The following is a 72,089-nucleotide window of genomic DNA, read 5'->3' on the forward strand; positions in this document are numbered from 1 at the left end:
ACTTTTAAAGTCATAATTAATTAGTTCAAACATAACTTTGGTAATACTCACTCGTTTTCGTTCGTTGAAACGGCAAAACATACTTACTTTTCCTAACAAATCGAATTAAAATATTTAAAAAAAAATTTAACCACAAAAAGTATTTTTTTAAAATCATTCCAATACCACTAAAATATAATCTCTTGAGTAAACTGACCCCAAACCTGAAACAGGTACCAGCCCCGAATGGGCTGGCGAAAAGATAAAATTGATGAATCTGTTTTGAACAACTTGAGAGATAACTTTCTTTCCAAGAATATATTTGCGGGTTGCATGCTGTTCTCCTTTAGCAATTATTTGTTTTGTCTATTCTGAGACAAATACTGTTTATACATGGAAGAAAGAGATTTGTTACATTTTCCATTTTTCAAATAATCTATTCAATAGAATAGGTCTAAATTATTATACCATCTCTTGGTTACAATGGCTATTATAGGCCAATATCCTTGATCCTGCTAATTCATGAATTTATTTAAAGTATATTTATTGATTGTATGATTTCACACACACTGGCTGAGAACTTTAATGTTCATCTCTAATATTTGTCACTCCATGCAATACAATGCCTCAAATATCCATGTATTGGATATAGGAATTACTATTTTGCGAAATGGATGGAAATGGGTCCAAATGGTTCAAAATGGGCCGAAACGGGTCAAAATGTATAAGAATGGATCGAAATATGTCAAGAATGAATCCAATTTGAGCATGAAAATTTAGAAAAAGAAGGTTATTAATAATAGTATAAGTCAATATAGCTAATCAGATGATTTTGAATTTGATCTGTTTTTATGCTTTGTTGCTGGAATTTGTGTGCATTGCTTTATTCCAAATTAAGTTTTGATTCATATCATGTTTCATATCCCTTTCATTGAACAATGTTGAAATATGTAGGCCTACCAAGTTTCTTTTGATTATTTGTTTGTTTTATTTATTTATTTTTTGTTTTATAACAAACAAAAATATGTTCACAAAATCTGTCATCCATTTCCTTTAAGAATAATTATTATTATTTTTTTTATTCTTACTTCTATAAATCATGATAATTATTAGTTTTAAAAAATTGGTTTGCTTGATATAGGGGTAATTGTGGGCCTGTGGTAAATGTGGCCCCTTTTTATCAGGGTATCTTTAACTAAGCTTTGGTCAAGGGGACTTAACTTTGTATTGTATGAAAGAGTGGTCTTTATGCTACTGTTTGGTGAAAAAATTATTCAAATAGCATTAAATTTTTATGAGGGGGGTCCACTTTTTATTCATAGGGGTGGTACTTATTGGTTGCATCACTAACTATTTTGTACAAAAATGTATGTATTTGACATGAAAGGTAATCATAACAACTTCCCATTGAATGATATAACAATTTTATAAAAAAAATGTTTATTTAATGAGCTAAATTTGCATATTATATGTAATACCCGGCTTGGGGTAAATGTGGCCCCTGTTCATGTCTTACGCAAATTACTTGCATCTGACCCCCCTAAAAAGATATTTTGGTCATTAATCTATTATATTTCTATCAAATTAGCCATTTGGGGTCATTAATGAAACAAAAAAAGACATATCGAGTATGTGAGTCAAAACAAGGAAGTGTAATGAGCAGTCAGATTCGGCCGCAGTTTCAGCATGCAAAAGTTAGCACAATAATGTTAACTGACATACTTCACTAGAAAAATCTCACCAAATTGTAATTTGTGGATAATTAAATATATAAAAACAGAATAAAAATGAATAGTAGGCAACCATCATAAGAAAAACAAATAGACTTGAAATTGTAAAATGACCACAGGACGTTTATGACATTTAAACTTTAGTTAACAAATTCAAAATTAATGTTTTTCGCATGCGCTGTATGTATAAATTAAAATATGGGTCAAAAGTATAGTTCTATCCCTTTTGAGTGAATACAAAATTATTCCAAACTGTTTTAAACATAAACATAAAAGAACATAATTAGGTGTAAATTTTAATTTTATGCCTTTGCAACTTCAAAATAAAGTCCGTTTTCACCTTGCGGTAACAAATTTATATAATTTTTACAAGTATTACAGTTAAAATGGTCTGAAATCATCAGGATTATCAGGAAGAAATGGATTCACAATACCCTTTAAATTCTTTATTTTGTTCGGGCCACAATTACCCCAATGCCGGGGTAATTGTGGCCCCCTAAAACTCATTTAACATAATGTTGATTATTATGCAAATTGTGATATATTTTCAAATTATATTTATCACATACTTTAGGTACCTATTGCCTCTATCCACTCATGCAGAAATTTTACTTCTTCAGTTCATCCTTTTAATTCTTTAATTGTTATTTAATATTTCTTAATTCTTTAAAAAGAAGTGAAAAAAGGGGGCCACAATTACCCCCAGTCTCCCCAAGTTGTAGGCCTACATGGCTTGTGTTACATTTTGTTTGAAAGCTCATCCACCTTTTTACCATTAACTTTAATGTTGAGTAATTTTATGTTGATCTGTTTTACTTTTTACATGTTATTTTGATGTTTAGGTTAAGTGTGCTTAGTCGATTTCAAGTGTGCATTGTTAAATTATGGACTCTTCTTGTTGTTTGTCAAAAGAGATTTTGATACTGTACATGGAGTTTAGACACACTCAAATAGTTTTAGGATAAGTGAAGTGTTTTCCAGTGTTTTCAAGCCTTTTGGAATTTAGTACCCCCTAAAATCAAAAGGGGAGAAAAATGCCCCAAAAGTGGATCCATAGGCCTATTTCACAAATTTTGAAGGAAATTTGAACGCATTTTATAGCCACTTTTTCGGTCAAATTTTTCCTCTAATTTTCACTTGTTTGTGTTATTTTAATTAAACGATTGGTTATAAGAATGAAAAATGTCTTTTCCCAGAATTAGAGTGCATAAACTGAAATTAGTCTTAGTACAAGTCTTTGGGCTTGATTGTCACAGCATACGAAAAACACCCTAAAAATGCATGTTTTTGGTCCTTATTTCCAAAAATTGGCCAAATATTACAATTTGACTTTTATTGCCAGTTAGGACTCACTATTAGGATTAGGATTTAGCTATGTTTCATTTGGCAAAACAGGAAAATATATTTTTTAATCCCAAAAAATTAGTGCTGTATTTTTCTGGAGCACAGGCTATAATATGATATTGATAATGTTGATGTGCTGGAAAAAGAGGTAGGGCCTATAGAAAACGATTGAGCTACTAGATAGATATTTTTTTGTTTTAACTTAGACAACATCACTTCTTTTTTTTTTTTTTTTGTCAGTGGGTTCATGAATGATATTTAAAAAGCTAAACACACATGACGTAGTAGGCCTATGCGTAATCTTTTTAAACTACTATAAAAACCAAATGTAAATGAATTTGACACATGTACAGGCTTACAAAATGTTTTAAAATACATTTTATATCATAAATACTAAACAAAGTTAAATACTTGAAGTTGAATGAATAAAACAATATCAGCAACGAATCCGGACCAATGTGTATAGCGTCATACTAGCTTACATGCACTGTTCATTTACTAGTATTTGCACCTTCGAGGGACTCATAATTTCCCCATCGCTTTAATTTCACTGCTATTGATTCAAATTCAATTTTGGCTTACGATTTAGTGTTAGGAATTTTTTTATTAAGGATAACAAACAAAAACCTTGCAGCAATCATTACTCTTGTATAAAACCAAGAAAAGAAAAAAACCAAGAAAGATGAAGAAACCCTTCAAAAAACAAAACAATTCCAAAAGTAGGCCATATCATTTATTAGAATATCAGGATATTAAATACTTCTATTCTGTATGTCCAGCCAATGTAAAAATGCTCATATTGGCTAGCTCAGCTTCATTTTGCCCTGGGATATTTGGCTTGACCACAGATTTTAAATACCTTGACCCAGACCAGTAACATTACCATAGCAACTGGGTGTAATGTTGCCCAGCCTGTCAATAACATGTCACCTTCAGGGCCAACAAACCAAAAAGAAATAATACTGCTGATTGGCTACAAAAGTTTTGTGTAGGTGACCAGTTGTCTATGACAGCATGGTGACAGTTGACTCTGCTCAAATTTCAAAGAGGCCGGGAAGTGTTCCCCACTGAGATGTTTAAAACTTGGGCAGTCTCTTACACGACCTTCAGTTTGTTGTATTGAATGATTTTAATGATCTTAAATTCCCATATTTATAGGTTGGTGTAAGAGGTTAAAATTTGATTCTTGGGTGTGTAAGAATCAACTTCCTATATTCCTAGAGCCTGCTGCCCAGTCAGAACTCAGATTGCTTGTACATGGTATAGTCAGACCTCATTACTTGTGCTATTGGGCATTGGCAGAGGCTCTATACTAGAGCTATGCCTCACATGAACATAGGAAAGGCTACTCCCAGATTTACCCTGCACAGTACACTGACCATATACACCGGGCATATACATTAGGCCTACATGTAGCCAGCGTCACAAGAACAAGACAAATGCATTGGAACTGAATGTGAAAATGGTGAGTTTTTATATCGTTTTTATATATAACACGTACGTACAGTTATAGGTCGATTTTATGCCAGCGTATAATAGCCTATTTAAATTCCTCCCGGGCAGTTCCTCAGCCAGGAATATATCCCGGGAATATATAAACAAGATCGGTCGAACCGCCATGGCGGTCAAGGTGACTATGGTTATGGGCGCACACCACCAAATACATTCTCCATTGAAAAGCACGTTAAAATTAACATTTTTTACCGGCGTTTTTCTACCCACGTGGCAATAATTTTTACTTTTTTACGTCATTCCTAGTGTAATAATCAAGGACTGCATTTCATTTAGCTTCAATTTTGGTTAATTTTAATCAGATTATTAGTTGTTGTTTTAATGTTGAAAAGCGACGCCGCTATTTCAACACCAAAACTAGGATTAGAACTTGTTCCGCTATCTAGGGGTGGTGCAATAATTATGTGTACACCCGATCTGTTGAATTATAGGGGGGGCAAAGATTTTATTGGCAGGCCAAAAGGGGGGGGCAAGCATTTTGGCAGGTCAAAGGGGGTCAAGCGATTTTTGGCAGGTCGAAAGGGGGGCAAGCGATTTTGGGCACAGATATTTTGGGCACCATTTCTATATTACGCCCTAAAAAGGTGTAGGAAAACGTTAGGAATTCATTCAAATATGCAAATTTTCCTGCTCGCTACGCTCGCATTATATGATAAGACAAGGTTTTAAATTAGGGTTCCCCATAATCTTGCATGTGTAAGGGGGCAAATAATTTTTGGCACGTCAAAAGGGGGGAGCAAAGGTTACACATAGGGCCTAATTATTGCACAGCCCCCTATGAATTCGGACAGGGCCTATACTTTTCTTGTGAAATCGACAAATATAATTTCATATCTATTTTAGTGATTGAATTATTTAAGGGCGTACTACACCCATATATTGGTTTGATTGGTCTAAATAAATATTTTTTCATTTATAGCTAGGCGATATATGCACGGATCATGTGAAATATAAAAAAATATGAAAAAAAGAAGAAAAAAAGTGCTTTTAAACAATTGTAGTAAGTCATTTTAGCCCTATATATATTTTGTTTACTGTATCCTAGTTACTCAGATGCGTGTTTCATAACAAACCATGATTTATTCTATTCAGCATGTTCAAGTAGGGTACATGAATAGAATACATTAAATCCTTTGTTATACTCTCTATAGAAAATCTAGTGGTGCATGCAAAATATATAAACACTTACACAATGGATGTATAGTCATTAGTCAATAATATTATAATGTGTTGTTAGGAGAAGAAAAGGCTATTAGGTCACCGTATGTCAGGTTATAGGTCAATTGGTTCAGGTCACATTTAAGCATCAATTTTGAATACACATGTGAGAGTTTGTGATATCATAATGAGGAATAATTTTGATTTTCTGTCTTTAACTGGATATATATCGAGAAGTGCAAGGTGGATATACTAATATACCTTGGGATGTAAATGGTGAGTACAATTTAGAATGCCTAGTTGAGATGGATTTCACAAATAAATATAAAATAGTTACCAAAATCACAAACGTTAAGCTTACGGAAAACTACCCAATATGGTGGTATAGGTGACAAGAAATACAATTTTTTCAACATTGCTGTAGTATGGTTGTGGTAACCTGTTACCTGTGGCTTAATTAAGTTTCAGTGAAATAATGTCGCAAGTTAAAAATACAAAATATAGCTCAACATTGAAAATAGAAGCATTTTAACCAGTTCCTTTTTGATAGTTGTGGAGCACCAAGTTCATGAAGTCATAAAAGAAATCAGGAACCGCTTATTCCCATTTTACATATCAACTTTATTTCCCTAACGTGTTAGCAACACATATCCAAAATTTTAACGAAATCCGTTGATAGTAAGCTTTCCAAAATGAAGTGAATTTAAATCATCAGTGATGTACCACCTTTTGGCTCCTACTTTTAAAAGCATGTAAGCTACGTTGATACCGATGCCACCAATAAAACGAGAAGATTTGCCCCTTCATTTTGCATACCACTTTGTCCAATTTTGTTTTGTAATTTCTTCACAAAATGCAAAAAAATGCAAAAAAAAATCAATGGGTGTAGTACCCCCTTAAGGGGTATAGTCCATACAAGATCCCGTCCAACAATTTTTCTTAAACTTCGTACCAATTAACTTTCATCGATATACCTTGAATATCTAAAATAAAAAAGAGGGGTCACCGAGCTCGTTTTTGAGAAATAACCATTTTAAAAAGGCTGTTTTTGGGAAAAATTAGTACAGGCGTCTATGGAAAAATGGAAAATTTAGACATATTTTCGATTATAACAAAAAATCTACCCCAACAATTTTGCTGATTTTTTGATATAATATGCGCACTGATAGGATGTTTCATTAAAGCTAATAAAAAATGGGGGTCACCGAGTTACTTTTTTCACAATTTGAGCAGAAATGGCATATTTTTTGGTTCAAAATACCAGTGCGATATCATAGCGCGTCACTCGCAAAAACTTGTCGCAGCTCATACGCGCTAAATTGTCCGCGTATGCAGGTGATATCGCAAACACCTGCAACATGACAGTGGGTGATCTTCTTCGGTTTTATTAACCCTCTTGATTCCAAAGTATCCATTAAGTTATATAGTTTAACTCAATATGAAGTTTTTCAAAAATCGAAAACCAAAAGTGGTTAAGCCAACAAACAAAATGAGATATTTTACATGAATCTGTAATTTCAAATCGAATTGAATTTGAACTTTGTCAATACTGCCGTTTTTTCTCGTTGTTTTGCATAATAGCAAAAATATTTGTAGGCCTACCTATGACAACTTTAATAACTTATCCTTCACTCCTATGCAATTTATAAACAATGTTAATTTTTTGCTTTTTGCAGGCTATCACTGAATAGGCCTTTAATTATTAACTTAAATATTAGCGGATCCCGTTATTTATCATGTTTAGAATGATATTAATATTACTCAAACATCTCATTTTAGGCATGTACCCAGCGAACACAAAATATTTTCGACATCATTCGCAAAGGTTAGAAAAGGTTGCAAACGTTTAAATGTCGGGACATTTAAAGGGCTATAAATGGTATAAAACGTTTTCAAAACACTCAAAAACGTTATACTGCAAACATTCTAACAGAATGTATTACACTCGTTTCCGTGGAGTCAAGACGTGTCTACACTGCGCTCCCGTATACCAATCGATCAATCGATCAACCGACTGTGTTATAGTTTATGCTGTGTTAATTTATATTATAATATTTATATTATAATTATATTCTACATCTATATTTATATATTCATCTGCATGATCTTTGCTGTTGCTGATTATTAATTCGCTGCCATCATGGTCATCATGCAATCTTGTGAGGACTGTAAAATAGCAAAAAAGGACGTCGGGCTGAGACAAGGGGACTTAACACTATGCTACAATTGCGCGTGTAAGCGGTTTCCACATTTGATAGCTGCTAAACCAAAAACTTCAACCAAAACCAAGAAACCAAACTGTCCTTCTAAGGACAATCGCAAGGACTATCCATACCTCTCTGTGTCACAGGCAGCAGAAGCTGTATACTCTGCACAACTTAAGAAACTGAAAAGACTGAAAATTGATGATCTCAAATGTCTCAACGGAAATGTAATGCTAAGTGAAATCCGTGAAAGTATGTCGGCCGTCCTTCCCAGCACCGCGGACTCCGTAAAAATTGCCAACCATGCTCTCATACTGTACAACAAGATAAAGGAAAAAACAGCGACAATGATACAAGAACTCTCTGAACCCGACTTCAGTCTTCTATTAACGCCGCCGAGATCAGCCGCCACTACCGGGACGCCAAGTCTAACCACGCCCGCCGTTACGGCCCTGCGTCTTCCAGAACAGCCGGCAAAAGCTGAGCTTTCCGCCCCGGAACTGACGGCCCGCTTCATCGCCTGTACCAGCACATGTAAGAGCGGTCAAGCAACCAAAGGAAAGCCCGTGGAATGTACTTTATGTCAAACAGTTTTTCACAGAGAATGTGTCGGGATCAGACCCACTGCTAGGTCAACATTTTGGATTTGTGCTTTTGTAAGGATATACCCAATACTGTGAAAACGCTGGTCTCCGCTTCTGAATCCCAGAGCAAAGAAATTACAGATCTACGGAATGCAAACGCGACCTTGTCAAAACTTGTACAGGAACAACAACTTGAAATCCAAGCGCTTCAAAGCCGTGTGGAAAGTGAAACTAAGGAACATATGCCCAACCATATCGAAGAAGATCAAAGTGATAATGAACTTGATAATGGACTTGTTTCTAGCGCTGATGAATCTAGTGATCGCGTGTCTGACGACTCGGGATTTAATAGGACTACCAACTCCGTGCTCTTGATAGGAGACTCTATCATCAGGGACATCAATGAACGCGGTTTGCAGGATACAAAAGTGAATTGTTTACGGGGCGCTCGAGTTGCTGACATCAAAAAAGAACTAGAGGACACAGACATCGCCCAATATGACTGCATCATCGTACATGCAGGTACAAATGATTGCACCACGGAGCAGAAGTTACGCGAAGGGAGTAAAGAACTTAATGAACTCGTTACTGGACTTAGGGTAAAAGCGCCGGACGTGAAGGTGGTTCTCTCCACCGTTTGCCCACGCTCTGACAACGCCCAACATGACAATCGAATAAGCAGAATTAACGAACATATACGGAATATCGCAGAAGAGAGCCATTGTACTATCGCGGAAAATAATCATTCGCGCTCCGATTTGGATTCGTCTCTTCGCGACAGACGAGGACTTCATCTCTCCAAATCAGGAACACGTCGTCTACTTTTGAATATCAACAAGGCACACAAATTAGTTAGGTCACGAAAACCAATGGACTCTAATGATCAGGCACCAGAAACTAGAAGACAACGACCGCGAACTACTCCACGGCGTCAAGATGGACCACGAAATACGCCAGACCACAGACGCGAACGAGATAGTAGGCGTACACGATGCAATTTCTGCGGTCTTAGTAATCATGAAACAAATGACTGTAATCATAGAAGGCCCGTTCAGTGTCACTCATGTCACAAATATGGACATAAATCATACTACTGTCGCGAGAACTACAACCAACGACAATGTCATGAATATGGATCGCACTGGGACTAGGATATAGCAAGCACCGTAGAATGCAAGAACGCTTTCTCTATATTAACTGATGAACTTGAATGTGAAAATGACAAAAATGATGATTTATGTATACATGTATGTATTGATAATAAGTTTGGAAGTAATAAGGAGGTAAAACAAGTGAAAAAACGTCGTCATCGAAGGGGAGGTAAGAAAGGTACATGTACTAAAGTTAATAATAACATTGTTAAAATTGGTTTTAATAACGTTAATAGACTTCATCCAAAAATTCACGAGGTCGAAAAATTAGTTAAAGATGAACAAATTGATGTTTTTGGCATTGCGGAATCTTTCATTAGGGAATCTGAGGATGTAAATGTCCAGGGCTTCAGATGGGTGGGTAAGAACAGACACAATAAAGGTGGAGGAGGTATAGGCCTTTTAATTTCTGATTCAGTATGTATTATTGATGATGATGTTTTTAATTCATCCTCTGATGTGTATGAAAGATTATGGGTAAAAGTATGTTTCGATAAAGATAAACCAATGTTCATAGCTGTAGCTTATTTTCCTGTTGAGGGTGTTGACGCTGACACGACCGATGAATTATATGGTCAACTACTTTCAGAGGTAATGCGAATTGAAGATCAAGAAGACGATCCATGTATATTAATTATGGGCGACTTGAATGCCAGAATTGGTCCGGAAATTCCTTTTGGTGACCCAGTATTAAATAGTAATGGTAAAAGACTTCTTAATTTTCGTGATGACTCGAATCTAGAAATTTTAAATTGCTCCAAGAAATGCCAAGGTAAAATAACTTGGTTTAGAGGTAATCTTAAGAGTACTATTGATTATATGCTATGTTCTGATAATTTCGAGGAAAGGGTTTGTAAAATGATTGTTGATGAAGACCGTAATTATGGTTTAGGTAGTGATCATAATGTTCTTTTTGCTGACATTAAACATTAAAAAGGGTAACAATAAAAGGTCTAACAATGACAACAAGATTATTTGGAATACCCAAAAAGACACAGACTATACAGCTTATCAAAACAATTTGCGGTTTAATTTCTGTGAATGGGATATTGATTCCTTAGACGATCCTGATGTCATATGGGATTCATGGAAAACCAAAGTTTTGGCGGCTGCGTCTGAGGGATTAGGGACTAAAGAGATTAAAGGAAATGCAATTCATGGTTTGATAATGACATTGATTCGGCGATAAAAGATCGTAGAAACGCAGCAAGGGAGCACAGGAAGTGGGTAAAAAGTGATCAACATGATCAATGTAACAATAGGGAAGAAGGTAATAATTTATGGAAATCCTATCAAGACAAACGTCTCCATGTTAAAAATCTTGTAAAGAGTAAAATCACTCAAATGCGTGTCAATAGGTCTGTCGATATTGCAAAGAAAGGTGGACCTGCTTGTAAAGACTTTTGGAAGATTCTTAAGAGTAGGCCTAATGATAATAGTAAAAGTAAGTCTGCTGTTCACTGTATAAAAGCGCCTCAATCGGGTGAAATAATTTATGATAAATTAAAAATGAATCAAACTATTCTCCAATATTGGCACACTTTAGGCAAGATGTACATGAATATTAATGAAGATGGAAACAACGAGAGTACAAATAGAGTAAATATGGTAAATACAATGGTTAATTCCATTAGATGTAATTCAAATGTTAATGTAAATGATGATACTTGCTTGCACGATGTTGATATTAATATGAATATTGTTTTAGAGGCATTGAGCATTGCAAAGAATAACAAATCTCCAGGTTTAGATGGAATTACAAATGAACTTCTTAAAAATGGTGCAGATTATATGCATAGAAGTATATTAGTAATGTTTAAGAAGTTTATCGATCTTGAAAAAACTCCTAAAGAATGGAATCGCGGGATAATCGTTCCTATTTTCAAGAAGGGTGATCGTAAAGATTTGAATAATTATAGGGGTATTTCACTTACTTCGTGCGTTTCAAAAGTTTTCAATAGAATTATTGCGATGAGCATTTCAAAATTTCTAGAGAATTCAAATGCGCTTTCGGAAGTTCAAGGAGGATTCCGCCCTGACCATAGATGTGATGATCACATATTCGCACTTAAAAGCATTGCCGCATGTCGTTCGGCGGAGGGGAAGAAAACATTCATGGCATTCTTAGATTTCCGTAAAGCATTTGATACGGTGTGGAGGAGGGTCTTCTTTTGGCAGCCTGGAAGTCGGGGTTAAGGGGACGAATGTGGAGATTAATTGATGCGCTTTATGACAATGTTCAAGCTCAAGTTAAATTTGGTAATATTAAAACTGATTTTTCGAAGTCTCTGAAGGTGTTAAACAAGGCTGTGTATTGTCACCTGTATTATTCTGTATTTTCATACATGAATTTACTAAATTGCTTAAAAACATGAAATTGGTGTAAGGATTTATAACGTATGTGTCGGTAGCCTTTTTGGGCCGACGATGTAGTGTTATTAGCCGACAATGAACACGAGTTGAACAGAATGTTAAGTTTAGCAGCAGCATTTGCTGATGAATGGAAACTAAGCTTTAATTATGACAAATCTAATGTATTAATAATAGGCCAACGTACTAATGCAAATAAGTTGTGGAAATTAGGCGATAAATTCATATCAGAAGTAGACTCTTATAAGTATCTAGGTGTTACCATATCTCGTAATCTCTCAGATCATGGTCACGTTCAAGAGGTAACAAAAAAAGGTAATAGAATTATTGCATATATCAAGTATGTAATAGGTAATTTCGACAATTTTAATCGTGTTTATTATGGTGATATATTATGGAGAACAATAGCGCTCCCATCAATTAATTATGCTAGTGCAGTGTGGATTCCCAGTAGTCAATCCGATATTGATAAGCTTGAAAATCTTCAGCTTCAGATGGCGCGTCACATTCTCAAAGCCCCCCGCAATACACCACGTGCAGCGCTCTATGGCGATTTGGGATGGGTCCCTATTTCCACGATTCAGAATTCTTTCAGAGTAAAATATTTTGCTCGTGTTATTGATTTGGAATCCCATCGCTGGCCAAAATTGCTTTTGAACACGATGATGAGCTTAAACATCGAGCCTAACAAGCTGCGTTACAAATTCTTAAATAGTGTCCAAAATATCTTAAACGAATGTGATTTAGATGACGTCATCGCCTGCGCAAAGGTCGGAAAACCTCCTCGTAATCCACATTGGGTGAATTCGATTAAAGATAGTATTTATAACATCTCTAATAACAAATGGGAAGAGGACGCTCAAAATAAATCTTCACTCGTTGATTACTTAGCAATTAAAGACGCTCCATATATGGAGACATATCTTTTAGATGCAACTGACTTTCATGGCGCCTCGTTGAAATTCAAAATTCGCTCTAACACTCTCCCGTTAGACAGTAAAATTTGTAAATGGACACCAGACAATGATGGTATTTGTAAATTATGTAATATTGATCGCGAGGATGTAAAACACTTCCTTTTCACATGTCACTCACTTAACACAATCAGGGCTGATGAATACAGTAAACTCGAGAAAGAGCTAATTAATTTAAATGGTATAGATATTTGGGAATTATTCATCTCTGGTAACTTAGACGTAAAGTATAATATGACCCTTGGAAGTGTAAAATTGTTTGATAATTTAAGTAAGGCAGAAGATTTCTATCACACATTTGATAAATTCTGCAAATCCTTCGTGAAAAGAGCATGGAAGGCAAGATCCGAATTGAGTCTGAACGCTACTGATATTTAATGTATTTATTTATATGTGATGAATTCTGCGTTGCTAGCTAAACTGTATAATTGAATATTTTTATATTTTGTTTTATTTTCATGCTTACAACCCATTTCAAGTCAACTTGGGTTGAGACAGGCAATTTCTTTCTTTTGTTATTATATATCTTATAATTTTGCATGTATATTCAGTTGTGTTTAAAATTCGTTTTTATATGTATATTGTTTCTGAACGCACCGCTGGTTAGGCGTGTGCCACTGATATAAAAGTGTATGTTCCAATAAATAAATAAATGTTATTTCAGTGTTGACAAAATATTTGGCAAAAACTATTTGCAAAACATATTTTTTACAATAACACTTTGAAAACCCAAATGTTTAAAACGTTTTAACATTTTTTGTGTTTGCTGGGACAGTTTGGTTCGATCTACTTATGATTCTCGTTTTATTATTAAGTTATAAAGTCAGTTGCAGGCGAAGTAAGTCAGATGTGAAAATACACATTTTATTGAAAAAATAAAATTGACTTCATGTGATATATATCTCAAATTACAGAATTTTACCTTAAAATAGTATTGAAATAATTTCATTATATTAATAATCAGTAAGAAACTACTTTATAATAAATAAGTTATATAATACTAGTTAATAAGACAAATAAAAAAGGCCGTTTGATATCACCCCTTTTATATTTTTCGTAGGCCTATGTGCCTGTTTAAATGGACAGTATGTCTATGTAATATATAAACATGATAAACCTATAGCCTATATTATTTTTACGTATTATTGATTTTCTCTTGCCCAACCTTTACCAAAATTGAGTTAAATTGTGTTACATTACATTACGAAGTTACACTTTACAGGTAAACAAATGAGAGATGTGTAACGTCAATACCATTTAATTTTCTTTTCCATGAAATAATACATTTTTTGGATTTCTGAAATGGGTTCGCCCTAGTCTAATTAGGCCTAGGTCTATATATTTTGTTATCTTGGTTATTATTTTATCTTTCTTTTCCCTCATTATTTAATTCTGTCTTCCTTCTTTCTTACCTTTAATTCTTCTGTCTTTGTTTTGTTTTCGTTTCCTTTCTTCTTTTTATTCTTTCTTATTTCTTTCTGTGATCTGTTATTTATTTGATTGATTACATTAATTTTTTCAGTTTCCTTTATTCTTAATTTTTTTGTTATTTCACTCTTTCTTTCTTTCATTCTTTCATTCTTTCCTTTTTTCTTTCTCTCACTCCTGAACTTTTTCTTTCTTTCTTTATTTCTTTAGTTGTTTCTTTCCTTCTTTTATTCTTTGTTTATCTTTCTTTCTGTTACAAAACTCATTGGTAAATGGCGATGAAAACACGGTACTCTCGCGTAGCTGAACTTCTTACCAGCGCCTGGCGCACACTCCACGCAGTTTTTAGTTTGACGCGCGCGTGGCGGCAAGAACTGCGCGGACAAGATTTCACAGAAATTTCAGTTAGAAACGAGTGCGTACTAGACGCGTGGATTATACCCCTTAAATAGGCTAGCTTGCATCTTTCATTTAAATCTGAACATCCCAATCTCACGAAGATCATGGTCCCTAAGGAGCTCTATGGCAACACATTTTGTCTCCACTAGCCATATATACTTAAACCCGAACTCATCACCATTGCACCTGTGATTTGAGGTTTTCGTGCTTCACTTTTGGACAAAGCTTCTAATGGTGTTATTTTCCTCGACTGTTTTTCTCTAATGTGCGACTGTCTGTCGGTATGTTGACTTTGACCCAATATGATATTTTGATGGAGTTTCTTCATGATCACATAAAGACTCTACCTTTGTCTTTCAAACCACATGTATAAATGATACCATATACTTGATTAGGTAACAGCATTAGCATAAAATCAATAGATTAGGGACACTGCACTGCCAAATCACGCAAAAAGGAAGGCATTTAAATTATAGCGAAGGCATGCATGTGTTTAACGGGTTGGGCAATTTAAAATCGATATGCGAAAAGTTTTTTCATACGTTCATTAATTTCTCAAAAAGTAAAAATCGCAGTTTAACAAATAACGGTTCAAATGAAAGCCATTATTGAGGGCTAATTGATTGTTGCATCACTATGAAAGGCCTGACACCAATATAAACATTTGTTTTGGTGACCCAAGTTCATGGTCATTTCCGCTCACGCACTTTTTTACAGATGGCCTGGAATTTCATATGTCGGTTTCAGCGATTGCCCGAAAAAAGGTGGTATGTAAAAAAAAAAGCACCAGACTGTGGGTCTTGGTAGACTGTCCCACAGTCTCGGTTCGGTCCGGCCTGGATAATGGAACGATAGGCCTACATAATAACATAGGCCTAATAGCCTATCAAAATATGCCATAGTCCTTCACCCCCCCCCCCCCGATTCTAAATACACAGCGCCCAAAACCAATTCACAGCGCCAAAAACCAATTCCTCTTTCTACACAAATTGATGCCACTACACTAATCACACCTCCTATATTGAACGCTAAATTTCAGTGACCGCTCCCCACGCCGAGACTGTTCCGAAGTGTTAGAGATTTCACTTCCAAAAAATCGTTCAACTAAGCCCGTGATTCTGGTGTCAATTATATGATAGCCCCGCCCCAGTTTCAATTCAAATGATGTGATGCGCTGCGCTGGAGATCGAGTTTGGGACACTTGTAAACAACTGAACGGTATTGAGCTCATCTGGCACGCGTACGCGGTCTGGGGACATGGTATGCGCAAGGCAACAATATTAAGTTCATTGTTCACTGCATAAATAAATCCTATTCATGATGATTTTATTTAGCAAGTTGAAAATATGATGTTTAAGGATGTATTTAAAAAAAGACTATGCAAAGAAAGTGTTAACATGAAGGTCTTGTTTGCACGTTTTCTCTTCTCATAGTTCTACAGTTTCTCAGGGCTATTAACGTGTTTTATCTGTCATGAAAAGGCCGTAAGCTAGTGTTAAAAAATGCGAGAAAATTACTCTAAGTTTAATGAACATTATGCATAAATTTATACACCAAGTATGGTAAAAGATAAAGTTTTTAGGCCTATCTATGTGTCGATCAGCATTTCTTATTTCTTATTTTAGCCAATATATCAGGATACTCAAAGTACTAAAACGATTTATGCAGCCGTATTATGGCCTTTTTTTGGACAATCTCCCTCACTTCAGGGGCTGTGCAATAATTATGAGCTGGGCTATGGGGGATTTCCAAATAGCGTACCAACAATCTCTTGCACCTCCCGGCCTGCCACAAATCACTTGCCCCCCCTCCAGTTTGCATATGTCAAATTTGTGGGATCCCAATTTGCAAATTTGCAAGTCTAGATAGGACCTACTTATATTGCGAGTGCAGCAAGCGGGGATTTCCGTGGGGAGTATATAAAACGGGGACCCCGAAAACGGGGACCCCAAAAACGGGGACCCCCTAAAATCACCCCATAAAGCTACTGACAAATTTCTAGGGGGTCCCCGTTTTCAACTTTGGGGTCCCCGTTTTACAGATTGACCCAGGGCAATCTGTAAAACGGGGACCCCAAAAACGGGGACCCCTATTTTTTCACTCTATTTTAGGACTGATGAGTCTCCAAATCTCGACAAAATATTCACCATGGATATACTAATATTACAAATGTAATTTATGAAAATAGTAAGCACTTCTTATATAATTGTCCAATATACACAATTTTGGGGTCCCCGTTTTAGGGTCCCCGTTTTACAGATTGACCTAGGGTAATCTGTAAAACGGGGACCCCAAAACTGGGGACCCCTTAAAATCACCCCATAAAGCTTCTGACAAATTTTAGGGGTCCCCGTTTTTGGGGTCCCTGTTTTACAGATTGACCCAGGGTAATCTGTAAAACGGGGACCCCAAAAACGGGGACCCTATTTTTTCACTCTATTTTAGGACTGATGAGTCTCCAAATCTCGACAAAATATTCACCATGGATATACTAATATTACAAATGTAATTTATGAAAATAGTAGGCCTAAGCACTTCTTATATAATTGTCCAATATACACAATTTTGGGGTCCCCGTTTTTAGGGTCCCCGTTTTACAGATTGACCTAGGGTAATCTGTAAAACGGGGACACCAAAAACGGGGACCCCTTAAAATCACCCCATAAAGCTTCTGACAAATTTCTAGGGGGTCCCCGTTTTTGGGGTCCCCGTTTTACAGATTGACCCAGGGTAATCTGTAAAACGGGGACCCCAAAAAACGGGGACCCCTATTTTTCACTCTATTTTAGGACTGATGAGTCTCCAAATCTCGACAAAATATTCACCATGGATATACTAATATTACAAATGTAATTTATGAAAATAGTAAGCACTTCTTATATAATTGTCCAATATACACAATTTTGGGGTCCCCGTTTTTAGGGTCCCCGTTTTACAGATTGACCTAGGGTAATCTGTAAAACGGGGACCCCAAAAACGGGGACCCCTTAAAATCACCCATAAAGCTTCTGACAAATTTTAGGGGTCCCCGTTTTTGGGGTCCCCGTTTTACAGATTGACCCAGGGTAATCTGTAAAACAGGGACCCCAAAAACGGGGACCCTATTTTTCACTCTATTTTAGGACTGATGAGTCTCCAAATCTCGAAACAAAATATTCACCATGGATATACTAATATTACAAATGTAATTTATGAAAATAGTAAGCACTTCTTATATAATTGTCCAATATACACAATTTTGGGGTCCCCGTTTTTAGGGTCCCCGTTTTACAGATTGACCTAGGGTAATCTGTAAAACGGGGACCCTAAAACGGGGACCCCTAAAATCACCCCATAAAGCTTCTGACAAATTTTAGGGGTCCCCGTTTTTGGGGTCCCCGTTTTACAGATTGACCCAGGGTAATCTGTAAAACGGGGACCCCAAAAACGGGGACCCCTATTTTTTCACTCTATTTTAGGACTGATGAGTCTCCAAATCTCGACAAAATATTCACCATGGATATACTAATATTACAAATGTAATTTATGAAAATAGTAGGCCTAAGCACTTCTTATATAATTGTCCAATATACACAATTTTGGGGTCCCCGTTTTAGGGTCCCCGTTTTACAGATTGACCTAGGGTAATCTGTAAAACGGGGACACCAAAACTGGGGACCCCTAAAATCACCCATAAAGCTTCTGACAAATTTTTAGGGGTCCCCGTTTTGGGGTCCCCGTTTTACAGATTACCCAGGGTAATCTGTAAAACGGGGACCCCAAAAAACGGGGACCCCTATTTTTTCACTCTATTTTAGGACTGATGAGTCTCCAAATCTCGACAAAATATTCACCATGGATATACTAATATTACAAATGTAATTTATGAAAATAGTAAGCACTTCTTATATAATTGTCCAATATACACAATTTTGGGGTCCCCGTTTTTAGGGTCCCCGTTTTACAGATTGACCTAGGGTAATCTGTAAAACGGGGACCCCAAAACGGGGACCCTAAAATCACCCCATAAAGCTTCTGACAAATTTTTAGGGGTCCCCGTTTTTGGGGTCCCCGTTTTACAGATTGACCCAGGGTAATCTGTAAAACGGGGACCCCAAAAACGGGGACCCCTATTTTTCACTCTATTTTAGGACTGATGAGTCTCCAAATCTCGACAAAATATTCACCATGGATATACTAATATTACAAATGTAATTTATGAAAATAGTAAGCACTTCTTATATAATTGTCCAATATACACAATTTTGGGGTCCCCGTTTTAGGGTCCCCGTTTTACAGATTGACCTAGGGTAATCTGTAAAACGGGGACCCCAAAAACGGGGACCCTAAAATCACCCCATAAAGCTTCTGACAAATTTTTAGGGGTCCCCGTTTTTGGGGTCCCCGTTTTACAGATTGACCCAGGGTAATCTGTAAAACGGGGACCCCAAAAACGGGGACCTATTCTATTTTTTCACTCTATTTTAGGACTGATGAGTCTCCAAATCTCGACAAAATATTCACCATGGATATACTAATATTACAAATGTAATTTATGAAAATAGTAGGCCTAAGCACTTCTTATATAATTGCCCAATATACATTTTTGGGGTCCCCGTTTTTAGGGTCCCCGTTTTACAGATTGACCTAGGGTAATCTGTAAAACGGGGACCCCAAAACGGGGACCCCTTAAAATCACCCATAAAGCTTCTGACAAATTTTAGGGGTCCCCGTTTTTGGGGTCCCCGTTTTACAGATTGACCCAGGGTAATCTGTAAAACGGGGACCCCAAAAAAGGACCCCTATTTTTTCACTCTATTTTAGGACTGATGAGTCTCCAAATCTCGACAAAATATTCACCATGGATATACTAATATTACAAATGTAATTTATGAAAGTAGTAAGCACTTCTTATATAATTGCCCAATATACAAAATTTTGGGGTCCCCGTTTTAGGGTCCCCGTTTTACAGATTGACCTAGGGTAATCTGTAAAACGGGGACCCTAAAAACGGGGACCCTAAATCACCCCATAAAGCTTCTGACAAATTTTAGGGGTCCCCGTTTTTGGGGTCCCCGTTTTACAGATTGACCCAGGGTAATCTGTAAAACGGGGACCCCAAAAACGGGGACCCCTATTTTTTCACTCTATTTTAGGACTGATGAGTCTCCAAATCTCGACAAAATATTCACCATGGATATACTAATATTACAAATGTAATTTATGAAAGTAGTAAGCACTTCTTATATAATTGTCCAATATACACAATTTTGGGGTCCCCGTTTTAGGGTCCCCGTTTTACAGATTGACCTAGGGTAATCTGTAAAACGGGGACCCCAAAAACGGGGACCCCTAAAATCACCCATAAAGCTTCTGACAAATTTCTAGGGGTCCCCGTTTTTGGGGTCCCGTTTTACAGATTGACCCAGGGTAATCTGTAAAACAGGGACCCCAAAAATGGGGACCCCTGTTTTTCTCTCTATTTTAGGACTGATGAGTCTCCAAATGTCGCCAATATATTCACCATGGATATACTAATATTACAAATGTGAGTTGGGGATCGGAAGACCCTGGCGCCCCACACATCCACGTGGCCACACCCACAATTAATTCACACAAGGCCCGTGACCTCACCACGTACATATTGCACCACTTTGAATTAGATCTACGTCATGATTAGATCAATTTTGATTTATTAAAGTAGTAAGGACTTCATATATTTTTGTCCAACATACAAAACTTTGGGGTCCCCGTTTTTAGGGTCCCCGTTTTACAGATCGACCTAGGGTAATCTGTAAAACGGGGACCCCAAAAACTGGGGACCCCTTAAAATCACCCCATTAAGCTTCTGACAAATTTCTAGGGGTCCCCGTTTTGGGGTCCCCGTTTTACAGATTGACCCAGGGTAATCTGTAAAACGGGGACCCCAGCTGAGGACCCCTGTTTTCTCTCTCTCTATTTTAGGACTGATGAGTCTCCAAATGTCGCCAATATATTCACCATGGATATACTAATATTACAAATGTGAGTTGGGGATCGGAAGACCCTGGCGCCTCACACATCCCCGTGGCCACACCCACAATTAATTCACACAAGGCCCGTGACCTCACCACGTACATATTGCACCACTTTGAATTAGATCTACGTCATGATTAGATCAATTTTGATTTATTAAAGTAGTAAGGACTTCATATATTTTTGTCCAACATACAAAACTTTGGGGTCCCCGTTTTAGGGTCCCCGTTTTACAGATCGACCTAGGGTAATCTGTAAAACGGGGACCCCAAAAAGCTGAGGACCCCTTAAAATCACCCATAAAGCTTTTGACAAATTTCTAGGGGTCCCCGTTTTTGGGGTCCCTGTTTTACAGATTGACCCAGGGTAATCTGTAAAACGGGGACCCTGGAAAACGGGGACCCCTGTTTTTTCTCTATTTTAGGACTGATGAGTCTCCAAATGTCGCCAATATATTCACCATGGATATACTAATACTACAAATGTGAGTTGGGGATCGGAAGACCCTGGTGCTCCACACATCCACGTGGCCACACCCACAATTAATTCACACAAGGCCCGTGACCTCACCCCGTACATATTGCACCACTTTGAATTAGATCTACGTCATGATTAGATCAATTTTGATTTATTAAAGTAGTAAGGACTTCATATATTTTTGTCCAACATACAAAACTTTGGGGTCCCCGTTTTTAAGGTCCCCGTTTTACAGATCGACCTAGGGTAATCTGTAAAACGGGGACCCCAAAAACGGGGACCCCTTAAAATCACCCCATAAAGCTTTTGACAAATTTCTAGGGGTCCCCGTTTTTGGGGTCCCCGTTTTACAGATTGACCCAGGGTAATCTGTAAAACGGGGACCCCTGGAAAACGGGGACCCTGTTTTTTCTCTCTATTTTAGGACTGATGAGTCTCCAAATGTCGCCAATATATTCACCATGGATATACTAATACTACAAATGTGAGTTGGGGATCGGAAGACATTGGCGCACCACACATCTATGTGGCCACACCCACAATTAATTCACACAAGGCCCGTGACCTCACCACATATTACACCACTTTGAATTAGATCTACGTCATGACAGATCAATTTTGATTTATGAAAGTAGTAAGGACTTCATATATTTTTGTCCAACATATAAAACTTTGGGGTCCCCCGTTTTTAGGGTCCCCGTTTTACAGATCGACCTAGGGTAATCTGTAAAACGGGGACCCAAAAACTGGGGACCCCTAAAATCACACCATAAAGCTTCTGACAAATTTCTAGGGGTCCCCGTTTTTGGGGTCCCGTTTTACAGATTGACCCAGGGTAATCTGTAAAACGGGGACCCGGAAAACGGGGACCCCTATTTTTAATTCACACAAGGCCCGTGACCTCACCACAGTAACATGCAATCTTGCTCATGTTGAGCTGCACGGTCGCGGTCTGCGCCTGGAAATTTGTTTCATTCATAAAGTTGCTCAAAAATGTAAACAAACATGCAGACATGACACACGCGGCAAACTTGAAGGGAGAGATATGTAGAAATATTCACCAAGACGTGTGTAATCTTATGGTGTAATCACTGTGTGGTGTAATCAAACCATGTTGCAACAGGCAATCGCGTAATCAAATTAATTTTGAGCAAAATGTTTGCAGATTGAACTAATGACCTTTCGTGAAATCGCCCTATCATCATCTTCATCATCATCATCATCATCATCATCATCATCATCATCATCATCATCATCATCATCATCATCACCCCCCCCTTGTAACCATGATTGGCTGGGCTAAATAAAAATCTCAAAAACAAGCGGAAGAACTAACATTTATATTTATAGGCCAATATATCCATGTCATCATCGTCGCCATCATCATGATGATGATCATCATCCCCCTCCTTTTCCTGTAGGCCTGTCTGTCACTCCTCCTCCTCATTATCATCACCATTATGATCCGGAGGTCATATTTAGGTATTATGGTCTCAGGTTCGATGTTTTTATAAGGTCATAAGCAACATTAGACCTACCAATTGCATTTAATATGTACCCACCACTGATCTTTTAATTGGTAGAATTCAGTCTAAACTATTATTAACATCGATCTAATTGTTTCTATTTATTAATAAGATATTAAGGTATATATTTTAGCCAAAAAAACAAAAACAAAATTCTTAATTAGCTGTTTAATTAGCACTTAATTTCTTAACGAAGCGCTCATATGGGCCTGTAATGCGTAACAACCGAGCTCATGCCCGGGGGGGGCACTGCCATTACAAGGTGGACACCATGCTCGTGTACAAAAACGCGTAAAAAGGGTAGTTTTTCACGAACGGGCGATGTACGCGCGTACAGTGCAAAGGGTGCCAGAATTGCCAAAATCGGGAAAAAGGGTATACTTTTCCATGCAAAATACTTGGCTTTTTTAGGGTACCAAAGTTTAATGGCAAAATAAAAAAAGGGTGAAATAGGCTATGTTTGGCTTCTATCAGAACAAATCGTAGGGTAAAACATTAAGGAACATCAAACTACTTATATTAAACAAAAGTATGAACATGAATTTTTACTTTATAGGCCTAGTGTTAAAAAAATGGCAAAATACTTGTTTAGGGTATGTTTTGCACGCGCTGAGTAATACTCGTTTAGGGTGCGTTTCGAGAGTCCATACTGTCATGAGCATGGTGTCCATCACATAATGTAAGTGGCCCCTCCGGGAGCTCATGCAGCCTCACCTATTTTAAATTTTCTAAGAGAATTTGAAGATAATTCCAACAAATAGGGTATCACAGAAAAGCCAAGACTCTAAGCAATGTCGCTGAGGCATCGATTAAGTTGTGTAAGGATCTATTTTTTGTGAATCAAGTTTTTGTTGTTGAGTAATGTTATGTATAATGGTTTCCTATGAGAGTGAGTGAAAGTTTGTTAAACGCACGCCTGGATGTGAAAAGTGTGAAAAAAATCGGCCAAAACGCTATCATATGAAATGAACAAATGATAAAGTTCAAAATAAACATCTCTAGGATGACAAAAAAATTGCACCAGGAGTTCAGAGTGAGATGATTTCCATGATCAGTCCACTACTCAAGGTTGACTTCAACAGTGATTACAAGCCAAGTTTCTGCTTAAATTGCCCTGTAGTAACAGTATTTTGGCACTGTTGTTTTTAAACACTTTTACATATTAATGAACATGGGATTGGCAGTAAGTGCTGAAAAAACAAAGTGGATAGCTCTTTCCAAAAATTTTTGAGACCATTTTTACCAGATCAGTCCATTTTCCAAGATGCTTGTTCAGAGATATTTAACAATGGACCAATAGACAAAGCATGTAATACACTTTGATTTCTATAGTTAACATGTATAGTATTATAGGCCTACATTATATTTCATCAGATTTATTCCGGGGATTTATTATGTTAAATGTTGTCATTATGAATCTTTTAAATGACATTTAAGTTTCAATGTCGATTCTAGGGTTTCATGATAGCAAAAATATAGATTTCTTCATAATAGATATAGATGGAAAAGCTGAAATTGCAGTGTCTTAACTCTAGCCGGATTTCTTCAACGCAAATTCAACCTTGTCTTAGGCTTAACGCTTGACAACCTCGTCCCTTTCAACCAGCGACTTAATTGTATAGGCTGTTGGAGGTAGATGTATATACATAAGCTGTGGTCCTCACGGTTTACCGTACTAACAAGGTTGCCGTCTCATTATCGCAATGTTCCCGGCGCAAAGACTAGCCTGGACCCGCGGTCTTGTGCTTGGGCTTATACCGTATACACAACTTGATGCAAAAATATTGTGTCTGTTTTGTGTCTTTTATGTATTATTTTATTTCCACTTGACTTTTTATGAGTCCAACTTGTATGAATGATACGTCTATGCTTTATACTCGTGATTTTTTTCTTTGCATCCCAAAAGGGTAAAACTGTAAGCCTATGGAAAGGAATCTGTGATTCCCTAAAAGGAAAGCAACCAACGTGATATCTACTGCTGATATCAGTAGTCTTCTCAGATCTCACATGAAGTTATCTGTTGGTACAATATTTATAATTATTTAAGTAGAAGATATAGCAATATTATATGCATCTTATCCGTAAATTCAGTTTTAATACTGCATGCATTATTGTTTCGTGTCAAATATTTACTATATCTTTACCAATTTTGTCATTCATCTTCTATTGTATTAAATTGATGTCCAACCTGGTATAATATAGGCACTCCAAAATAATATTGTAATAGGCCTACTTATGAAAAGTACGAGTATCAAACTATTAAGGCTTGGATAGGGACAGGTGGTATCATATAGGTCTTCATGATGATGATGATGATGATGATGATGATGATGATGATGATGATGATGATGATGATGATGATGATGATGATGATGATGATGATGATGATGATAATGATGATGATGATGATGATGATGATGATGATGATTATCATGATGATCATGATGATCATGATGATGATGAAAGAATTTTTTAATTATATTCGTTGTTAAAAATTTTTCGCGTTCCCCTTGTTTTCCCAATTTTCTCCATTTAAAATTTAACAATCCCCCTCCTGGTTCAACTAAAAATTTCAGGTTCCCCCCTCAAGACCACAAATTTACCCATTCCCCCCCTGCCATAAATAACGATCGCTCCCTTACTTACCCACAGTGGCGTAACTAGACATTTTCATTTGGAGTGGGGTGGGGGAAAGCGGGGGAAAACATAATAAATGAGGGGCAGGCATCGTTCATGCTGTTTGGGTTTGTAAGGGGTGGAGTGGGTCTGAGGAGTTATGGGATCTGCTTGGAATGTGTCCCCGGAACATTGGCGTAGATTTCTTTTTGACATGGAGGGGGGTGGGATTGAAAAAAAAAAAAAATGGTACAAATGCCATATTTTAGCTATTAAAGCTGGTGACATATGGACCAATGGTACAAAAGTGGGATAAATGCAATTTATTTAACCTTATAAATTGAGTTTTTAAGGTTAAAATGACCAAATATGAGCTTAATTAATAACTCTCAGAAGTAGGCCTAATTTACCTTTTCATTGGGGGTGCAAGAGCTCCTCCGCTCCCCCCCCCAGTTACGCGACTGCTTACTCATGGTAATTGAAAGACCGTCAAAATATGAAAGATAAACTTTTCGTTACAATTTAAATAATTTGTAAATTGAAATAGACCAAGGCCTAAGACCTCTGGGGCAGGGCCAAGAAAAGCCGCTGTAAGCCTGGTCTAACAGGCTTGCGTAGACTACGGCTACAGAAGACTGATTTCGAGAAATGCAAATTTTACTGAAGCCTGGGGCTAATCCTACAAGCCTGGCCCACGGGCTAACCATTGCTAACGAAGCCTCGAGGCTATGGTAGCCGTGCTTCGGGAAATAGGTTTTCAGTTAAGCCTGGTCTTACGACCTCTTAAGCCTTGAGGCTAGACAAGCCAATTGCTAAGCCACCCGTCGAGAAATTCGCCCTTAGTGTATCTGCACACAAGGTCACGCTTGCACAATCACAATAGGCATATACATAAGAATTTGACCACTTTTGTGCTTACCTACACACAGCAGTGTGTGCTATTTCTTAATTATTTCTTAATTACTTCTGGTTGTTACACATTTGGTAGGTCTGATCTTGCTTATGACCATAATTTATATTAAACAATCCACACTATAAAACCCCAAAGTTTATTTCAGGAAAAGATTAGATTAGATTAGATTAGATATGAAACAGTAATCTTTGGCGGGGTCTAATGTAATTTTTAATAGAATTTTCGTCATCTTTTCAATCTTTATTTTCACTAAAATTCAACAAAAAATTTTGGCGTATATAAAATAATAAAAAATAATCTGAATCTGAACGACATCAACTGTACCACAATTGGGTATCACGAATCGTTATATATGATGTGCAGTTAATATTCATATATTCTTTTATACATAGGAAGCTTCAGATTTTACACCAAAAATATTTCATTGAAAACCCGCCCATTGGGTTATTTCAAAAGGTAATCAGACTTCCTCATCATGGGCAATAAATTAGCATTAAAATCAGGTTGTTTTTACGCATTTTAAAAACACTTGGCCTATGGCGTATGCTGTTGTAGTGAATGCTAGCTGGTGCTTAATAAGGGAGTGTTCATAAATACTTTGGTGGGGGAGGGCTGGAGCAACATGCCCCGGGCGCTACCGCTAGGGGGCGCCTAAATTGACTAATTCAGCCAGGGCCAGCATCGATTCTGCGCCTCCAAGTGATGAAAGTCAAAATTTTCAACACAAAATCAATTGAAAGAACACTTTAAGACCGATATTCAACTTCTAGTAACCCAAATTAATTAGTGGTAGGCCTTATTTGTCCAAAATTTTCCCAAAAAGACCTAATTTTTGTTGGTGTTTTGGGGAAAAAAATCCATATCTTCAATACGAAAGGTCAAAATTTTCAATTGATCGTCGGCTTTTCATCCCACCTACATACACTTTAAGTATAAATCATCAGATTTATAAAGTTTAATTCAAGTACTGTTAAATATCAAAAATATCAATTTTAATGATTTGCCATAAAATGTGTATTAAATTGCGAATTTCAAAAATCAAAATTATTTGATATCAGAATGACATTCTACGTATTCAGAATGCAATTCGATATGTCTGATGTGCTCTAATGTCCCACAATAAATACTGTCCAAACGTTCATACCCCAGCCCTTAAGTTTAACAAAATTGCGGGAATTCTGAAGAGAAGGATCCACCTGTTGAAATTTACATCTATGAATATAAAATTTAAGAAAGAGAAATAGAATAGTTTTGTACTGCATGAAACATTATTGTAAAAATTGTCAACACTAAAGAATTAGAGCAAAGATATTGCAGCTTTTTAGAGATAAGAGCAGACCAGAAGGAACTGACACAAACCTCAAAATTAAGTTATAGACAACAAGACAATTTTTAACACTTCATACTTCATATGACTTATCAAAATAAAGCACCTGACATGCCTGATCAAATACCCTTATCTGGAATGTACTTTTGTTATGGTTTTATCGGAACATTTGCGCGCGTAGCGTTCGAAAAAATTTCAGGCTATTTGGTATTTTTTTGCTTCAGGACTAATGTTGCTTAAGATTTTACCCCCCCTTGGCCCTCTCCGTGCCCAAACCTTCCCCCCCCCCCACCTGTTCATACACCCAAAACTTGTTTACCCCCCCTATTCAGAACTCCTAAAATTTTATGACCCACTACATATTTTCCAGCCCCCCCTACAAAAGTATTTATGAACACTCCCTAAGAAAGAAACATTCATAGGCGTATAGGCGTTGCCCGGTTGGCGTTGCTGGTTTTATCGAAAATTTCTAGTCCACAATTAGATACATTTAGGCCTACATCGAGAATGTACAATGCATAAGAATTGATTGTGTTGTTGATTTGTGGAATCATTTCTTACAAGCTCCTAGAAACTGTGAACTAACTTTGTTTGTTTTAAACTCTTTCGTATACTGGCCATGATCTTCAGTGGTGCACCTTTCGTAAGGCGGGCATTCCTTCTACTAACCTAGACTGTAAGCAATGTCCGCGTATTGTGAATGTAATTCATTCGGGAATTCATTAATTAATTTTAAAGTGATGATGTGTTCTCACGGCTTTGATACTCGCTAGATCACCTCTTCATCACCTTTTTCTGAGGAGTACAACATACTCATTAGAAGACCCCGTCACTGTACACACCCTTGTCGAAGGTATGCCCTACATGCATGGTCCTTTGACTCCTATAAAGTGCTGAAATGACACCATGGAATAAATATTTCTTAAATAGAGCATACTAAAAGACCGTAAGGGTTTGGGGAGGGTTCTTTACTATCTGTAAAACGGGGACCCCAAAAACGGGGACCCCCTAGAAATTTGTCAGAAGCTTTATGGGGTGATTTTAAGGGGTCCCCGTTTTTGGGGTCCCCGTTTTACAGATTACCCTAGGTCGATCTGTAAAACGGGGACCCCAAAAACGGGGACCCCTAGAAATTTGTCAGAAGCTTTTATGGGGTGATTTTAGGGGTCCCCGTTTTTGGGGTCCCCGTTTTACAGATTACCCTAGGTCGATCTGTAAAACGGGGACCCAAAAAACGGGGACTCCAAAGTTGTGTAGGTTGGACAAAAATATATGAAGTCCTTACTACTTTCTAAAATCAAAATTGATCTAATCATAACGTAGATCTAATTCAAAGTGGTGTAATATGTGGTGAGGTCACGGGCCTTGTGTGAAATAATTATGGGTGTGGCCACATAGATGTGTGGTGCGCCAAGGTCTTCCGATCCCCAACTCACATTTGTAATATTAGTATATCCATGGTGAATATATTGGCGACATTTGGAGACTCATCAGTCTTAAAATAGAGAGAGAAAATAGGGGTCCCAGTTTTGGGGTCCCTGTTTTACAGATTACCCTGGGTCAATCTGTAAAACGGGGACCCCAAAAACGGGGACCCCCTAGAAATTTGTCAAAAGCTTTATGGGGTGATTTTAAGGGGTCCGCGTTTTTGGGGGCCCCGTTTTACAGATTACCCTAGGTCGATATGTAAAACGGGGACCCCAAAAACGGGGACCCTAAAGTTTTGTATGTTGGACAAAAATATATGAAGTCCTTACTACTTTAATAAATCAAAATTGATCTAATCATGACGTAGATCTAATTCAAAGTGGTGCAATATGTACGTGGTGAGGTCACGGGCATTGTGTGAATTAATTGTGGGTGTGGCCACGTGGATGTGTGGGGCGCCAGGGTCTTCCGATCCCCAACTCACATTTGTAATATTAGTATATCCATGGTGAATATAATGGCGACATTTGGAGACTCATCAGTCCTAAAATAGAGAGAGAATAGGGGTCCCCGTTTTGGGGTCCCCGTTTTACAGATTACCCTGGGTCAATCTGTAAAACGGGGACCCCAAAACGGGGACCCCTAGAAATTTGTCAGAAGCTTTATGGGGTGATTTTAGGGGTCCCCAGTTTTGGGGTCCCCGTTTTACAGATTACCCTAGGTCGATCTGTAAAACGGGGACCCTAAAAACGGGGCCCCCTTTAAAGAAATTTTACTTCTATTTTGTATGTTGGACAAAATATATGAAGTCCTTACTACTTTAATAAATCAATATTGATCTAATCATGACGTAGATCTAATTCAAAGTGGTGCAATATGTACGTGGTGAGGTCACGGGCATTGTGTGAATTAATTGTGGGTGTGGCCACGTGGATGTGTGGGGCGCCAGGGTCTTCCGATCCCCAACTCACATTTGTAATATTAGTATATCCATGGTGAATATAATGGCGACATTTGGAGACTCATCAGTCCTAAAATAGAGAGAAAAAATAGGGGTCCCGTTTTGGGGTCCCCGTTTTACAGATTACCCTGGGTCAATCTGTAAAACGGGGACCCCAAAAACGGGGACCCCTAGAAATTTGTCAGAAGCTTTATGGGTGATTTTAAGGGGTCCCGTTTTTGGGGTCCCCGTTTTACAGATTACCCTAGGTCGATCTGTAAAACGGGGACCCTAAAAACGGGGACCCCAAAGTTTTGTATGTTGGACAAAAATATATGAAGTCCTTACTACTTTAATAAATCAATATTGATCTAATCATGACGTAGATCTAATTCAAAGTGGTGCAATATGTACGTGGTGAGGTCACGGGCATTGTGTGAATTAATTGTGGGTGTGGCCACGTGGATGTGTGGGGCGCCAGGGTCTTCCGATCCCCAACTCACATTTGTAATATTAGTATATCCATGGTGAATATAATGGCGACATTTGGAGACTCATCAGTCCTAAAATAGAGAGAAAAATAGGGGTCCCCGTTTTGGGGTCCCCGTTTTACAGATTACCCTGGGTCAATCTGTAAAACGGGGACCCCAAAAACGGGGACCCCTAGAAATTTGTCAGAAGCTTTATGGGGTGATTTTAAGGGGTCCCAGTTTTTGGGGTCCCCGTTTTACAGATTACCCTAGGTCAATCTGTAAAACGGGGACCCTAAAAACGGGGACCCCAAAATTGTGTATATATTGGACAATTATATAAGAAGTGCTTACTACTTTCATAAATTACATTTGTAATATTAGTATATCCATGGTGAATATTTTGTCGAGATTTGGAGACTCATCAGTCCTAAAATAGAGTGAAAAAATAGGGGTCCCCGTTTTTGGGGTCCCCGTTTTACAGATTACCCTGGGTCGATCTGTAAAACGGGGACCCCCAAAAACGGGGACCCCTAGAAATTTGTCAGAAGCTTTATGGGTGATTTTAGGGTCCCCGTTTTTGGGGTCCCCGTTTTACAGATTACCCTAGGTCGATCTGTAAAACGGGGACCCCAAAAAACGGGGACCCCAAAGTTTTGTATGTTGGACAAAAATATATGAAGTCCTTACTACTTTCTAAAATCAAAATTGATCTAATCATAACGTAGATCTAATTCAAAGTGGTGTAATATGTGGTGAGGTCACGGGCCTTGTGTGAAATAATTATGGGTGTGGCCACATAGATGTGTGGTGCGCCAAGGTCTTCCGATCCCCAACTCACATTTGTAATATTAGTATATCCATGGTGAATATATTGGCGACATTTGGAGACTCATCAGTCTTAAAATAGAGAGAAAAAAACAGGGGTCCCCAGTTTTGGGGTCCCTGTTTTACAGATTACCCTGGGTCAATCTGTAAAACGGGGACCCAAAAACGGGGACCCCTAGAAATTTGTCAAAAGCTTTATGGGTGATTTAGGGGTCCCTCGTTTTTGGGGTCCCCGTTTTACAGATTACCCTAGGTCGATATGTAAAACGGGGACCCCAAAAACGGGGACCCCAAAGTTTTGTATGTTGGACAAAAATATATGAAGTCCTTACTACTTTAATAAATCAAAATTGATCTAATCATGACGTAGATCTAATTCAAAGTGGTGCAATATGTACGTGGTGAGGTCACGGGCATTGTGTGAATTAATTGTGGGTGTGGCCACGTGGATGTGTGGGGCGCCAGGGTCTTCCGATCCCCAACTCACATTTGTAATATTAGTATATCCATGGTGAATATAATGGCGACATTTGGAGACTCATCAGTCCTAAAATAGAGAGAAAAAATAGGGGTCCCAGTTTGGGGTCCCCGTTTACAGATTACCCTGGGTCAATCTGTAAAACGGGGACCCCAAAAAACGGGGACCCCCTAGAAATTTGTCCGAAGCTTTATTGGGTGATTTTAAGGGGTCCTCAGTTTTTGGGGTCCCCGTTTTACAGATTACCCTAGGTCGATCTGTAAAACGGGGACCCTAAAAACGGGGACCCCAAAGTTTTGTATGTTGGACAAAAATATATGAAGTCCTTACTACTTTAATAAATCAATATTGATCTAATCATGACGTAGATCTAATTCAAAGTGGTGCAATATGTACGTGGTGAGGTCACGGGCATTGTGTGAATTAATTGTGGGTGTGGCCACGTGGATGTGTGGGGCGCCAGGGTCTTCCGATCCCCAACTCACATTTGTAATATTAGTATATCCATGGTGAATATAATGGCGACATTTGGAGACTCATCAGTCCTAAAATAGAGAGAAAAAATAGGGGTCCCCGTTTTGGGGTCCCCGTTTTACAGATTACCCTGGGTCAATCTGTAAAACGGGGACCCCAAAAACGGGGACCCCTAGAAATTTGTCAGAAGCTTTATGGGTGATTTTAGGGGTCCCCGTTTTTGGGGTCCCCGTTTTACAGATTACCCTAGGTCAATCTGTAAAACGGGGACCCTAAAAACGGGGACCCCAAAATTGTGTATATTGGACAATTATATAAGAAGTGCTTACTACTTTCATAAATTACATTTGTAATATTAGTATATCCATGGTGAATATTTTGTCGAGATTTGGAGACTCATCAGTCCTAAAATAGAGTGAAAAAATAGGGGTCCCCGTTTTTGGGGTCCCCGTTTTACAGATTACCCTGGGTCAATCTGTAAAACGGGGACCCTAAAAACGGGGACCCCTAAAAATTTGTCAGAAGCTTTATGGGTGATTTTAGGGGTCCCCGTTTTGGGGTCCCGTTTTACAGATTACCCTAGGTCAATCTGTAAAACGGGGACCCTAAAAACGGGGACCCCAAAATTGTGTATATTGGGCAATTATATAAGAAGTGCTTACTACTTTCATAAATTACATTTGTAATATTAGTATATCCATGGTGAATATTTTGTCGAGATTTGGAGACTCATCAGTCCTAAAATAGAGTGAAAAAAATAGGGGTCCCCGTTTTTGGGGTCCCCGTTTTACAGATTACCCTGGGTCAATCTGTAAAACGGGGACCCCAAAAACGGGGACCCCCTAAAATTTGTCAGAAGCTTTATGGGTGATTTTAGGGGTCCCCGTTTTTGGGTCCCCGTTTTACAGATTACCCTAGGTCAATCTGTAAAACGGGGACCCTAAAAACGGGGACCCCAAAATTGTGTATATTGGACAATTATATAAGAAGTGCTTACTACTTTCATAAATTACATTTGTAATATTAGTATATCCATGGTGAATATTTTGTCGAGATTTGGAGACTCATCAGTCCTAAATAGAGTGAAAAAATAGGGTCCCCGTTTTTTTGGGGTCCCCGTTTTACAGATTACCCTGGGTCAATCTGTAAAACGGGGACCCCTAAAAAACGGGGACCCCTAAAAAATTTGTCAGAAGCTTTATGGGGTGATTTAAGGGGTCCCCGTTTTGGGGTCCCCGTTTTACAGATTACCCTAGGTCAATCTGTAAAACGGGGACCCTAAAACGGGGACCCCAAAATTGTGTATATTGGGCAATTATATAAGAAGTGCTTACTACTTTCATAAATTACATTTGTAATATTAGTATATCCATGGTGAATATTTTGTCGAGATTTGGAGACTCATCAGTCCTAAAATAGAGTAAAAAACAGTGCTCCCCGTATTACAGATTACCCTGGTTCAATCTGTAAAACGGGGACCCTGAAAAACGGGGACCCCTAAAAATTTGTCAGAAGCTTTATGGGGTGATTTTAAGGGGTCCCCGTTTTTTGGGGTCCCCGTTTTACAGATTACCCTAGGTCAATCTGTAAAACGGGGACCCTAAAACGGGGACCCCAAAATTGTGTATATTGGACAATTATATAAGAAGTGCTTACTATTTTCATAATTCACATTTGTACGATTTGTACATCCATGCCGAATATGTCGCCGAGATGTTCTGACGCCTCAGCCTCACAATAGATAGAGTTAAATAAAAGGGGTCCCCGTTTTTGGGGTCCCCGTTTTACAGATTACCCTGGGTCAATCTGTAAAACGGGGACCTGAAAAACGGGGACCCCCAAAAATTTGTCAGAAGCTTTATGGGGTGATTTTAGGGGTCCCCGTTTTGGGGTCCCCGTTTTACAGATTACCCTAGGTCAATCTGTAAAACGGGGACCCTAAAAACGGGGACCCCAAAATTGTGTATATTGGACAATTATATAAGAAGTGCTTACTATTTTCATAAATTACATTTGTAATATTAGTATATCCATGGTGAATATTTTGTCGAGATTTGGAGACTCATCAGTCCTAAAATAGAGTGAAAAATAGGGGTCCCCGTTTTTGGGGTCCCCGTTTTACAGATTGCCCTGGGTCAATCTGTAAAACGGGGACCCCAAAGTTGAAAAACGGGGACCCCCCTAGAAATTTGTCAGTAGCTTTATGGGGTGATTTTAGGGGGTCCCCGTTTTCGGGGTCCCCGTTTTTGGGGTCCCCGTTTTCGGGGTCCCCGTTTTATATACTCCCATTTCCGTGCTGTTTTCCTAAGTCTTATAACATTTTGTTTCAACCCGGGGTCCGTAAAAAGTGAAGAAAACATACTTTACTATGTGGCAGTAAAAGAAAAGATAAGGGACCTCAGGGGCCCGTAAATGGTAAAGAAAAGATACCTTGTAATTAAGGCATATTTTCTTTGCTTTACTATATGACCTACCTTGACCTATGCCGTTCACTCCAACTGGGGGTTGAGTGGTGGCATCCGCATCACAATGTCCCGCCAAACTGTTCTGTCATCTGCTGTACGGCTGGCATTTACTATGGAGTTTAGGTCGGTTCTTTTGCAGTCAGCTAGCAGGCAGTCTCTCCACCTCTTTGGCGGTCTTCCTCTAGGTCTGACTCCCTGGATGTGACATTCAAAGGCCATCTTTGGAAGGCGTGAGGGAGGCATTCTCTGGACGTGGCCAAAATAATGCAGTCTCTTCCGGGTTATTCTGTCCAAGATGGAAAATTCAACACCCAGGGTTTTGCGGATGATGGTGTTTCGGATCCTGTCTCTCCGTGTTACTCCCATTATCTTCCTAAGGCACATCATCTCGAAAGTGAGCAGTCGATTCTCATCCTCTCTTTTCAATGTCCAGGTTTCTGCGCCGTATAGCAATATTGACAAAACAAGGACCTTGTAAAGCTCAATCTTGGTGTTGGTTTGGATGTCCTTAGCACTCCAGATACTCTGTAGTCTCTGCACAGCTCCTAGGGCTTTGCCTATTCGAAGTTTAATATCTTCTGAGCAGGATCCTTTTGGGTGATCTTTCCTCCCAGGTATGTGAACTCCTCTACCTGCAGAAGCTGGGTATTGTCAATTGTGATGTTCAGATGGGTGTCTTCTTTGCATATGGCCTGGACTTCTGTTTTAGCGATATTTATTTTGAGTCCAAAAGCTGAGCTTTACTATATACGGGCCACCAAAGGTCTCTTTTCTTGTCCATTAGGCCCAAGGTATCTCTTCTTTGCTTTTTACGTGCCCTCTGAGGTCTCTTTTTTTCTTTTTATGGGTCCCTTAAGGGCTGGGGTATGAACGTTTGGACAGTATTTATTTTGGGACATTAGAGCACATCAGACATATCGAATTGCATTCTGAATACGAAAAATGTCATTCTGATATCAAATAATTTTGATTTTTTGAAATTCGCAATTTAATACACATTTTATGGCAAATCATTAAAATTGATATTTTTGATATTTAACAGTACTTGAAGTAAACTTTATAAATCTGATAATTTATACTTAAAGTGTATAGGTGGGATAAAAGCCGACGATCAATTGAAAATTTTGACCTTTCGTATTGAAGATATGGATTTTTTTCCCCAAAACACCAAACAAAAATAAGGTCTTTTTGGGAAAAAATCCATATCTTCAATATGAAAGGTCAAAATTTTCAATTGACCGTCGGCTTTTCCTCCCTGCTACATACACTTTAAGAATAAATCATTAGATTTATATAATTTACTTCGAGGACTGTTATATATCAAAATTTGAAAAATATCAAATTTTATAATTTGTCATAAAATTTGTATTATATTGTGATTTTCAAAAAATGAAAATTATTTGATATCAGAAAGACATGCTTCGTATTCAGAATGCAATTCGATAGGTCTGAGGTGCTCTCATGTCCCACAGAAAATACTGTCGAAACGCAATAAACGTTCATTTTAGATCCCTTAACTCTCTTCACGCGGGTGTCGACTACAGACGACAAGTTTCAATTAATTATCAGAAATGTAAATTAAAATGCATTAAAATGAGTACAAACACGCCTAGTATTGATCCAGTAGTTCTTAAGGGATGTGGCTATAGGAACAAAGACCAAACAAACATATTCTTGTTTACGCCGTAATATTGTAGTATTTCAACCATTTTACAACTTCAGCTGTGTAACTTGCAAAAATTCCCGCTAAAAAGTGGTTCTTTGAATTTTTAAAATACATTAAAAATCGCATTGGACTTTTCGTACTGATTATACTATAATGATTACCTGCCTATAATGTTCTGATCACACTATAGACTGGGATTATATGTGACCCCATTGCCAGGCAATTTGTTCCTATTGTTCCTTGTCTGGAAAAATTCAGGGACTGTGCTTTTAAATAACCCGCCAGAACACAATAAGGCCATTGACCTGTGTAGTGGTCATACGTTGTTCATTCGACCATAAAAGATTTCTAGTCCCTCAGCAACTCTTTAAAAATGCGTTGCATCAGGTCAGGGATTCTATTATAATAATTCTAATCCTTTCTTTGAGGTGAATAGATAAAAGAGAGTTCTTGAAAAACAGGTGTGATGTTGTAGATAATATATTATCATCAAAGTTGCTGGCATATAGGACATTTCGTGGAAGTGGCGCTTATTATATATTTCTTGTAAACACAATCTAATGTGGTACTCGCTACATGGAGAAGGTCGGTCTGCAAATGTCCAGTGCATGAAGCTATATAGTAGAGATATTATAGCTTCATGTTCAGTGTAAATCAATTAAAATACTATAGCTGGATATCAAAAAATCGTGATGCATTCCTTCTTGTTATGGACGATATTAATTTTGATATTATTGTGACAAAATCCATTCCCTTCTCAATTGATTAGGCTCCAGTCTTAGGCTTTCTTTTCTAAAAATAAATCCTAGGGCCTAAAGGCAATTAAATATGGGCTAAACCCATATTCGGTATGCGGAAAGTTTTCATAGTCATCTATTACCTATACCAGGGGTCCGCAAATAGCGTGGCTTCCCGAGTGGCGCGAGGCGCCGTTTAGATTTAAAATAAATAAATAAATAAATAAATAAATAAATAAATAAATAAATAAATAAATAAATAAATAAATAAATAAATAAATAAATAAATAAATAAATAAATAAATAAATAAATAAATAAATAAATAAATAAATAAATAAATAAATAAATAAATAAATAAATAAATAAATTCCCATGTTCTCCGTGTAAAGACAGGCTAAAATAGTGCAAAATATTGCACCAAATGGCGTCATTTGCACCTCAACTTAAAAAACAAAACGATAACTTCACAGGGGGCACCCTCTGACTCCCCGGCCGTGCTAAAGCACCGCGAAAGCTGCTTCGCAGCCATTGAGTGGCGCTTTTCAGTCTTTATTTCACGTGGCGCTTCAACAAACCTATTTGAGGAAGCCTGACCTATACCAGTTTTCACCCCGATGTGGCAGTGACGTCAACACGTTGAAGCAGCTGTTTCGCTCGCGCATCTATGCGGCGTCTTTAAGCGTGTGCGAGTGTACATCAGCGCTTTGATCGAACGCTAGGGAGTGTAATGAAATTCATACAGTGCTGATGTCACTGCCATATCAGTAGCCTGAATCCTTCTGGCCTCTAATGACGGCGTTAAATCAAATCAAATCAAATCAAATCAAATCAATGACGGCGTCTTTTATTTACCCACAATCCGTCACGTTGCCTTATTCACCAACAGCACAACCCGATGACCGTGCGTAGTTGTTGAAAAACTGAAGGATCCAGTCTACCACATCAGGGTGAAAATGGTATAGCTTATCGCAAACCAGCCAAATTTGTATATGTTTGAATAGCTATAGAATACCCGTGAATATAGTGTCAGAAACTCTCACACATCTTGGGATAACCTTGTCATTAATGTGAGACTGAAAGCAACGCCATTTTGGGGATATATTTGAACATTGCGAGGGAAAACATTGCGGTAAAAGTAAGTTAATCATGAAAATCGTTTAATTCTAATAATATCAACCAGTAACGGACACTTAGCCAAGACTATGTGAGAAGTTTGGGGTATGTAAAGCATTTTCTTGTTATAAAAAAAAAGGAAAAAGCAGTCCAAAATTAAACAACTCGATATTTAAAGAAAGTACATTTTGAGAAGGCCTACGCTGGTTCTTTTTTAATTCTAGTTCAAAATCTGTTCATCACCTGCAGTCCGATTTGGTATCTATGGTTTCATAAAAGTATTGGGAACTCTTTTTATGATATTTTGGTTTAAAAAACGATACTGTTAAAAATATCGGTATTTATGCCAGCGACATTTCTATTATGTAAAATGCATTGAAAATTGTCGGCTAAAAAGTGCATAAATTAAAATCGCGAGCAGTAATAGAAACAACAACTATCTACATTCCAAGCGGAAACGCTTTTCAAAAACATACCACCTTTTTCGGGCAATCGCTGAAACCGAAATATGAAATTCTAGGCCATCTGTAAAAAGTGCGTGAGCAGAAATGACCATGAACTTGGGTCACCGAAATAAGTGTTTATATTGGTGTCAGGCCTTTCATAGTGATACAACAATTAGCCCCCAATAATAGCTTTCATTTGAACCGTTATTTGTTAAACTGCGATTTTTACTTTTTGAGAAATCAATGAATGTATCAAAAAACTTTTCGAAAGTCGATTAAAAATGGCCTAACCCGTTAAGATAGCTCTTGATATTTTGAGAAAATATTTCAAAACTTAACTTTTTCCATTGAAGCGCATGGCTAGCACGCAGAGCACTAAGGTATCTTTTCTTTGCTTACATACTCACTGAGGTCTCTTTTCTTTCCTTTACGGGCCTATGGTATCTTTTCTTTGATTTTTACGGGCCCACTACGGTCTCTTTTCTTTGCACGGGTCCATTATAAGGTCTGTTTTCTTTGCTCTTCTTACGCGTACGGCTCATAAAAATCAAACAAATTGCGGGCCCGTAAAAAAAAAAAAAAGCAAAAGAAAAGAGACGTGCATTTAAAAAAAAACCCAAGATAGCATTTGAAGCACACCCTCTAATAAATATTTCACTTGATTTTCTGTTTGATCATCCTCGATATAATGAAATCTTTGAGAAATCAGGAGAGTGCAGCTTAATCGTTGGAACACTAATTGCACATTTTCGCGCGCTTTGCCCGCATTGTGCCCATCAGTTTATTAGGCCTATTTGATCAGTTTGTTTCAATACCTATGGTTTCAATAAGTCCAATCTGGGAGCAAAACTCGCTAATTCAAATTTTGACCAACTTAACGATTCATACTTGGATCATTTTAGCTTAAATTGGCTTAAAATTGGCAATTTTTTTTGCACTTCGTGTGTAAGTTGTTAAGAGAAACTTTATTTGGGAGCAAAATGCCACTTTAGAATTGCAAATTTGTGCGCGCTGTGCCATTTGTCTCCTTCAATGTTCATATTTGATTTATTGGCAGCTAAACATGCTATACTTTTGCTCCGCTGCAACATTATGTTTAAGGATTTTACACCAACCTCCGTCCCTCACCACTCACGCCACTGTTGCCCCCCCCCCCAACACACACACACACTTATCACTGTTTATGAAGTCCTGCACATCACTGATCAAAGGGTCCCGTGTGTTCACATTGCCCCTGGGCCCGTAATGGCTCTCGGCGGCACTGAAGACGTCCCATGAATATGTGACAAAAATCGCTTGCTTTCCCCCCCCCCTTCTCGGCTGGAAAAAGTAACATTGCTTGCCCCACCCTTCGAGACGACTGAGTAAAAAATGTTTGCCCCAGCTCCAAATTTAATAATTTCTTACAATTTTTATTCATAGATACAGGGGCGTCGCCAGACCTTTTCATTAGGGGTGTATAAGAGTCAATGATTGCCGACGAGCCGCTAGCCGTCTGTGTGCCGACATACCAAATAGGCCTACTAGAGCGGTTGTCACTATATAGCTGAACCATGTTGCATCAGCCGGGGGGGGGGGGGCTTTGTTTTCATTTGACACCTTGGGGATCGTAGGCATACCTTCTTGGCATTTCGCGCAGGTTTTTATTTTTTTTATTTCTTGGACAAGTTTTTCCTATAAATTTATTGTGTTAAACATGTTTAACAAAAATTGGTAAATGTCGAAAGCAGAAACGAAAAATGGTAATTTGTTTGACCACAACGCAGGGGGGGGGTGTCTGAGGGGGCCCGAGGAGTAAGAAACTTGTGCAAAATGAAGACCTAATTGAAGCGATTTGATGGACCATTTTGACACTATAGAGTGTAAAATTTTAGTTCGAAAAAGCCCAAACAATTGTGAAATGAGCGGTCCATGAAACCTTTTGCGCAAATTTTGTGGACAAGTTTTCCCTATTATTGTAGGCCTATGAATTGTGTTAAACAAAAATTGGGAAATGTTGCAAACAGAAGCGGAAATGGTAATATGTTTGGCCACAATGCAGAGGGGTGTCTGAGGGCGGATGTTCCCCTTAGAAGTAAGAAACTTTTGCATAATGAAGACCTAATTGAAGCGATTTGGTGGACCATTTTGACACTAAAGGCCTAGAGTGTACAATTTTAGTTTGAAAAGCCGAAAAAAATTGTGAAATGGGCGGTCCATGAAGCATTTCGTGCTAATTTAATGGACAAGTTAGCTTATATAAATTGTGTTTAACATAAATTGGAAAGTGTCGAAAGCAAAAAATGGCTACTTGTTTGTGCACTACAGGGGGTGTCTGAGGGGATGTAAGAAACTTTGGCAAAATGAAGACCTAATTGAAGCGATTTGGTGGACCATTTTGGCACTATTTTGTGTAAAATTTTAGTTTGAAGTCTTGCAAATATTGAAAGCAGAAGCGAAAATGGCTACTTGTTTATCCACTACGCAGGGGGGTGTTTGAGGGGATGTTCCCCCCTCAGATGTTGCGAAATTGTTCAAAATGAAGGCCCAATTGAAGCCATTTGGTGCATCATTTTTACACTATTTAAATCATTGCTTTCAAGACTTGAGAGTTGAGACTCACAATATTAAAGCATGCATGTATTGGTGTTAAAGTCAGCACGGAGTCCGTCTTAATAATACCATGGAAGTAAGAGACATGGAAGCTGGTCGATCCAACACCTATTGAATTATTTACGTAACATTCTATAGAGGGTACGTATCAAGCTATTGTGATAACAATGTAGTCAGCGTGTCTTTGATGTGGATCAGACTTGCCGCCTTTATTGCCAGTTCGTTTATTTACAGGTTTATTATTTTGAGCAAAAATCGTGTTTTTCTTGATTATGTTTCAAGTATGTTGTTTTTATTCGGAAAAAAGTGACAGGGATGTTAGATTTGTAATCCATAATTACAGAAATCCATTCAAAATATCGTATACTTGCAGATTTTCTTAAACTTCAAAATATTGGAAATCATGCATTTACGTCTAAACCGCTAATTAGCGGTAATAATTGATATGCGCACTTGGCACATGCTTTACATTATAAAATGAATCCCGCATCTATTTGTGTGCCCGGGGCTGCCCAAAATTGCTGTTGACCAGAATGTTCCAGAGTCGGGTATTATCTTTACATTTTGCGTAAAATAAATTGTATTTCATTTCATTTTCTGTTTTAAAACTGCTAGTCTAGCATACATTTAATCGGTAGGTTTTCACATAATTACATACTTTTAATAAAATTGTATAAATTAAACTGATAGCATTCTGACTATTACGTAGGGATTTTATAAAATATGTTTGTGTTCATAAAACTAGTCATGCACTGCGGTAATATAACACAGCCCATTGTCAGGACTTAGTACACGACCTCGCACTGCTATTGATTTTTAAGCGGGAACTTTGATTTTAGACATGGTACACGTTGACCATCCGATGACTCAATTGTTCCACTTTCAACTGTACTGCTTTTGTTCAGTATCGCGGCAAGTATGATACTCACTTTGATGTAGTATTTGACCAGCTTCCATGTGTATAATACTGACTTGGTCACAAAATGTGACGACGCGCGACGGGCCCTGAATATTGGCGGGCCGGCAGTAATTTCCACATGCTTTTAGGACGAGGACCCGCCTTCAAGCAATGCCTAAAGTAAATTGCAGGCCTATTATAAGACCTACTTCCGATCGACCCGACTGTATGTTTTTTAGGCATAGGCCTACTATACGTGCAATGTTAACTTTTTTCTCTCAGCGGGCACAAATGTTTTTGTATTTTTTTTTATCATGTCTATTTTTAATAATTCTTTTGCCGTCCCTTCTTCTGCCACCCCTGCTTTATTTTATCACGATACTTCTGTAGTTACTATAGAATAAAAACATAATTCTTTTTTTTTTTACAATTTTTATTCATAGATAGAATTTTAGGAAACTCCACAACATGAAGAATCTTGACTCCTTTTTTGGGTGCAAATTTCCTTCTTCTACGTCCCCATGAAAAGCCAAAAGTATAGCAAAATTCACTTTGTTATAAATGAAGTAAAAGAATATTCTGATTTATGGGCATAATTTGCTTGAAATTTTATTCAAAAATGATTTTTAGATTTATAGTTGGGTACCCTTTTGGGGGTGGGGTGGGGTATAATTTTCCTTCACCGAAGACACACTATAACTTCACCGTCCAAAAAGAATTAAAACAAACAAAAACAAACAAATCAATATTCATGATATTTTGAATATACTTTCTTTCAATGGTTTTGATATTGTTTGTCAAATGTAATTCCAATCCCACTTCCTTCAAATCCTTCGGGAACTGATCCCATATTACATTCAGCACAAAATTCTCAGCAGTAAAAAAACATACCTAAAACCCAGCCTAAAATAAGATATCTTGCATTTCAATTACTCGGAAAAAATTACTCAATTCTTAAAAGTTTCAAATCACTAATAAATGGTAAAGACACTGTATCACTGTCAAACTCGATCAACATTACGAGTTATGTAAATAAACCACTCGACTTGATTTAGTCCTATTGTCCATATGCGTTCATGTGCGCGTGCGGTTTGCAAATGTTTGCTCATTATTTATCAAGGGAAGCTTCTTCCAATATCGCCGCGCCGCCAAGCTGCATTGATTGGTCGGTAATTGTAGTCGCTTACACCACTGCTTACACAAACGGTGAGGCAGTGATAGTCTCCTCCGCAGCCAGTTTGGTTACGCTCCCTCCACACAAACAGTCTGCCAATGGCCACTTATAACGCCGTTTCTGATTGGCTACACGTTTGTAGCCGTAGAGCTGTACATACGGGAACTTGATTGACCTCAGTCTAGCTGGCGAGATGGCGGGTCAAACTTGTTCATGAATAATAAAGTAGCCGTCTAGCCGATCGACCAATTGAAAGCTTTGTTTGACGTCAAGCTGGATGACGTCGGCAGAAAACCGTTAGCGAATCAAAAAGGACCAGTTCGTGACCATTGGCAGACTGTTTGTGTGGAGGGAGCGGAACCAAACTGGCTGCTGTGGAGACTAAGGCAGTGAGAACACGGACGTGGTATATAGAAAGATTGCGTGACTCCAAATCCGTAAAAGTGAACTTCCAGCAGTTTGTGGGAGCTGGAAGTCAAATTGCCTACAGACTGGGAGGGTCCGTGTATTGGGTTGATTTTTAATGCTATGTAATCTACATTACCAGTCGTTCTCCACGGACCCGAGGGAGGGTCTAGGGTCTTGGATGAAGGAAGATGACGAAACAAGAGTCCTGACCCATTCCGAATCCTATTTTGACCTTTACACAAATAAACCACCAGTTCCCTTCTTCATCACATACAATATTTTTTATAAAAACATCCAGTGTTAATTAAACAAAAATCTTTTTGTATTGCGCTGGTATAGGAGTTGCAAGGGCCTGATACTTTGCTGATATCGAATGATGAAATTCGCCATCTTCCTCCTGTGAAAAAATTTTGAAGAATAGAAGGCTGACGTTTATGGCAAGCCAAGGGGGCCAAAAGCGTGGAACAGCTACGCGTAGCTTCTTTCTCGTTACGAGCAGCTGTTTGACCAATCAAAATAGTCAAATTTAATCACGTGGTTGGGTCGTTAGCTGCGCGTAGTATAGTTATAGGTATCCTCTTTCACAATTATTATCTTGTAATTAATTTACGGAATTAGCATATAGATAACGAACGGGTAAAGGAGGCCAAATCACAGCACGTGTCAAGAGAACATGTTGCTAATGCCTGGCTAAAATGACACAAAGCATATTTATTTAGTGTTTCCAAGTTTACACCGTGTTTAATAGCAAGTAACTTTATACTCGTGCTGTATTAGCGGTGCAGGGGATATGAAGGTCAAACAACAACTACTACTGATGTAAAGCGCTGTGTAAAGATATTGCAGGGAAAGCGATATCACATGCCACTGTGTAAATATGGAGAGAGTAAAATGGGTCATCATCATTTTTTTTTTCGGAACAGGGGGGGCGGTTCCTAAATTTACAAAAAGTCAATAAATTGCGGCCCTCACTATTTCGGCATCAAAATGTTATGACCCCCCGACTCCCACCACCGATACACCTTACCCCCTAGACAGGCTAAAATTGTATTGAAATCAGTCTTTTTGAATACAATAAACACACTATCTGTAGTCGTCTTGTGACTCCCTACATTTTGTCATTATCAATTTATGACCCCCCCCCTTATTTTTCTTTCCAAAAAGTATGACCCCCTATATTTGGGATCCCCTTCCGAAGAAAATGACAGCCCCCTAATATAGAACAATCATCATTCTGTTCAGATATTACTTTAATAGCACCTATACCATTTTTTGCTGATATACTACAGATATTTTCATTTACAAAAATTAACAACGTAATATTTGTGAGAGAGGATGTTTACATCAGCTCCACGTGTTTAAAACCGCGAATCTGATTGGTTAATAAGCTGCACGTAACGAGAAAGAAGCTGCGCGTAGCTAGTCCCACGTTCTGAGCCGCTTAGCTTGCCATAGACGTTGCGCTAAAACACGTAGGCCTATGTAAGTGTATAATTAGGCCTATTTAATGATAAATGAACTACCACTAAATGTTCTTGTCAGTGCTGCAGTGCAAAACTTTACATTAACATTACATTAAAATAATAATTACATTGTAAGAGGAGAAGAACATGCAAAGAAAGAACCAATATAAATATGTATAACATTTCATATAGACATTCCACAGTTCACAGAAGAAATTGATAGTTGGGGTGGGGATGGGTGAAGTCATTAAATAATGCCTAAATATTAGATGTAATTTTTTATTAGACTTTTCATTATTTGTAACTTAAACTGGTTTACTGATTTTGCCATCTTTATATATTTATCAGTAATATTGCATTTTCTAGGACCGGCAGCTCACCGGAAGCCCGTGTTGTGAGGGCCACAAACTGCGGCTACGTACAGATACGCGAACGCTGACTTTTTTTGTTCTTTATGACCATAGGAAAAGTTCGACATATCACACGACTCTTTAGGATATTCGGTTTAAAAGATAGAGGGTTAAGTGCACAAAGTACAACGAATTGGTTTGTGACCGAATGCAAGACATCAAGGCATCTAAATATACAGATTTGGTGTAAAAACAACGGTTATGGAGAAAATCACGACATAGTTCAATTTGGCCAACTTTTTTTGTACATCAATATACAGGGTTCGAATTAGCATGTGGGCGAATTGGTTTGGGGCTGAATTGACGAATAGTATTGATATCGATATTGATATTTTTACAGATCACGTGATATTTCGATATGATGATTCGAATTGTCACGTGATCGACACAAAAAATTAAAATTGATTACACTGAAATATGAAGCTATATCTCTACTGAACATTTGCAGAACCGGCCTTCTACATGTAGTGAGTACCACATTAGATTGTGTTTACAAGAAATAATAAGCGCTGCCTCCTCAAAATTTCTTATGCCAGCAGCTTTGATGATCAAATATTATCTACAACCTCGCACCTGTGTGATTGAAGGCCTTTCTTTTATCTATTGACCTCAAAGAAAGGATTAGAATGATCAAAATGCCGTCCCTGACCTGTTTCCACACATTATTAATGAGTCGCTAAGGGACCGTCCTACCGTTATACTTCGGCGAATACGTATGGCCACTGCACAGTTCAATGGCCTTATTGTGATCTGGCGGGCGTTTTAAAAGCACGGTCCCTGAGCACAACATGACGCGTGGGCATATTTCCGGGCAAGGAACAATAGAGACAAATTGCCTGGCAATGACGTCACATGTAATCAGAGTCTATAGTGTGATCAGAACATTATAGGCTGGTGGTCATTTATAGTACGATCAGTACGAAAAGTCCAATGCGATTTTTAATGTATTTTCTAAAATTAAAAGAACCACTTTTTAGCGGGAATTTTTGTAAGTTACACAGCTGAAGTTGTGAAAGGGTTGAAAGACTACAATATTACGGCATCAACAAGAATATGTTTGTTTGGTCTTTATTCCTATAGGCCCATCCCTTAATACGTCCGAGAACAGCAAAAGTACATGGTGCATATGTCTTTTGGGCAGGAATAAAATACTAGGTCCTAGGTCTGCCTTCGGTAAAATATGAGACAATCTATTATTAAACGTGGGTGGAAATGGGACGTCTTTGAAACAACATTATTCTACAAAAAATTTCGAAAATGAAAAAGCAGTTATTACAAATAACATTAATTATCTTCAACATGAATCAGAGGAAAATATAATGACTGGTCACGTGTGAGAGTTGGTACTCAAGTACGATGATGAAATGCACATCAAACGGCAATATGCGTATGCGTAGCTGGGATGACCGCTACAAAGAGGGCTTAAAATATTGCACAATTCTATTCAAATATAAATGTAATAATTCATGTGATTTTTTATGGATGATCTCAACCTCAAATGAACAGATAATGTAATTAAATATAAATTTCACGTTCAATAATAAATCACAATGTGTCTGGCCTTTCAGGTCTATTTTTTCCCTTTATAATTTTGCTTGTATTCCTTATGGTATTTTAAATAAATATTATTTTTATTATAAACTAATTTTCTCATTTTATTTATACTTTTCTAATCTTACAGTGTATTCACCGTTAAAATACATCATCATCCAGCCAAGGTCAGCATGTCGAGTGCCGAAAAGAAACCATCCAAAGTCATTCTCTGGTCAACACCTAGATCTTTATCATCTGCTCTGACAAAATGTCTTAGCTTTGTTCCCAAATCTGTCATATGGTTTGAACCATACGTATCTGCGATGTTTTATGGTTCTGACGCGCATGTTGAACTTCCAGGTTCACAAACTAAAGATGGTCGGGATATTCATACACAAACAAAGCAAATCATCATACCAGACGGGGTCGGGTTTGACTCTGATAAGTGCAGCTATAAGTGGTGCCAAGAACAACTGGAAATCGATTATCCCGGTAAAAATGTTGTATTCGTTCAAGCGAAAGCTCGCGCTATATCGACGAGGTTCGATGCTATACCACGCGGATACAAGCACTCATTTTTGATTCGAAATCCGTTGAAAGTTTTCCTATCTTGGAAAAAGGCAATTCATAAAGTAATGAAACCCGGCACAGCATTGGAGACATTCAAGTTGAGTACAGAGTCAAAACTACCATCAGGGTATTTTTTTAAAGAAATGTATGATCTCTATCAGCACATCATAGAAAACTATGAGTCCAACCCAATCATCTTGGATGCAGATGATTTACTGATGAATCCTGGCGGAGTCTTGAAAGCGTATTGTAATGCAATGGATATACCATATACAGATGACTTGTTACATTGGGATCCGAGTGACGACGTCATCATGACGTGGAATGTATCACGTAGTCTGTTAAAACTTCAGCAGCTAGACGCCTTCACTTTTCAAGACAAAGCCTTTACTAGTTCAGAATTCTTGAAACCTTCTAAAGGACCATCACGAGAAGATCTAAATGAAGATGACCTACAATGTGTTGATTTTTGTATGCCTTACTATGAAAAGATGTATGAAAAGCGTCTAGTATGTTAAAAGAACACGAATATGTAACATTTATGAAACTTTGTCTGGAATTTACAAGACTAAACCACTTTTGTCTTGAAAATGTGCATTGCTTGCGTATTTTTATTGGTCTGTCTAGTTCGCTGCTATTTGCTTCAAGCTGAATTTATACTCCGTCGCTGAGCGACGAGCGATTGGTATTTGACCAATAAGGTAGCTCGCTTTTCCCAATGAAACAAACTAAGTCATATCTCATTGGCTAAAAAACAGTCGCTATCACTCGGTGATGTAATAAAAATTCAGCTATAGCCAATAAACTAGGGTTTTATTCATTTATCCCTTGTGGATTCCCACGGTGGAATGGTATCACTGATTCCGTTATTTTAAATCAGTCACACCACATTCTGCCATCTGAAGTATTATGAGGAGATTTCCCACCCTCCACACCCATATGGTTTCAAATGGCTATGACTACGAGTACGGTGCATTAAGTTAAGAATTGAGGAATTGAGTCATTTTTTAACTGTGCCCCATGTGTTTCCAAAACGTATTACCCCCTTTCGACCTGCCAAAAGTGCTTCACCCCTTTTACCATCCTACGACTTAAATATTGCACAGATCCTAACTTTAATTGAGTCGTACACATTTGGTTTCTATTTAATACTAGCCGGTTGCAAAACAAAGGTTCTGAATATTCATGAATACTAAAAAAATACATCTATTTAAATTTAGAGCAGTTTTGATAGGCTACTTCCTTACCTCGGTTATTCCTGCTTTTTATTTATTTCCTATTTTCCTGTTTTCTTTCTTCCATTTTTATTTTAGTTTCCTTCGAATTTCTAAATACCTTTTCTTATATTCATTTTATTCTTAGTTTCATTTCACGTTGCACAGCCCCAACTATTTCTGACCACTCCCTAAAATGCATGTGCTCACCGAAGTTCAACGATATGTAAATTAGCTTAAATTAAAGGTCAATACATCAATACCATCCCGATATCAGCGATATGCCATCCACATGTACATAACCAGTACGATTATTGATACTCGGCATATACTGAGCATAGACTGTAGAAGGACACTGAGCCTAGGTCAGCAGCGCAGCGTTGCAAAACCAATGACAAACTGTAAGTGGAACAACTACATGTGAAAATGGTGAGTTTTGTGTCGGTTTTATCACGTAGGTTACTTTTATCGCATTCTATGGTATAGGTCGATTTATGCCAGCTCAGATCTGCCTCAGGTCCATTGATCGTGATGCCCTCTAACCGGGCCTCTAATAGCGCGCACATGAATGTCAGACTCTGCATGAATGTAGTGGTTTATCATGTGTGGGAAAATCCCGGTACAGCCCCGCTACGTAGTAGATAAAGGGTTCAAAACAGACCATTACCATAGATAATCGGTGTCTTGTTGAGGTATGGTGAGCATGTTAGTCGCTCGGAAGATTTTCCAAAAGACAAACTGGAAAAGCTGATATGATTATCTTGTGTAAGTTTAGGGTTTTTCCAAAATAAAAACACGCCGGGACAGTGTAATATTCTTCTCATGTGTCCTGCGTGCGAGTCTATGAGTCTTATCTTGTTACAATTGCAAGTGATTTAATCAAATCAATACAGCATTGATTTCAATCTATTTAACGCGTTAACGGGAGATTCTATTCAATTCACTCGATAGCCTTATTAATTCTTTATACATATTCGTAATATTAATAATGAATATGTAAATAGTTCAAAGGTCAAATTACCAAAGTGGGTGTGTTTTACCTAGATATGACGGTAACTCATTTAACACCATAGAATATATATATTTATCTTTACTATGCTTATACAACAAATGTCCTGAACCAAATCAACACATATTCCTGGGTACCCTCCTCGACCTATTTTGGTTGGGGTTAGGCCGCGGATTGTTGTAGTTACTAGTTTTTCTACATCTAGTCTTGTGGCCTGTAATGTACTGCATTTTAGGTGCAAAATATCCTTGGTTGAACTTAATTTGTAAGACCTCGTGGCTCTGTTTTGTCACCTACTTTGTCGGAATCTGCGTTAGTTGGGAAAGGGGGGACAAAGGTAGATTGACATCCCAGTCCTAATTATACAGGCTTTAAGAGACATAATACAAACTAATTTGCATTATTCAATAGAGGTGTTCTTGGTGTCATTCAATACACACAAGTATTGTTTACCATCTTCATTTAAATCTAATATGCATAAACTTGCATAATAATTTATGCTGATCATGTAAAAGTCAAAATTAGAGCCCTCTCTAGTTTGATCACTTCATAATGTACTTTGATGCATTTAAAGTTTGTTGAAATGTCCAAAAAATCAAATAATGTGGCCAGTGTTTCTAAATATGAACATGTACTTCTCTTGTTCAAAATTTATTGACCTGACCAAGATTATTGACCTGGCCAAGATTATCTTGACCTGTCCAGATTATCTTGACCTGTCAAGATTACTTGATATAATCGACAGTTGACCAGACATTGAACAAAAGAAATACAATAGATAATGGAACAAAAGAAGAGGGCTAGACGTATATCGCCTGATAAAGGTCGCAAGCCCGGCATAGCTGAGGCCGCTAAGTCAAGACACAGATATTGGACTTGCAACTAATGGGGTTCCAATAGAGCCCCGCATAGCAAGGCCCAATGTCGCATGGGGGAAATGGGAGATCACACAAAAATAGCCAGATTTTCTAAAATAACGACAAAATCTGTTAAAACAGGCTGCTGAATTCTGCAAAATTGTGAAAAATGAGGAGAAATGCTGCTAAATATGTGTGATTTACCATCCCCCCCCCCATGTGACCTGGGGCCTATAGCATGAAAGGGTAAATAGTGTGACACCGCAAAATATATGAATGGGTTACTTGTTAAATCATCCCAGTGTGTCTGAGGGGGGCTGGAAATTTAAGGCCATCAAAAACACCAAATATCCATCATTCTTGCAGCAATAATGAAAGAGTGAGGGTCAAAAAGGGATTCATCGGTAGCGGGCCTGTACGGGGCATTTCCACACATTATAACACCATAATGAGTGCAATATTAAATATTGCTACGGATGATTCGTCACATTCAGCATTCACTGCTATGCCAGCCTTTGTCTTGTGTTCCTTTACATTTTTATATAAATATTTACCATACATATCTGTAGATAAACTGCATTCCACCGTGTGTATCGTCTATATTAGGGACCGTTAGGGACCGTTCATTATATAAGTCGGAGGGGCCGGAAAATGCTGGGGTTATGTGATTTTCAGTTTGCCGAAATCTGTTGTTTCAGGGGTCATATGAATGTTATAATCATCTCTGTAAAGTAGTGTCCAAATCTTGATTTCCTAGTCTAAATTCTACACTATTTGACTTGTAAATTTTGAAACCTCGCGCGCTCCGCGCACACACACTCTTGTTTACAAGTTGTAATATAAATATCATACAGCTGATACTTTATTGGGGGTGGTGCAATAATTATGTGTACCCCGAGTGGTGAATTATAAGGGGGAGATTTGTTGGCAAGCCAAAAGGGTGAGAAAACGATTAAGGGCACAGCACCGTTTCTATATTACGCTCTAAAATGTATAGAAACAACTTCAAACAAGTTAGGAAACGATCAAATATGGACAGTTCTAGGAAACGTTCAAACACGGAAAGTTGTGCGATGCGCTCGCATCACATGATCAGACAACATTAGGTTTTTTGGCATGTCGACTAGGTGGGCAAGCAATTTATGGCGAACCATTTTGAGAATTCACCACCCCATGTTACACAAAAGGATTGCACGGCAATAATTTTGAGAAATTTTAAAAATGCTACTCCTACAATAAACATGCTATGACCACCAAACTTGGTCAGAAGAACCGCTGAAACAAAATATGTTATACCAATATTGGGATCAAATGTGAATTTATCGAAACAACACTCTAAGGCTTCTCAAATTGGGCAGGGTCACCCACAGGTCATCCGGGGTCATTTGTCCACTTAGCTTCAATGATCTTGTTAAGAGGGGCTTGTGTTTTAAAAGGCTCCTGACCCTCGCCCGATCGACAACCAAATCCTCCCGATTTAATTACCTCATTGTTGATGAGATTTTGGTATCATATAATAGATTCTATTTTGCTCATTACCATCCTGAAATTTGACGTTACAAATCGATGTATTTCCGAGGAAATCGTGAAAAAGAAACGTCGATTTGTGGTTACAAGCTAGCAAAATTTTCCCACGCCCCGGATTGTGGGTAGGTCCCGGAATTTCAATCTAATGAAATCGAGACATACGCGAACATTCAGTATTAAAGCTTTTCCGGACTCATACTGCTTTATGATTAAATGCGGTGGTATTCCTGCTACGTGGACGTTAGTTAACTACTAGAGCCACATGGTGGTGATAGTCTACTGATAATATACCGTAAATTAAGTTGGGGGAGGTGGACCCTTGACCTTTGACACGACTCCTGCAAAATGTTCCAAACTGTTCCCTGGTGATGAGCTTTGTTGATCGGAGCAACTTTAAATTTGACCTGACCTTTGACCTGGGATAACCTTTGTAGGTTTATACTCTCCGGGAGTCAGAGATTATTTTCCGCAAGTTACAGCCCAATCGGAGCAGCTTTTAATTTGACCTGATCTTTGACCTCGGATGACCTTTGAGGTTCCCCAAGTGTCAGGGATCATTTTCCCCGACTTAAAGGCAGATCGGAACAACTTCAAATTTGACCTGACCTTTGACCTCGGATGACCTTTGCAGTTTGGTAGGGATTATTTTCCCCGAGTTACAGCACGATCGGAGCAACTTTAAATTTGACCTGACCTTTGACCTTAGATGACCTTTGCGGTTTTATACTCCCGGAGTGTCTATCCTCGAGTTACAACCCGATTGGAGCAACTTTACAAATTGCATTATGGGTAAACAACCACTTCACATTGCATTATGGGTAGGCTTACACAACCACTTCCATACCCTTACCAACAGACAGAAATGACAAATCTGTACCATTTGCAGACCATTCGGACACAGTTTGACAAATTTGCAGCAATGAATTCTGGGTAGACATTACGGTGCATGCATGTGTTACTTGAACTATTCTCTAGCGACTGCTAGAGGTATATAATGTGTCCACAGTTGAACATAGAAGTAAGTCCTGCATAAATTGTTTTCACTCCCCTGACCTTATAACCCACTTAGCCATATTTCTGCCAACTCACTCCCCTAGAGTAAAGACAGAGATACCACTGCCAACTCACTTTTTGCCAACCCAAGAGTAGTGATTTAGTGGTTTGAGGCTGGCAACCCATGTAAAGACAGAGATATCCACCCATAGACCGAGAGCTCTGTGTTAGTAGTATGATAATGTTGACATTAAATCACTTTTTCTTCTTACATGAAGTTTGATACAACCAACCCGGAAATACGGCATGCATTCGCCCCCGGGGCATTCGCATGTTTAACTTCTTACAATCATAGGATACAACAATGCAATTCGCGCGTACCAACGTATTGGCATGCTAATTGTGTTAATTATTCACATTTATGCTGCAAATGTTATCGTTCTAGTTACATGGATGCATAAATTGTACGAAGTTCGAAGACAATTCATATCATATTATGGCTACCCAATTTAAATGTCATTATGTCGTGTGCAGTGGCTAGGATCAAATGTGATACGGAGCTTAGTAGGGTCAAAGGTCAGTCAGGGTCATCGGGTCATATATTACCCTCTTTGATTACAATAATTGGTTAGAAAAAACACCTGTTTGCGAGTAATACATGGTTTGTAATTGGTGATATCAAATCCGAACCACAGCAATTCTAGTTGTTCCATTCATTTGTTTACATTTGTTCCCGGGGGGAGCACTCAGAAATATACTTGTAAGCATCCGCGTGAAAGAAAACGCTGATTTAGGGTGGTTTTGAAAAGCAAAACGAGGATCCGCGTGGGTCCGCGATTAGCAATGATTAGGGTCTTAAAACACTAGAAGAAGGGTTTTTTTTATAAGAAAGATCCTCGCTTAGGGTAGTTTTTTTTAAATTATCCAATTAACGGCCATTAGTGGTGACATGTTTATCAAGTTATTCGGCATTTTAAAAAAAGGGTAGCCGATCATCATCACTGAATTACACTCATACCGACACATGCAATGTCTATCCTTGTTTAGGGGCAAATTTCAAGCCAATTCCTCGGTTAGAGTGTTTTTTATAATGTCTCCTTGTTTAGGGGCAAATTTTAAACCAATTCCTCGCTTAGGGTGTTTTATTTGATTAAAAATCCTCGTTTAGGGATAGCTTGACAAAATTTTGACATCCTCGCTAGGGTCATTTTTGAAAGTTAATTCACGCGGATGCTTATACATGAGCCAGCCCCGAAGTGGGGCTTTTGTTACGTTATTGTTGCGGCGTGTTAATGTTTTATTTATTTCCTGTTTGCATTTCAGTATAAACAATATTATCTATACAGAAAAGAAAGCACATTTTCGTCTGGATTTTCAGGTCTATTTTTCTGTCCTTAATTATTTTGCTCAATTGTATTCCTTGCGGTATTTTAAATAAATATTATTTCTATGATTAAGTAATATTTTTTATATTTTCATATTTTATCTATAACCTTCTCATCTTACAGTGTATTCACCATTAATACATCAGCATCCAGTCAAGGTCAGCATGTCGAGTGCTGAAAAGAAACCATCAAAAGTCATTCTCTGGTCAACACCAAGATCTTTATCATCTGCTCTGACAAAATGTCTTAGCTTTGTTCCCGATTCTGTGATATGGTTTGAACCATACGTAAGTGCAATGTTTTATGGCTCTGACGCGCATGTGGAGGTTCCGGGTTCGCAAACAGAAGATGGTCGGGATATTCTTACACAAGCAAAGCAAATCATTATACCAGACGGGGTCGGGTTTGACGCTGACAAGTGCAGCTATAAGTGGTGCCAGGAACAACTGGAAACCGAATATCCCGATGCAAGCGTTGTATTCGTTCAAGCAAAATGTCCAGCTATAGTAACAAAGTTCGATGCTATACCACGTGGATACAAGCACTCATTTTTGATTCGAAATCCTTTGAAAGTTCTCCCATCTTGGAAAAAGGCAATTTATAAAGTAGTGAAACCAGACACAGCACTTAAGACATTCATGTTGAGCCAACAATCGCAACTGTCACCAGGATATTTCTTTAAAGAAACATATGACCTCTATCAGCATATCAAAGAAAACTATGAGTCCAACCCAATCATCTTGGATGCAGATGATTTACTGATGAATCCTGGTGGAGTCTTGAAAGCTTATTGTAATGCAATGGATATACCATACACAGATGACCTCTTACATTGGGATCCGAGTGATGACGTCATAATGACGTGGAAAATATCACGTAGTCTGTTGAAACTTCAAAAAGTAGACGCCTTTACTTTTCAAGACAAAGCCTTTACTAGTTCTGAATTCCTGAAACCTTCCTCAGGACCATCGCGAGAAGATCTAACTGAAGATGACCTACAATGTGTTGATTTTTGTATGCCGTACTATGAAAAGATGTATGAAAAGCGTCTAGTATGTTAAAAGGATTCAAATACGTAATATTTTTGAAATTGTCTGGAATATAAACGAATATAAAAGATTTCTGGTACAGAGGAACATCATTTTGAATATGTGTGAGTTTGGTTATGGTGGCTTATTTCTCACATGGTAAAATTTGGGTTGGTATTAAGGACAATTTTGAGTGTACATGTATTTCAATGGGAAGTGTACAAATTGCGTCAAAAAACATTAAAATAATATTCAACGAGCCATAACTCAAAAAGGACAAGGAGTTGAGACATACCGTTTGACATGTGTTCATTTAGCCCGTAGGGCTATTACATAAGTGATTTAAGAGGAGGCTTAAAGGCATTCCTACATTGCACTATGATTGGGAAATTTGATCAATATAGCCTAATTTTAAAGACAAAGTCGCCATTACCACACACAGAAAACGGTAATTTTGAAATTGCTGCCAACGAGCTAATAGTCGAGATTTATCAAAATAAATTAGATTTTCTTATAAAAAAAACATTCATGTCCCATTGCATTGATTTTATTCATATCTCGCAATGTTTTGAATTTTAAATAAAAGGATGACTAGAGATAATTTGCGCTCACAGAGCGCAGACAATCGCAAGGCATGTAACCCTTTAATGGCCGTTTGACCTGACCTTTGACCTTATTGTTTCCCGGGTCACAAGGTTTGTTGTCACCGCAATTAAGCCCCATACCCCTTACAGACAATGAAATTACGGTATAAGATTTGACCCCAGATAACCTTTGACCTGACCCCTGCAAAGTGTTCCAACATATTCCCCATGGTCATTAAGTTTGTTGTCACCAAGTTTGAGCCTCGTACCCTTTACAGATGTCCAAAAAATGCATTTCTAAAATTTGACCTTTGACCTGACCCCTGCAAAATGTTCCCCTGGTCATGAGATTTGTTGTCACTTAGTTTGAGCCACATACCCCTTACAGATGTCCAGAAAAGGAAATTATAAGATTTGACCCCAGATAACCTTTGACCTGACCCCTGCAAAGTGTTCCAAAATATTCCCCTGGTCATTAAGTTTGTTGTCACAGAGTTTGAGTCCCGTACCCATTACAGATGTACAGAAAATGCATTTCTTAAATTTGAACTCTGCATGACCTTTGACCTGACCCCTGTAAAATGTTCCCCTGGTCATGAGATTTGTTGTCACTGAGTTTGAGCCCCATACCCCTTACGGATGTTGAGATAATGCAATTGTAAGATTTTACCCCTTAATGACCTTTGACCCCAATTCTTTGTACAACTTTTAGACACTGGCTAAAGGCGATGCAGGTACGCAAGTGACGACATTGTGTTATGTAATTTGTGGAAGAAGAAGCATTTTTAGTGAAAATCACATTTTGGCCATAATGACCTTTGGATGACATTTGACCCCGAGTTGGTCATGTAACATTTGTGCCCCCACCCAATGGTCCTTGTGACCAAATATGGTCACATTGGCTTAAAGCATATGGCTACGATGGCTCGTTAAAAGTTTGACAGAAGAAAGAAAGAAAGAAGAACTGACCAAAAACAGAACACTCGCAAATTGGAAATTTGCGATTGTAAAAACACCAGATATTTGCACACAATCTCAATGCAAGGTATGGTCAATTGTGCCACATGTGTACAAAATGCAGACATACCAAGGTCAGAAACCCCATTGGGTTATGGGCACTCTTCTTTACGCCATACATAAATTCTCCCAGCCACATTTCCCTGTTGATATCAGCATTAAAACTAAAGAATAAAGCGGTAATATTTAGCTGCTACCGCCAACAGAAGAGAGTTCATATTTACGCATATATGTTCCAGGCATGACGAATTTTACGCGCTCATGCGTAACGCGTACGTGTAACCTTGCGTTCCCGTATACACTACTGAACTGTGGATTCATCACGGATTAACAACGGTTGGCTCCTGTACAAAGGGTATAGACCTTTTTCTGATGACGTCACCTAATCGATATTGGGGTCTGAGATGTAAACAAACAACATGTTCGTTTCTCACGTGTCCACGGTGTAAAAACACCTGCGTATTTTCTCCTCTGTTTTGTCATATTTCACTTTAGCTTCCATAAAATATTTGTTTAAACGGGAACTGTATACTAGTTACCTTTGTTCAAGTTTGTTTTGATGCCATAAAATACAAAAGATACGGAATAAAAATTCCTTTAAAAAAGGAATGTGGCGCCCAATGTGAACTTGGACGTGATATGGTGAATTCCATGGTGTGTAGATTTGGTATTATAATGATTTTTCTAGGGAAGAGTAGAAGATGATCAAATGCAAGAGAAATGTGTTTGATTGGGGAAGGTGTTCTGACAATCCAAATATAAACTTAGTCCACCTCAAATGACCTGTAACAATTTGTGATTGACATTACTTAATTCACCTCGGATGACTTTGATCTGACGTTCAACATTTTCGCGCTTACACCAATCATATCCATAACAATTTAACTCTTACAACTTCCTGTCAACTCTCTAATTTAAAACTCTAAATTTCTGTCTGTTTGCCTTTTCTGTCTTATACCATTTAGTACACTACAGTTTGTTACAATTATTAAGATAAGCAAACATTGCTGGGTAGATAACAGGATTTAGTTATTTACTTAATCCAATCATGGAGGTAGTAGCTAGTCAATTTTGGTCTTCAGTGTTTTAAAATACAACAATGTAGAACATGTATAATTAATATGCCGTGTTGTTTGCATACAGTTTGCCGCCCAATTGTGCCACCATATTGCAACTTTGGCTATACCGCTATATAGATTCTATGGTATAATTAGCAAACAAAAGCCATCAGTTTAAGAGGCCTCGTTAATTGATCTTATCACTATGGACCACAAGAGTCTCATCCCAATGGCACAGTCCAATAACCTCAATTACATAATCATAGTGCAAAATTTGACCCCAAGTTGCAGAGTATGAGTTTGTGTATTCAAATTTTCAAAGGATGAATGTACAAATGTATTAGGGTTTAAGAACTGTTCCCATGATAGATGAGCATGTTGTGGATCCTAGTGTATGGTCAAATGTCACCGTCTATCGGTTTCTAAGGCACACGGTAAACTGGTTGAACGCATACAAAGGTCAGGATTTATTTGGTGTTTTTATAAATCCTAATTTTGTATTTTAAACAAAGAATATACGCTCACCATCTTATCCCGTGCATATCAGAAATCAATAATAAAACAAAATCCAAGCAAATTGTGGTTTTATTTCTGAGCTGGGCATAATTTTAGCAAAACAATTGCGAAGTCAATCTAGCAAGAGTGAAATTAGAAACTTTTCACAAAGTCATGCCTATATTGTGGCGCGCCTCCGTAGAGGGCGCCACAAAAACTGCGATGCTTTTTAAAATTCAATCTTTGTTTTGTTTCACAATTTTGTTTACTTTTTACACCGTGGCGAACTAAACGCGTACTGCGACCTGGCAATTCCGCGCAGGACGCCTAGCGTGGCGAAAAGTTGATCGCGCGCGCCGGCGCGGTGTTTGCGTTTGGGTGCTGATGACTCGAATGCTGGACCCCAATATCGATTGATTGGTGACGTCTGAGAAAAAGGTCTATAGGAAGAGTTGTTGAAACTGTTTTCAATCCTATAAGAAACTAAAAATTGATTGTGTCCTACTTCAGAATGATTTTGCTTGATCACACCAGTGGCGTAGCCAGGGGGGGCAGGGGGCCGGTGCCCCCCTGCTCGTCATGGCCGTCGGTTCATGTAAGGCCGTCGGTAGACGGAAGGCGTTGTTGAAAAAAAATTGGGTTAATAATAGACTATTTTCACCCAGGGTGACAGGAAAAAGGGGAGAATTGTAAAGAAAATGGTGAAAAATTGTGAATTACACATAAAAATAATGTGTTTTTATGTTAGTACCGCCTATTATCCTTTTTTTTTTTCTTTTTTTTTTGCTCTTCACTTTTTCAAACCATGCATAAAAAAATTGGGTCAACAAATCACAACTTCCGTCGGTAAAAAATATTTCCGTCGGTAGATTTACAAGTTGTGCCCCCTCGGTTCCAAAATCCTGGCTACGCCACTGGATCACACCACATATCACGACATGGGCCTTTTCATAGGGACGTTTCTTCCCCCCAACTTGTTTCCAACCTCAACGGGACGAGTTTATAATTTTGCCTTTTTTGCAACAAAATAGGGGCCTATAAAAAAAACATGAAACATTTCGACTCCGAAATTTTTAAGTTATATCCCCCAACAAATTATTTCTGAGCATTTCCTAAAATGGCATTGCTGACCACGGGCTGACCACTCACCCGATGTCCAAAGTTCAACGATATGTACATGCACTAGGTGAAGTACAGCACTGCCATCGACATGCATATAGTGGACACTCGCATTGAGGCAATCAGCCATTTATACCCAGCACAGGAAAGACGCATGACCGAGACAAATATAATATATTGGAACTGATGGAAATGGTGAGTTGCATGTCGGTTTATAACTTTGTTTGTTTTTTTGTTTCTTGTTTGTTTGTTGGGGTGTTCATTTGTTTATTTATCTATCAGAAATTGTTTTTCTTTGAAAGCAAAATATATTTACCTGACAGAAAAATAAATGCCAGTAAGTTTAATGTTTATTTGCTGCTTGTTAATTTTGTGTTATTTTCTGTTTGCATTTTAGTATGATAATCATGAAATAACAGCACATACAGGTTGTAACAGGCGTGCAAAAAGTTCGTTCCGCCCTTATGTCCGGTTTGCTCTAAGCATATTATCACTAAAGTTAGAGCACCATCAGCTTTTGCCCTCAGGATTACTTGCTATCAATGTTCTTAAGGCATACACACTGTAAAAAGTATCCAGCCATTTTAATGTTCTTCTAGTGCGGACAGACGTGTGTCTTGAGGAATTTAAAGAACCCCAAACTTCGGAGAATTTAAAGACGGCGTCCAAAAAAACTGACAATGGCTTGTTCAAGGAGAGAGAAATCGCAAGAGAATGGAAGAAGGTCTTAACCCAATAGAGAAATGTTGTGGTCTAGTCTAAAAGAAAGGTTTTTTGAAACTTCTTATTGCAAAATCATAACACCACTTACAGATAGAGTCCAGAGTGTATGGCAAAGCCTAGATAAGAATAAGGCACTTCTTGTGCCATTAGTTGACATTATTTCTGTGGCAAGCGTGGTTTGGAGGTATCATGGTGATTGACCACCAAGGATCCTATGACTTCAAATAAATTTGTTTAACATCTCTACTCATGTACCAACATAACAAATAACAAGTAGCCTTGAAATGCATTGTGTGAGTGTCATTTTAAACATGTTATAAATGCCTTTGGGTAGGGGCGGAACGAACTTATTGCACACATGCCACTTTTTGATTTTATTGAGTTTTACTTGGTCGGCAAGGTAATTTCTTAAGCTAATACATTTTTTTTTAAATCCTGGTGTTAAAATTAGGCATGAAATTGTGTCTTTTACTGCAAGATTCTTGATTTTTATATTTCGCCCGCGAGCTTTTTGCGGAATTCATGTTTTAGCGTTTCAAACTAATATAATTCGCTAAAGAAAGATATTTCCCACCTCTGTAAGGCACATCGTGTGGGTCTATAGTTTTGTCAGAATATCCGTTTTGATTTCACCTTTTTCCACTTGCGACTCCCAAAATGTCCAACCAGTGCTTCATTTCTAATATAACCAGCAGAAATAATCGATATTTCTATTGTGGCTTGCAAAATCATCCATCCATGGGTACATTCGTGAGTTGATTTTGACAACATTGGTAGTCGGAATTGAAAAATGGTGCAATCAAAACCGAAATTCTGACAAAACTATGACATATAGCCCATTATGATGTGCTTTAGAAAGTTGGGAAATATCTTTCATCGGCGAATTATGTTACTTTGAAAAGCAAAAACGTTAACCCCAGAAAAAGCTCGCGGGGCAAAATGAAGCCTGTGAAAATCGAAAATCTTATACTAGAAGCCTAAATTTCACACCTTAGTTTAACACCAGGGTTTGAAAAACTTATATACAGTACCAAGCATTATAGTTTTCTTCTGACATTTACCGAAGAAATGTAAATTATTGCTTTTCATTTAACCGAGAAAATTAATTATTGCGTGAAAAGGTGTAACTAAAACTTTTGCTTATTTCAACACCGAATTCGATCGTGTCAAGCGCCTAAGTGGGTCTTGTTGAACAATAGGCATCGACTGACTAGCGTTCAGCCTGAGTAATGTAATTTTAAACAATATCATATTATTTATTTACAAATGTAAAATGAACTTTCATTCTTATCGTATCTTTTTTTTAACCTAATTGACATGAACTTGATACATGCGAACATGGCAAAAAGTGGCCCAACTCGGGCGATTATAAGTAAAACTGAACTAGGAAAGAGACCAACTAAAGTTGTTCTGTTAGCCAATATATTACTGACTGATTCTACTGCATATCATATTTACGCCATGACCCCTTTTATTATTTTTTTTTCTGAAAAACATAAACGTAATTGCTAATCATGAAAGTCAGTTGTACGCGATGCAAGCTTGATATGCTCGAATATGTCTGAAGTTTTCTTGACTATTTAATTAATTGCGCATAGCATTTGAAACCAAGTAAAAAAATTTCTGTTAGCCAAGATGTTAGCGATTCCACTGCATTATCGTCAGCCTACTAATTGCCAATAAGTCATTTTTTGTAATTTTGAGAACAAAGTACAAAAAGTGGTTCAGGCATGTATTAGTTACGTAATTACTCTAATTATTTCGGATTATTCCCTTTAATTTATATCATTATCATTTGTTCTTGCGCAAAGATTGGTGAATAAATATGTTTAAATGCATTCTTGAACCATATTTTGTACTTTGTTCTCAAAATTGCAAAAAATGACTTAGCAATTAGGCGTTCATTACAAAATTGCAATTGTCTTTATATTTATTGTAACAGTCTGTATTATTTGGACTTTGAAGTCTGTATTTTTGTCATTTTGTTTTTTATTATTATTAAATAAAAGATGTTTTCATATTTTATACATACTTTTCTAATTTTACAGTGTATTCACCATTAATACATCAGCATCCAGCCAATGTCAGCATGTCGAGTGCCGAAAAGAAGCCATCCAAAGTCATTCTCTGGTCAACACCTAGATCTTTATCATCTGCTCTGACGAAATGTCTTAGCTTTGTTCCCGATTCTGTGATATGGTTTGAGCCCTATATGGGCGCTATGTATTACGGTACTGACTCGAGGTATTCATCGATGGTATGGAAAGACAAACCAAAAAGCCAGGATTCGAAGACGAAGCAACCAAAAAGCATCCACCTACCAGAAGATAAAGGGTACGACGTCACAAAATCCAGCTATAAATGGTGTCAAAGCCAACTTGAAGCTGAATACCTTGGGAAAAGAGTTGTTTTTGTGAAGGAGATCAGTTGTGCGATTACTACCAGATTTGACGCCATTCCAAGCGGTTACAAGCATTCATTTATAATTCGGAATCCGTTGAAGGTGCTGCCATCTTGGAAGAGGGCGCAGCACAATACAGGGCTTAATGGGCCATACGAGGAATATACACTGAAGGACTCTAATATCCCTGCATCCGGATATTTCTTCAAAGAATCGTATGATCTCTACCAACACATCAAAGAAAACTATGAGTCCAACCCAATCATCTTGGATGCAGATGATTTACTGATGAATCCTGGCGGAATCTTGAAAGCTTATTGTAATGCAATGGATATACCATACACTGATGACCTGTTGCATTGGGATTCGAGTGGTGACGTCATCAGGACGTGGAACATCCGCAGAAATTTTTTGGACGTTGATCAGTCAGAGGCTTTGTCGTTTATGGGCACCGCAGTAAGCAGTTCCGAATTCCTGGAACCCACCAAAGGACCATCTCGAGACAACCTTGCTGAAGAAGAGCTCAAATGTGTTGATTTTTGTATGCCGTACTATGAAAAGCTGTATGAAAAACGACTGATATGTTGAAAAAATATAGAAATATCATAAAACCATTATTAGGCTGAAAATTATTTATGACCTTCATTAATTTCTTTCCCTTGAACAATGACGTAGAAAAACATAGATCGCTGAGCTCGAGCTGGTACGTTGCCGTTTCATTGACAATCACACACTGAATAAGCCATTATGAAATGAAGGGACCTAACAAAATCAGCATCAAATACAACTAAAATGGAAACTGAATTTACTCTAGCATGTATGGATTAATAAAATTAAATAAATTACTTGTTTTAGCATATTCAACTTTACTGTGTACCATTTTTTTATCAAAAAATTGCTAATAATAAAGGCAAGCACGCTCCTAAATCTAGTTCATTCGCCCGTTGCCATGCAGCGCTACAGGAACGGCGACTGAAGGCGAAATTTCGTAAAGTGGTAGAGTTGTTTAGCGTGGCAACACTGATGAAATACCAGATTCAGGCGTGTTTGCCTTTATAATTCAGCAAGTTTTTGATAAAGACAATGGTATACTGGGAAATTTAATGCGTTTTAATACATGATTTGTTCAACTTTGTGATCTATACAGCACCCAAACCAGGACCCAAACCTGCTTCACAGATTCGGCGAGCAGGGCACTCTATCCTTTCTACCTCATTGCCCTTGAAGGAACAGAAACCTAGATGCAAGATACGTGTTTGTTTAATCTTTGCTGGAATTATAATCGACATATCTTTAATTCTGCCACATCAACTTGACATACCTTTCTTATCCACATGAATTTGACACACCTTGCTCCCACATCAAGACATTAAGTTGACACATCTTGCTCCCAGATCAAATTGATACACCTTAATGCCCTCATATCCAGTTGACACACCTTAATGCTCCCACATCAGACTGACACACCTTGCTCTCACATCAAGTTGACACACCTTGCTCCCACACCAAGTTGACACACCTTGCTCCACATCCACATCAAGTTGGCACACCTTGTTCCACATCAAGTTGGCACACCTTGCTCCCACATCAAGTTGAAATGCTCTCATATCAAGTTGACACACTTTGCTCCAGCATCAAGTTGATACACCTTGCTCCCACAGCAAGACATCAAGTTGATACACCTTGCTCCCACATTAAATTGACACACTTTAATGCTCCACATCAAACTGACACACCTTGCTCCCACATCAAGTTGACACACCTTAATGCTCCCACATCAAACTGATACTTCCTTGCTCCCACGCCAAGTAGAGACACTTTAATGCTCCACATCAAACTGACACATCTTGTTCCCACATCAAGTTGACACGCCTTAATGTTCCCGCATCAAATTGACACACGGCGAATAGCAAGGAACAAAATATAACCCAAATCACGCACAAAGTTTCGTGCCGTGGTGTGGGCACTTGCTATTTTTGGAAGGAACAAAGAAGTCTGGAAAACATGAATAATAACCCGATACTTGATTTGAAATCTATTCAACATATGAATTATTTTTCGTAAAATTAAAAACTAAAACAAAAGAACTACACATGTATTGTGGCATTCGTCAATAATGTCCCCAAATTGTCTGCTTTTCCTCCCGTGTTTTAGGGCAATGGTATTGTCTCTCAAATTTTCTTGTTTTAATTTCGTCAAGTGTTTTATGGCATTAGCATTGTCTATCAAGTTTTCTGTCTTTTATCCGCCAGTGTTTTGTTTGTCTTAACCTCTTTTTCAAACAACATCAATTTACGCTTCAAATCACTACGATATTGTTTGGTATTATCATCATCAATGATGAAAAATTTCTTGCAATATTCAGTATCATTTGGTAATAATTTATACTCGTTATATCCCCACCTGTTATGGGAATCTTGTCGAACAGACGCACTGCATTCTCTCTGTAGCGATATCAAACGACGCCTAAGCTCCGTCAATTCCACTTCAAATCTTGGTCCATATGCTTTTACTTTTTGCCAAAATGTTTTGTTAAAATGTTCATATAATGCTGCGTCTATACTGTTGATACCAACAATATGACTTTTTACTTCATCGCTTATATTATAAAGGTGATCATAAGACTTGTCGTGTTTTCTTATCGAAAGGTACAGCAAGTCATCCATCTCCCAACATAGTAAGTTCTTGAGTAATATTAAAGACTCGTCGAAGTATTCGGACAAAATTATTAAATCAAAATCATGATCGATTTTTCGTATCTCCTCTGTAATGTTACCTTTCGTATTAACCTGAAAGTCTCGGGCAATGCCATTAGCGACTTGAGATCTTCCATACATAATTTTACTCAAAAAATCCTTCACCGTGAAGAATTTCGACAAAATATTTTCGGAATTGTATGGTATATGGACCTGTTTATAATACTTGTAATAAATAAAAGCGGACACAAAATGATCCACTGCATTTCGAATTGTAGTAACGTACGTAGCATTTCGGATAATCTTGTTCATCTCGGACCGATTGTATCCCCCGTGACAAACAGACATGTCGAACCCGCCCAAATATTTGACAACTATACTGTATCCATATATGAAGAGCTTATTTCCAAACCGTGTTAAGTCCACAAGATTCACTTTGAAGAAAATCAGGAATTTTCTTTATGGCAATGAAATAAAGTTCGATTTCTATAAAATTACTGTGAAGTGAAGGTGACATATATAGGATCATAAAAACATGTAAAGTTAAAATCTAGAGACTTTTGATTTTTTTTAATGAAGTAATTTGTTTTAAAAATAGCATGGACTTAACACGTTTTGACACAAAACGCAATTTCTGGCATGGACTTAACACATTTTGACACAAAACATAGCATCTGTAACACAGAACTAACCAATTTTTCTCAAACTAGTCTTAAAAGATAACAAATTTATTAAAACATACAAAATGTGATTCTCTCTACTATAAAACTCAATTTTGCCACAAAACACCTTGCATCTCCAACCCCTCCTCCCAACCATTTTTACCAAAATTCGATGTTTAAAATAGTTCAAAATTCAAAACTGAGTTGTATTGCATTTCTCAGAATTGAATAAACATCATTTCACTGACAATAAGTGATGACCCGAAATACCCACTTGTTTTATTACATTATCAGTTATCACAATTCCCCCCTCCCCCATGCTGCCACCCTAATCTCATATTGACAGCCGTAACTTGTGTTTAAGTCTTTAAGTCCTAAGTTTTTTTATACCTTTAACTTTAAAATAATACCTTGAATTTAGTAGCACATTTTGATAATCATACAAAATAATAATATCAAAAACTAACTCCTCTAACATAAATTCTACAATCACACAACCTCTCCCTCTCCCCCTTCCCCTTCCCACCCTTTTCATGTCTTTCTGGAGGTATCTATCAAATATTTAAGAAATCCCATACAAACTAGGCCTACTAATTATTTTTAAAAAAACCAACAACAACAACTTGTTATGCAGACCAAATTCAGGTATACTAGTCTCAGGACCAAACAAGAACGAAGACGCAAAGCAAGGCAATGTTATCAATCATGCAGAACTTGGGCGATTAACTATTGGAAGCCCTATGCCGTGCTACTTGCCTACAAGCTGCCCACAAGGGCATTGTTCGTGGACTTAAGGTTATTAATTATTTTAAACTGTTGTGATTTGGTAGTTCACAGCATCTTACGAATGGTAATGGGCTTTGGCAGAAACTGCATTGCTCAATTCATAGCGAGCGTGTAGAAGAATTAAAATAGCACAGATATACTTTTATAGGTGCTGCGGTTCTTGAGTTACGTTGTAAAGAGGGCTGAAACAACAACACTTTTGTAAAACGTACATAACTCATTAACAACAATAAATTAAGTAAGTTTGCAAAGTATATGATTTGTAGAATGAACTTTTGCAAAACATCAAGGTGTTTATTTTCAATAATATATTGATCTAGATAATGAAAATCGATTTTTAGGTTGCTTCGACCAACAATACCTCGTCTACCCATAACACAGTTTGCTACCAAACTGGATTGGACTTAACACGTTTTGGAAATCGATACTTTGTGTGTCAATATTTCGGGACTTGACTAATTTTAAAAAAAAACACACACATTGCTGGATAGCCCTAGTTACTCACTACCCATTTTCATCAAAATCTCAATTTTGAAGGTGGGTGGACTTAACACGGTTTGGAAATAAGCTCTTCATATATTGGTAGTTTTAATCCTGACAAAATTGCTGCCACGTGTTGGAGTAACAAACGTTAAGTTCCTGGACATGCCATACCTCTGGAATATAGACGTAAGTGTACTACCGGCTGTTTTATGAGTCTTGAGGGACACAACATGTTCTCTAGGATGGCACCTGAAATTAAATATAAACAACAGTAACATAATTACAACTAAGGTAATTTGGGCTCACAGAGCGCAGAAAATCAATCGCAAGGCAAATAACCCCTTAATGATATTTGACCCCTGTTATGTGTACAACTTTTAGACTCTAGCCCAAGCCGATACATGTGTGCAAGTGACGTCATTGTGTTATGTAATCTGTGGAAGAAGAAGCATTTATAGTGAAAATCTAATTTTTGGGTTCTAAACAGGAAGTCACCCCTTAATGACCTCTGACCCCCAATAAAAAGTACTACATATACACAGGGTAACCACAATTCATGAGCATATCGTTACTGTCCTATGTTTTGTTTAGCTAATACAATTTTTGAAGGTATTTCGTTTAATATCGGAAGTGACCCTTTAATGACCATTGACTCCAAATCTGTGTTCACCCCGTAGACACTGGGTAATAATAATGCATATGTGCAAGTGGCGTCACTGTCCTACTTAATTTGTGGGCGAAGATGCATTTTAAAGGTATTTCGTTTTATACCGGAAATGAACCCTTAATGACCTTTGACCCCAAATCTGACATTATATCTGACATTATCTTGCTGCTCCGATGCACTGTGCTCTCTGATGGACTATAAACATGAACTCCAGGCTGTTTCCTTACCTTTTCGGTGGTTCCGTGTACACAGTAGTAAGTGGCTGTGGCTGTGGTATCAAGTCCGGCTGATAGTTTATCAGTAATATTTCTGGTAATTTCAAAACTATCATTAGAAATGTGAAACCAATTATCGACAACACTGCTGCCCGACCATTAAAAAATGATGGCCCAGCCATGGTGCGTATTCCTACTCGCCAATAATATTATATAGCGTGTTTATAGATGATGTGACTTCTGACGTCAATGCCTGACAGTATGCGCACGCATCATCACAATTTCCATTGTTTTTTGCCTGGCAGTATGCGCGCGCATCATATTTTGTTCAGGGCTCGTGTTTTTAAAACTCCCGCCACATCACAATAAGACTATTAAACAGAGTAGTGGTTGCATGGGGTTCATTCAAGCATAAAGATGATACCAGTCCCTTACCTTTGTTGATAAACATTGAGGTCACCTCATCTATAGTGAGCCAGTTATTTCCGTAATAAATCGGATTAAATACCATATCAATAGGTGAAAACAATTTTGATTATACCGCGCTGCACTACAAGCAGGTTGTACTCATCACCTGTGTATGTCTACAATCATAGATTGAATACAATGCCGCTCCTTTCAAAGATACTAATCTTACAGGTGCGAGTGACCAACATGTCACGGTTCAATACAGAGGTACCGCGTGGACGTAGTAGTGCAGCGCGATATAATCAAAATTGTTTTCACCTATTGCTATGGTAGTTAATCCGATTATTACGTAACTTCGCCAGCGTATAATTATTAGCTTAAATATAAGTACTGCGAAATCAATTGTTATTGCAGTATAATCTTTCCATATACAGCCACTATAAACACGCTCTATGTTAATTCAAACTCTTGCTTTTCCATCGAATCCTGACGTCGGCGAGTCGAATGACAAATTATTCGCCGGCAAAAAGTGTTACGTAAGCCAAGATCATCTCCGGAACGCGTCTCCAATGGCCCAAACCAACGACTTTTAGCCATATTTCACTGTACATTTCCAATGGTAATTTTTTTTAAATCGTAGAATACTGTAGCCACCACTATGGTCGTAAAATGTCGTACTTCGCATTCCCTTTTACTATCCTAGTATGGCAGTGGACACTTTAAGATACTTTACCAATTTGATAAAAAATATATTAAACTTTTAAACATAAAATTTAATTATCTGAATACTTACTCTACTCTATCATGACCTCAGTCGGTACATTGTTTAGATACACCCAATTAGCGCCGACCAGGGGTCAGTGGTCTGGGCTTGTTAATCAAAGTAAACTTGTTGGTTCAGCATGCATGGGTTGTTTTAATTATTAGCGCGGTAAAAACAGTTTACCATAATGAATGTATATTCTTTATAAATAAACAAACAAACAGTATTTTTAACGCCCCCTAAAGTGGCGCTTTCAACTCACGAGGTTATTTGCGCCAGTACTCACTCCTTTGTCAAATATTCAGCTGGATATCTTTGTTCAATCACAAAACGTTATATGCTTCACTGCATCTTAGTTATTTTCTATCAGCTTGATGCCACGTTGTATGTCTCTTGATACTCGTACGGTGATTTCATTTTCTTACAGGCGTGTTTAAAAACCAAACGGTGTCTTTTCAGAGCCACACCATGCTGAGTCAGCCGAGGAAGAGATATAACGTGGCAACAACTTTACATGATCCTCCGCTAGCTGACTTCCTATAATAATAACATGTTAACTAGGGTGGGCATTTGCCCACCCAGTAAATTATTTTGCCCGCCCAGTAAATTCAACTTGCCCATTGCCCAAAAGTGCCCACCCAAGTATTTTGCCCACAAAAACTTGGGCACCATATGCGAAAAGACTGCATTAAAATCGCTGAAATTGATCAAGTTATATAGACAAAAAAGTACTTTTTAGAGTTTGATGCTTCAAAATGGTACATTTTCTCTCATTACATGACATTTTTGATGTAATAGTACCAAAATTCATACGCACGGCTTCGGTTTTTAGTAAATAGTCGCCCTATCATATTGTAACTTTCAGCTTCGAGGGCGCACTGTCATTTTAAGGTGTTTACGGTTCAGTGCGTTAAAACAAGAAAAGTCTCAGGTCAACCTATGTTGAATTTTTGATCATTTGGCATCTAAATCATATAGTTTTACCTGATATTGGTGGCATTGAACTGTGAGAGTTCTGAATATGAGAAAATTCCACCCGAAATTAGGCATTTTCCCATTGAAACCCGTGTAATACATAATTAGTGGTATTTAACCATATGATAAATATCATAAAACTAGTACCATGGTGTATCTCTTGAACTCAACTTGGATTTTGAGGGTGATATTGAATAATGAAAGTGATACAACCATATGTCAATTTATTCATTTACCATGTTTTGAGTAGGAATAAATATCACACAGTACAAAATGGTATTGATAGCCAAAAATTAATATTATATATTTTGAACAAACTAAAAGAATTCACTGAGCCCATAAATTTGGATTCATGAATGAGGCGTGTTTTTTAATAGACTTGAAACATTATTTGAAGCTTAATTCAGATATACATTGCTCATTTTAAGTCGTTGAACACACACAAATAGGTAACAGTATTATAATTATGAAAATAATTTCCCGCAATCAATCCAAACTTTAAATGTTGAAAGAATGTTTCACACCTTTCGACTGTGATTCTACATGGGTCTTTATTATTTTGTGCAAAATTTACTAAAATAATAAGAATTGGCAAAATAAACATTTTATGGTTGAGAAATAGCACAATATAATTCAGGGTTCGCCATAATTGCCAAATTCTAGTAAATTAATTCACCGGCTTGGGTGGAAAATGCCGGAATACCAACATATACCGCAGAGAGTTCGAGCCACTCAAAAACCCTGAAACTGTGTGAAAAAATGCCTGAAATAATGTGTAAATTTGGATAAAAAGTCCCAAAATAGGCTGAAGATAATTAAAAGTGCGGTATTTTTGATTTTATACATGAAGGAATTCAGCCAAAATGAAGGAAAAGTGGCATTCGATGAAAAAGCACACTTATATTGTCCATATACTAGCGTCATTAGAATGAGCAATGGCCAATTCTCTTTCAATTGCAAATCATGTGCAAAAAGTTACTGATCTCGTCTGTTTTGTCATACGGTTGTAAATTCAATGAACTATGACTTTGCTCAAGAGCGCTTACAAATTGATGTCATCAAAATAATGCCAAAAGGTCTCCAGCATTATGTTCATATATAATTGTAATCAGATTTGGCTAATAAAGGGAGTCTCCGGCAATCATAACATTGCATTATGCCTTATATGTTAGAAAAATAATTATGAAGCACGAATCATTTTTATTTCAAACAAACTCATATTGACCATAAAAACAAATATCGGC

The 72,089-nt window shown here is 37.9% G+C and overlaps 3 protein-coding genes across 4 annotated transcripts; all 3 read left to right on the forward strand.

The window, feature by feature from the left end:
- Nucleotides 1-4,384: 4,384 nt before the first annotated feature.
- Nucleotides 4,385-56,303, forward strand: LOC140140169 (uncharacterized). Of its 2 annotated transcripts, none has more exons than XM_072162030.1 (2): nucleotides 4,385-4,518; nucleotides 54,889-56,303. In XM_072162030.1, the coding sequence occupies exon 2, from the start codon at nucleotides 54,930-54,932 to the stop codon at nucleotides 55,824-55,826; it is 897 nt and encodes a 298-aa protein (XP_072018131.1). In that variant the 5' UTR covers nucleotides 4,385-4,518; nucleotides 54,889-54,929; the 3' UTR covers nucleotides 55,827-56,303. The 2 variants fall into 2 exon arrangements, with proteins under 2 accessions (XP_072018131.1, XP_072018130.1); XM_072162029.1 differs by lacking the exon at nucleotides 4,385-4,518 and adding an exon at nucleotides 47,364-49,423.
- LOC140139118 (uncharacterized) lies at nucleotides 47,402-48,298 on the forward strand. The gene has a single exon (XM_072160900.1). It carries the CDS (start codon nucleotides 47,402-47,404, stop codon nucleotides 48,296-48,298), a length of 897 nt encoding a protein of 298 aa, XP_072017001.1.
- A 6,575-nt stretch (nucleotides 56,304-62,878) lies between the features above and the next one.
- On the forward strand, nucleotides 62,879-63,778 carry LOC140139119 (uncharacterized). Its single transcript, XM_072160901.1, has one exon. It carries the CDS (start codon nucleotides 62,879-62,881, stop codon nucleotides 63,776-63,778), a length of 900 nt encoding a protein of 299 aa, XP_072017002.1.
- The last annotated feature ends 8,311 nt before the right edge of the window (nucleotides 63,779-72,089 follow it).

Source organism: Amphiura filiformis, chromosome 18, assembly GCF_039555335.1.
Source record: "Amphiura filiformis chromosome 18, Afil_fr2py, whole genome shotgun sequence".
In the NCBI taxonomy this organism is placed as follows: Eukaryota; Metazoa; Echinodermata; class Ophiuroidea; order Amphilepidida; family Amphiuridae; genus Amphiura; species Amphiura filiformis.

Excerpts from the sequence above, each read along its gene's own strand:
- LOC140139118 (XM_072160900.1), top strand. The coding sequence starts at position 47,402 with ATGTCGAGTGCCGAAAAGAAACCATCCAAAGTCATTCTCTGGTCAACA.
- LOC140140169 (XM_072162030.1), top strand. The coding sequence starts at position 54,930 with ATGTCGAGTGCTGAAAAGAAACCATCAAAAGTCATTCTCTGGTCAACA.
- LOC140139119 (XM_072160901.1), top strand. The coding sequence starts at position 62,879 with ATGTCGAGTGCCGAAAAGAAGCCATCCAAAGTCATTCTCTGGTCAACA.